The sequence below is a fragment of the Argopecten irradians genome, chromosome 7 (assembly GCF_041381155.1).
Source record: "Argopecten irradians isolate NY chromosome 7, Ai_NY, whole genome shotgun sequence".
NCBI lineage: Eukaryota > Metazoa > Mollusca > Bivalvia > Pectinida > Pectinidae > Argopecten > Argopecten irradians.
In genome coordinates, this window is record NC_091140.1 from 23,178,534 (window position 1) to 23,250,622 (window position 72,089).

The window sequence follows — 72,089 nt, forward strand, 5'->3', positions numbered from 1 at the left end:
AATATTCCTGAATTTTGAAGTCAATTCCTCATACATGAAAATATGCGTGATATTTTCATTACAAATCCCGTTGTTTGTATCTTTTAAAGTAAATGCAGCCTACTCTCTGAAAAAAAAAAGTTATAATTGCACCAAAAGAATAGTAATTTTGTTGACGCTGTGACGTCACGAGGCTTTGGACGAGCCAGTATTACACATGTAGGTATGAGAGAAGTTAATGTTCTTTAATATGGCCCTAAAAATCCTTAATAATTGGTTGACGTCCTATTAAAACCTCAGACCATTTCAAGGACTTGCTATTTGGGGAGGTGTTGGAAAGTAAAAGAAAAGAAATAAATTCAAATTACGGTCATTAGACGAAATCTCTTTTGTCGAAAATGGACACAAAGAAATACGGTATTTAATTTTTGGATGTGTATAATTTTTGAATGACTTGTCGTCTGATGAAAACAAAGTTAAATTTTTTGTGGAAAATTTAAACAAAATGCGAATTGTCTGTTCAATGACATCTAAATTTGGGAAGCTAAGTGTTTATGTCAGAACCATAAAGTACATCCTGAATGACTTATAGCTAATCGGGTCGGTTATAAGATATACAGGTTGTTGTATATAAGCCGAAAACAAATATTTCAAAACTTCATAATTGTTTTATTTCTCTTTAGATATGTTACAATTATAAAGAGTAAACATTGCAATGCACATATGCTAAGAGCGTAGACACAGATCAAACATATTTACAATATATACACACAATGAAAAAGTAAACTGAACGGATTCATTAAGAATTGAAATTAGTTGCGTTTGATTTTTACTGAATATTTCTCTTTCTACCTTTGTTTTCTTTTTTATATTCATTATTTCAAGTGATAAAATATTGCTCTTAATTTACGTAAAACCAATATTAATCAATGTTACCATAGTGCATTCAAGGTTTTGCAATTCAACTCATTGGAAAATTCTCTAAATAATCAATCATTCAATCAATTAGAATCGTCATTAATCAACAAAAACGAAGCTGAAATTTTAGCAATGTTTAACAAAAGAAAAAGAATGAAAAGGCAAATGTCGAAAAAGTCAGCAACTTCTTTCCATGTGATAACATGACGCTGACTATCGAAGTTCGTTTGTTCTCGCTTGCTATTCACTCCGTCGAAATAAGTTTCACTCCGGTTATCATATCTACGCCGAGCTGTATCATAACCGTATGGATAATCCCAGATCTCATTGCGATACCAGTTTCGCCGAGCATATCCAAACTCGTTCGCTCCTCCGAAACCGAAGTTTCCATTCTCTTCAATAGTTTGTCCTTGAAAGAATTCTCCGTTGTTAATATTCGAAAATGAATCTGAATCATCAAACCTTGCCCTTCTTTTCTTGTTATATTTTGAACTACAAGAAAAGCATCGCAGCCATCTTGGTATGTCTTCTTCATCACTTTTATTATGCAAACGCAACACAAGGATTGTGCAAAGTGTTATCAGCGAACTGATAACCATGTCTACCAGCAGGAGATAGGACATTCTCGGGATATTTGGTTGGCTGGTATTTGGTAAGCTGTCGGAAATGATGGTGAGGAACACGGACATTGCTAGTAAAACTGTGATGGAAAATCCAGCTCGTTCACCGGACTTGGCGGGCAGCAGGAAGACCAAAATATTTAATATTCCCAAAACGTTTATAGGCACAAGGATATTTACAACATGAAACATTGACCGGCGTTTGAAATAAAGTTGAAGCATTAACAACTGTGAGTCGAATACATCATTATCAGTAAACATAGCTGTACTCTTTAGTTCCCAAAGACCATTTGGATTAAACGCGTCAAGGTCCATTCTATCAAAAGTTGACATAAGGTAAACTTCGTTGAAAAAGTACATCCACGGTGTGAAAACATAATCACACCGGTGAGAATCAAAAGGGTAATTTGTGATGTCAGCACCACACGTGGTTTGGTAAACATTCCCAGGCAACCACAACATGGTACCGTCTTCATAAACCCGGACGTTTAGTCGATCGTGTCCTAAAGGTTCAATCTCCTCGAATGGTCTTCCGTTGAACACCTCTGGTACCCATACTTTGGCTTGGGGTATAAGAATAGAAGTCAAACCTCCATAAGAATCACGGTCCCACATCATGTTAACGTCATGCCATACGAATGTAAAAATTCCTACGATTGCGAGCATGCCAGATTTTTCTTCGTATTCTTTGAGAGACAAAAGTGTGAAAGATACATTCACTATTGTTGGGTGATCAGGATGCACAAAAGGCCGAATATCTTTGCTATAGTTTGTTGTTAAGTCCTTATATAATCTGTCTAAATCATCGGTCCGGGTTCGTTGTGCACATACAGTTCCATATATTGCGGATACCAAGACCAACACAAGACCACAATACATTTTCCTCGGAGAAACGACGGATGGACGCAGGTCCCAAGTCCGTTTCATTTATAACGAGTGAGCATTAGGCCTATTGACATACATGTGAACACATTTCGCCGCGCTCTGTAGATGTAGATGGGTTTCGCAGGTAATATCGTATTACTTCATCGGTTTCGAATGCAAAGAAAGTAATTAGTCAATACATACCATATCACCTAATTAAACTGTTTACTCCTAGTTGATGACGTCAATTTTGAAATGATTGAATTTTTAATTTTAACTTTAAATGTAACTGATAACCCCTAGGGCGCCCCATCAAGTGTTGAGCAGAAGTCATACGAATACGTTGACCCCCAAGGTTAATAAAGAACTTGAACTTGAAATCATCGGATATTTATATGATATTTCGGTAAATTTTCGGTGGCTTAGACAGAAAATAGAATATTTCAAAGCATGATGCTGAAGGACGGTCAAAGTCTTTTAATATTTGAACAAACTTAGTATCCCTTCATCCCAACATGCTACATTCCCAATGCATGCCAAGCCTCTAAGCCTCGTAGTTATTGGAAATAATTCGTTAAAATATTTAGCCTATTTGGCCACTGCGCCATTGAATGAATGTCAAGGTCATTCATTTGAACAAAGTTGGTAGTCCTTTATAAATCCCAGCATGTCACAGACCAAATATCATGTAAATCAAAGTCGCTTTTAGCATTTAGCCCTCCTATCTACTCCTGTATTATGATATAGGTTTGTGTGAAGAAGTCGTTTGAATGAAACGTTTGCGGGTGGCGCACGACAACGGATGAAGCACGTAGTAACTTAGTGACTTAGTAATATTTGTGAAATAATTTACAATTCTGTTGTGTTTCTGAAAATAAATGATAACTGGTCGCTTCAAAAAGCATCACTCGAAAACGGAGAATGTGTACAATTTGTAATTCATACAATGGGATAGAACATGCCCACGATATGAAATATGTATAGCAACCTATGGAGACTTCTTAAAACGGCATATATATATATATAATTGACAAAGGCCGTAAGTGCTAATAAGACCAGTAATTAAATAACCGAGGTAAATCTATTTTGAAATATATGACATTCCAGTGATTTTTTGGGTACATTTGGGCCCCTTCCCCTAGAGAAATTTTGCTGTATTTCCCCAATTTTATGAAAATACTTTCCAAAAGGCAACAAAAACTCTCTTAAATATATATATTTCAAAAAAGATAAAAGGGTAGGTTTTTTTCCTATTCAAAAGGTATAGGCCCCTGAAATAATCGAGTAAGAACATTACTGCATTCGTTCTATATATCTATAGTTGTCCTAGCTTCTATCACGTAATTTCGGTTAGAAGGTGATAGCTGTCCTACACCATTTACAAGTTTGCGAATTTAGAAATATGAGATATCGGATATCAACGAAATAATTTCCACACGATGGAATGCTGAGAATACTGAACTCATTCGATCAGAGGGTGAGATTTTAGTGAAAGTATATCATGATATAAAGACGATGTAACTAACAAGGTAAACTTTACAGAGTAAAGATGGGGAATGTAAAAATACTGCTTCTTCCAGGCAAGGACGTCCTTGTTTCAGGGGAGCTAACTCTATCTTACTTGTAGCTCAAGACGATGTAAAGAATTGAATTTCTCCTTCCTATGACAACATTTATAGTTTTTCCGTGTACATGTAGAGGAGATATTGAACGTATATAAATAAATTCGGTAAAACCTTTAAGCAAAATTAGGCGAAAAAATATCCTTTGAAAATTAAAGCATTAAAATACATTGAAGTTTGATAACTAAGGATGTTGATGAAATCCTTAGTCAAAATGCTTTAAATAGTGAAAAATTAATATAAACTTCATTTCACTTCGTTTCTTTTTCTGTAGTACAATAACAAAAGTAGCCAATTTAAAGTATCAATAAGAAAGAAATGGAATTTGGAAAGTTTAAAACTTATACATAAAGCGATTTTTTTCGATTTTATAGATGACAATATTGTTAGAATAAAATATATATAAAAGAGTGTGAAAGTGTGTGTGCATGATGGTTTATATTTCGTATACCAGCTCTAAGCTAGTTTCATGTTCTCTTTCTTTTCTAAATTATATGTAATTTTATATATTACTTCAATTATTGTCATTTACTTTATACTATCTTCTTGAATTTTCTTTTGTATATATTACTCTTCTTTGACCCGCTAGGGTATTCTATTACATATTTATTTTACATATTTATTTTTCGCTCGGTTCTAGTAAATTAAGTTATAAGCATTTTTTTTTCATCATCAACTTTATTATATTTATTTATAAAAATTATTTATTGTTGTCATTTCCTGACATTGGAAAGGATTTGTATAGGCTTTGTCAATCCAATTGTTAATACATTGTACTTTATTATATTTATGATCTATATTATAATTATATTTATCGTATTACCAATAAAATATTTTGAAATAGAAATTGTTAGTGTTTACATTTATCAAAATTAAATACATAGCGTGCTTAAATCCGAGAACTAAGTGCATGTAGCTATCAAAATATCTGCTCTTACAAGATGAATCAGAACCATAAAATTATAATTAAGTATGAGACTGTTAGTCCGCTAAAACCGCCTATTAGTTTTTCCCCCTAATATATAGACTATTGATTAGGCAAAAAAATAATAATAGAGGCAGGTTTAGCGAACTATAAGGCTGTATAAGCAGATACATCTGCTATCCGCCTCTCGCCCACCCGTCCAGTCCTCCATACGTTGACCAGTGTACGTGTAAACCTGTCCTCCGTGTTCAAAGGATCCGATAACGGTTCAGATATTATATAACCAAGTAAAATACCTGGATTATATAACGTTTACTATAAGTCTTCCAAAGTTCCAGGTACACTGGTACACGATGTACATTGTACGAACCGAACTCCCTCCTCAATCTCTTTCCAATTAACATCTTAATGATGTACATGGTTCCCACCCTGTCCCCTACCTGTACCTGTATAATCTACCTAGCACCATCATCCTGCCACTTCCCTGTCTCTAATCCCCACCCTCCTCTGCCACTTCCCTGTCTCTAATCCCCACCCTTCCCTGCCACTTCCCTGTCTCTAATCCCCACCCTCCCCTGCCACTTCCCTGTCTCTAATCCCCACCCTCCCCTGCCAATTCCACTACTAGACGTACCCCCCTATACCTACATGTACCGTCTTATTCCTCCGTCGCCCCTCCCCACCTTCGGCTATCTCCCCCGCTGTTCCAATCCTGTAAAGTGTACCTAGCCGTCCAGCTCTCACCTGTCTACCTAGCCCACCCCTACCCCTCCCTTTACCCTGTCTCTACATGTAGAGTTTACCTGACTTGTTAACTCACTTCTCCTATCTCCCCTACTGATCCAATAAACAACTAAAGATTCTAACCCTACCTGTAAATATATGTATGCCTACCCCACTCCCCTCCCCCTCCCCTCAACTCCCCTATCCCTATCTCCCCTACTGGTCCAATAAACAACTAGTTATCGGTACTAACCAAATACCTACATGGGTATTTGCCTTTTCTGAATGTAAACCATTATACAGGTAAAATAACACCGAGTGATCCTCTTGTTTCAAGGTTTCAATGTTTATTCACTCTAACACACAAAAATGTGTTACAAGAGGTCAAATCCTTACTATTACTGGTGAAAAAATAACAAGTGCGTTAAACAATCATGAACTAAGTTGTTGCAAAAACAAGACTTGTATAAAGATTAATTTGCAATTAATTTACATATTTTTTCTAAGAATGTGCAATTTTTTTTTAATATAACTTATTACATACCGGTAATGAAACTGTCATGCTCCGTCTAATAAAAGTTGACGGAGTTTTTAACTTCTCAATAAACATCATACATCACAGAGTCTATCCCCACAATTTCTTGGTGCTTTTATTCTCAATTTAATAATTAGGATTGGTCAAATTTTCGCCGGGTTCCTTTTTATCTAAATTGGTAAGTATCAGATCAGATAGATTAATGAGTATTGAAACGGGAACTTAGAATTAAACAGCAATTGATTGGCGGCAGGCCCAAGGGTTAATAAGTGAGATAGAGTACGTCTTTGATTAACCGAAAAATGGAAATAAAAAATGCATTCAACTATGATTTACTTCGGGTGAATCTTGGTAATTGATATGTTGCATGTACAAGTACTATCTATATATTTGCGATGGAACGTATTATAATTTACAGCCTGAGACTTGTTTGAATGACTTTTAGCTAAACAATAGGGGTTTGCTAAATTTACCTTGCTGTTGACGATCGCCTATTTCTTCTGTTATAATTATCAATTTTTAGTCATACATTCTAATGTAATATTTAAATTAGGTAAAGTAAGAAATAACGAACATACGAAGTACATTGTACTTTAAAGGCCCACTACCTTTCCGGAGCAAAGTATAATGGTTTCCTAAAAACATAAATAACATAAGAAAATACGTATCGAGGACCTAAGATGAGGTAACAACGCCAAACATATACAAAATGACCTGTGTTATGTATGATAATTGTGGAGATTAATTTCGTTGTTTTGATGTCTGGCACAGTATAATGTTCAACTACCGCGCGGTATTTAGGACGACGGCGGGAACATAAGACGACCCCCGTTATGAAAATTTATATTTTATTTGTTTTAATTAAATTGTTTAGAGGATGATGATAAGTGCAGAATTAACAGTAAGCTAATAACTTATGCGACTCTTCAAAACTATCAATCTCGTTTTACATTCCCATTTTAAAAATAAAAAGCTGTTTCGGAAAGGTCTTTAACACAGGGGTTATCATGGCAAACTTAAGAACTTGTGGTGACAGGCTCTGTGATATATACATGTATGATGTAAGCTTTGTCGGACTGGACGTAAAGGACGAATCTAATCGCTGACCATCGGATTACGGCCAAACAGAAGATTGTGGACAGTGGTCAGTAATCCTCTGGTCATAATAGGGTTTTATCTCTTGTGTTCAATGTCAGTGATAGATTTGAAGGCTTCTGACCATTCAGTGTTAGAATTATACACTTAGCTAGAAAAAAGTCGCTATTGTAACATAAATATTTGGATTTTATTTACAGGGCTTTAAAAACGATCTCACGCCACAATAAAATATTACAGCTTTTAACAATTTTATTACATGTATCCCCCACCTGTTTTGGGGTTCAATACAGATGCTTTAATTGTATTAACCGTCATTCTATATTCATTTTGGGGGAAATTATGCATATATCAGAAACATATTTTTGATAATATAAGTCGTTAGAAAATAATAATATGTAGTAAATATTTTCCATTTTATTAGGCATACTGACAAACACTATTTCAAACGAAGGAAGAATGGATCCGAGACAAAATTAAGAATCACTCAACAAATTCCATGTTGTACAGATTTATCGTCATACCAAACAACCATGTATCTTTAATAATGTGTAATCTGACTACCTAATCGGTAATTAACAACATTTCTTCTTCTGGGTTTCATTACAATTATGTGTCTTCATGGATATGAAAAAGTACTAATTCTTCTGTTTCCTACTTTAATTACAATCACATTACGTGTGTCTCCGTTGATCCATATTGAAAAGTAAGAATTCGTGTTACTGATAAAAAACGAGGGCATCCATGTACTTTCATAATTCAGCGGTGTGCATAGGCCTCACAAAATTTCCACTTTTCTACGAACAAAAATAAAAGTCGCGATTTAGAGGTAGAGGTTGTGATTTGAAGTTACGTGTGCCTGATTTCTTTTGTGATCTTTTTTAATTATTAGGGTACGAATGTTAACAATTTAGCCATGCCGACAGAAAATTAAAGTTTTATTATTTTTTATCTTTTTATCGACAAGATGAGTGGTATACAATTTTTGTGGTAGACTTTTTCGTGAAAACTGCGAATCATTATATAGGCCTAATGCAGGACGGTTAAATAACATTTTTTAAAAGAAAATCGATAATTCTTTGGCTTATAAAAAACGCTCGTGTTGTGTTGATCAAGGACGTATATGAGATTGACCTAAATAATACAGCTAGACATGGCTACTACACATTGTGTACGCGTTGATATCCCTGGTCACTTGTGAGAACAAGTTAGTAAAATCCGAGTTCTTGATTTAAATCTCTAGTTCCCGCTGGAATCTCCGATCAGAGCTAAGACCCAATCAGCTGGTTTGCAAGGTGCGCGCCGAATCGATAGGTGGCGCTTCGAGCTAATTAATTCAATCATATATTCATGTCCATATCGAGGCAAGAAATCTTTTTTGTCATGGCGGGACGCTAAGGCGCACATGTCTTCCCAGAAGAACGATTCATTATTTTCATCCACCAAGTAAGTATTTATGTGAAAGTATTCTACCGATTTATAGACAATGTGATTCTTATTTGAAGGACAGAGTGTTACAGATGTCGATCCCGCCGATTCTTCTTACCACGCCAAAATTTGCCGGGTCCATTGTGTGTCAAAACATGGCGATTTTGTTTTGTTGGGAAGTGAAACAATGATACATCAGAGTTTTTTTGTGAACAGCCTTCGATCGGGCTTGATGGTTAATGTCATCAATAGGGTGGTATATTTTGGAGTCTTTCTCTTAAATGGCGTAGTTTTCTCATTGATTTTCTTTGTTTATACGAGATTACATTGTTTTGAAAATTGTCAAGTTTCAGACATGACCGAGCATAGTTCATCTCTCTCGGGGCATCTGATTGGTTGAAACTGGGTGCCTTGTTCATTTCTGTGTCACTGTTGTTTATATCGCAACAGATTTATATTTAGATGAAAAATTATTGTTGAGGAAACGGCGTGATAGGTATCGTAGTTATCGACGGTTGTCAAAACAATTAAAGTTAAAATATGGATTATTGTTTGACCATGTTTCATTCGTAATCGTAAAGAAGTGACCAGAATCTAATAGCAACCCTCTCAGCTGATACATAAATGATGAGTCAGAAGAGATACGCCCGTCGGGTCGGTTTATATAAAATAAATTACATGTAGGTGGACAGATTAGTAAGTCCTCAGTATAGACTATGGTTGTAATTCTGGGTTAGATTGTGAAATTTAGTATTTGTCTACTACTTGTAGTATGAAAACTAAGAACAAATTTTACTCCTTCAAATATTGAGATCAAGTTACACAAAGGATCACTGTTTAGAATCTGATTTGGAGGGGTCTGAACTTTGTTCACAGGTTGATGAACTTCATTCGCTTTGTGGTTTCTTCTGTAAAGTTTGTTGATACTAATGGGAGCTACATTAACCAAATATAGATATGTGTTTTTCTTTGTCACATTTCATGCTTATTACTGGCTTAACTTACTACTTTCCTAACTTCTGTCGTTGACTTTATCAAGATAGCACATTTGAATCCAAATACAATATACATGTTCACAATATACATATAACATACTGTGTTGTGTAAACATTTCCTTGGCCTTCACCCCAAACTGATTATTTTTACTGTTTCAAGAACATTCATCAAGAGCAATCTTAATTGGCAGTTGGACAAGTGTCTATACTGAGTTTATGACACCCATGAATAAAAAATATTTTCTCAAACACAACTGTTGGAAACACCAGGATAGTAAAATACATAACTGTTACATTGTTAATAATGTCAAACACAAGAGACATTGGATTTCTTACTGTAATTTACCTAATAATTTTGTAACAGATTTTAATACAGGGGTTTGAAGACCCCAAAACGATGTGGGTAAAGTAAATTTACCATCGATTAGTCTCACCATCCGGTGATTATGACAGGGATTTTCCTACAGTTCTTTTACAGGGTCCATCGAATTGGGAAATTTTACGCGGCATAACATGAAATTGGGAAAAATGACTAAATCAAGAAAAACACTTTTTTATGATTGAACTGTTTATTTATTGTACATCTGAAATATTTCAAGTTGACTAGTGTTCATTCAATCATTGTAGTCAACTTTTATTTCGTTTTTAGTTTTCAACATATCATGACAATATCATACCAAGAATGACATTACTTAGACTTTCAATTTTAGATTCCGATTGGGAATTTTTAGCTACAAATTGGGAATTTTAGCTAAATTTTCGGAGGGGAATGGGTCCCTTCTTCGGCCCCAGATTCTACTGTAGGAAAATCCCTGTATGACGTCATAAAATTCATGTTAAAAGACAATGTCTTTTATAATTAGCTCAGTCAGTATCTCTAACATGGGAGCGGTAAATTCATGTTCGAGTCCAACTTGAGACACTACTCTCACCCTGTTACAATTTTAAAAGAGTACTAGTACCCAGTGTAAAAGTGTGAATTATTGTTATATGAATTACAAATCTGAATCATGTCAGGGGAATGAGTGTCATATATTTACTTCCAAGGTAATACGTAATATATATGAATTCTGAGGTACCAACGACTTAGATGAAGTACAATTTACCATCAATTTGTGGCATCACAATAACCGGAATGTGTTACTGATCGACGATAATTTCTAATTAATTGAAGTATATAATCATTTCGCAGGTGGTTTCGGTATCTCGAAACTCCCATATTGGTACACCATGCAATATGAACCAATCTTACTCAAACCACATTTACAAACAACCAGGAAAGAAGCCTTCATGTCATCAGATGCTACAGTTGTTTATGCCAAGGACCTCCAAAATACATCAAAGTTTTTAATATAGTAGGTTCTGAACAATGAAGAAATGATGATACGATACAATTATACAATAAGTTGCAGTGTCATCTTCTGGCAACAATCGGTTTATAGAGATATCAAAACAATGTCGGTAAAGCATGCATTGTTGATTAGTCCCACCTTAAGCTTCCAGCGATACCTTTTGGGGGTCTTAAAGTTCAATGTTCTTGAATTTAACTCATAAAATGCAAACTAAATTGAAAATATTAACTATTGATCTGTGAGAATTTTGTCTCAAGCACCATTAAGTTTTCTCGATTTTAAAGTTATATTGGTTAATATGGTGATCAATTTTATGAATTAAAGATACAAGGAAAAACCTGCTTGCCCTAGTATGAAATGATTTTCGCGTCCAAGTTTATTTTGTCCTCATGTACATGTCACTATTGCGGCGGCACAGAAGTGACGCGAAAAATATTTTTTTTAATGTAGGACAAAAAAAAGATTTTATATAAGGTGAAAAATATTTTTTCTTTTACATGCTCACGTAAAACTTATTACGTGAGCACGTAAAAGAAAAAAAAATATAATTCACCTTACATAAAAATTATTTTTTGTCTGGCATAAAGAAAAAAACACTTCTGTGCCACGGTACACAATCGTTAATCCCTGTACTGTATACAAACTGATTTCTCTTATTTCAATTTACCAAATAGTCTGATCAGAAAACAAACAAACAGGATGGCCTTGATATCAAGGATCACTCAAAAATCTTTTTAATCCACAATTGATTGATGCATTCAAATATTGACTTGTTTCGATAAGTATTGATTCTGCACGCCATACCATGCGTTGGAGGTGTCAAATAGAGTGCTGGCATTTAAAAATACTATGTTAATCAAGCATGCTGTAAAAGGAACTAGATTATTACCACTCATTGTTTTTGTTAAGTGACCGCTCATTGTTTTTGTTATGTGACTGCTCATTGGTTTTGTTAAGTGACCGCCCGTTAGTTCAGTGCTAAATTTATACTCGAACTCTGTGTTTGTAAACATAGACAATAAGCAGTAAATCCGGTTCGTCTCGATGGCTTCACCCATTTAAGATGTTTGTTGATTTGATGGGGTACAATGATAGCTTAATTTACCTAATATTTCTTGTAACCTTGACGACCTGTGGGAAGTCTTCAGTAAGATAGCATAGAGCTATCAAAAGTAACTATTGTTTCGATGTGATTATTTTTGGGAGATGAATCTGTATGTTGTGGTTTGATTTATAAGTAAATCAAACCCTGGTGAATGTCGATCCAGTCATAAGGGCATTAATGTTGAGTTGGTCAAAGGAATAAGAATTTGAATTTCTCTGAATTCAAAGCTGATATGATGTTTCGGCAGTTCAATATTTAGTAAAACGAAATCTCATGTCATGGCATTTACAATATCCAATGAAAGAATTTCATCTTTATTAGATCTGGTGAATGTCATCTGCAGTACATGTATTTACATTTCACTATATGTCGATCTATAATATGGGTACAGCCAAATTCTTGCAGATGAGCCAGTGTTTTTTTTTGGCCGAATCTACAGCCGAACTTGGCTGTTTCCCCTAGCCAAAAAATGCCTTATTTTCCCAATTTTGAAGTCAAATTTCCCAATGAAAACTGATCAAATTCAATGATATTTGTGTTGATAATTTGTACCAGATTTTCATTCCTAAAATTTGTAAATATAGTCTACATTACTTAAAACAAATGATTTGGGATTAGAAACAATTTTTATTTCATAAAATTTAAATGAAAACAAAATCGAAATGAGCATAACTAGGTCGCTAGATGCACCTTCAGTTCAGAGACTTTTTACAGGCATTCAAGGTAATAAAAACAATAGTTATCTGCTTTAAAGTTATATAACAATGTTTCCAGATAGAGTTAACTTACATTATTAGTAGGGCTGGATCAATATATCGATATACTGATATGTATCGGTTTTCAGCAGTGTATGGAATATCGATATGCAAACTTGCTCTATATTGCTGTATCGTTTTAACAACTCACCCTACTGTTTTTGTTATAGAAATAGAAATAGGAAATTCCAAACAAAATTTATTCTAAAACATCATTAAATTAAGAGCATTTAAATTAATAGGAAGTGTTTAAGACATCTGTGTCACCTAAATGGATTAGAAATGCCTTTTCATAACTAAGAATACGAATTGACAGAAATTAATTAACACGGATGATAAACCGAATCAAATGTTTGGTAGAATTTTTTTCTGGTTATAGAATGTTTTATCAAAATTGTCTTTTATTGTGACAGTTTTCAAAACACAATGGTCAACTGAATTTGAAAAAGAGGTCCACTGTATCGTCAATACGTATCGTGTAATGTTTCAGTGTATTGTCAATACGTATTGTATTAGACCTCCAATACCCAGCCCTAATTAATTATTAGTCATCTAACTATTTTTTTCGACATAAGCAAGGAGTTTTTCTGTGTAAAAACGATCTCTGTTAAAGGTAGGAAGTAGCACTTGGAATCTAATAATGGAGCCGGAATCTGGTTTCCGGAATTCAGGAATATAGAATAGAGAATATAGAAAATAATAGAGAGAAAAAAAAGTTTTAAAAATGCAAATAGTTTTGCAAATTAATTGTTTTATTTTCTTCTAATAATAGAAGGAAAAACATCTAGTGAAATAGAAATGTTTATCAGATAGTTCTAAAGTTTTTGATTTTCAATTTTCTAATAAGTACAGTACTGCCATAAAAATGGTAATTTTTGGGAGCAAGTTAATTAAAATTTGGGCAACTGCAAGTGAATTATTGGGTTCTACTTGCCTGGGACAAGTGATTTTGAAAAAATTTTACATGTCGGAAATTTTTCACAATTTCTTCCAAATTCCGAGTTATTTTCCCCAATTGAAAAGGCACTCACCGGTTCTGATGGGACATGAAAAAAAGATTCTGCAGTGGAAAAAATTAAGGTGCATCTTTTTTTAGGATCATGCTAGTATGAAGTTTAAAAATGAGAAATATATCTTTCACAAAACAAATCCATGATTTGGGGACAATCACCAATTAGTTTTGTGCTGACTGCAGCACCACTGAATATAATACTGCAATATATGGAAAAAAGTTTGTTACTGTCTGATGAATTGATCATGATAAGTTGATATGTTGCAATTGACTGTACATGTAGAGTCCTGGTGTTTTTGAAAGCATGTGTTCAACTGTAGATGTTATTTCTAAAGTATAAAAAAACATGTGTTCAACTTCAGGTGTTGTGTTCTAGATGTAATGAAAATTGAGCATGTGTTCAGATTTAGTAGTTTAATGTTATATGTTCAAGAGGTAATTATGAAAGCATGTGACAATGGTGTTGAGGTATATAGTTTATCAATTGCTGTGGCTGGTTAAGTATATGCCATACCTGACACTTAAAAACAAGTGGAAGGAGAGCTAAAACAGCACTACTGTTGATTGTGTGTATGAATGAAGTCATCATTTATATAATTAGGTGTGCGGTGAATCAGAGTGTGGGACCAGCTGTATGGGGATCAATATATCGGGGGAGGGGGACCTGTATACAGGAGGAATATAGGGGGCACGAGGTCCTCATCATTGATTGATTCTCTAGGATGCTGTGTGACTCATTGTGTGTCGAATCATCACATCCAGCCTTTGTTGAAATGTTAAGATGTATACCTGGCCCGGCATGCTGTGTTGTATGCACTATATGTGTTAACCAGTATCCAGGTGATGTGGAGAATATAAGTCTATGAAATGGTATAAGTTTGGTGACAATTGAAAGAAAAAAAAGAGTTAATTAACTATAACATGAACTTAATGACAAAAATCATACTGTGCTGTACATGTCAGGATATATGTGAAGTTGGAAAAGTGTCATGTGGATGAAAATCATTTTTCAATTGCTTGGATGATTAATATATTTTTATAGGACTTAGGAGACGGAATTGGACCTCTCCTGGATATACAGAAAGTTTTGTTTTACTGAGCTCCCATTTGGATGAAAGGATAGACTAATTTAATATGGAATATATCTCTTGGAGGATTCAATTTGAATTAAAGTTGCAATTGACCGAGATAATTTATGACGAGATATAACATTTAGAAGCTGGTGAGTGCATGATGATATGTAGGTATCATACTATCGGGTATATATAATGCAATTGCAGTCTTTAAAAGTCTATCTCATGCCAACAAGAGGGGAAAATGTCATCTTTATTCATTCATTATTCCTTTGATTGTGTTATATTTATTTGCTGCTGATGTGGTTGGAACATTTAAGATATGTGACCTAGATTTATATAAGTGGTCTTTGACAGCCAGCCTGGTAAGAGTGTCTGACCTACTTACATATATATGTATGTACACACATATTTTTCCATCTATCACGATTTCCCCTGGTTACATATATATTTTGCTTCAGAGTTGTTTGTCTTCAATATTCTATATAGTGATAGTGGATGCAAGTATTGATTGTTAGAAGTTTAAACACTTGTCATATTTCATTTCAACTTGAACCAGACTGTTTTTGATGGACTCGATCAATACTATTTTAAGTTATTTTCATTATAAATTTGCTAAGTGGTTGTAAGTTATTAATTACATGTTGACCTAACTTAAGTAATTTGTACTAATTGAAATACAGGAAGTGAGCTCGAGATGAACAGATCGTTAATTATTATTTAGTAAATGCTGACTGCAAGCTTAGTCACTTAACAGATCTTCTTTATTCATCATAAATTCTGTTATTTCTTTTTTTTGCCAGTTTGTTGGAATTATGTGTATGTTTACCCCTTTGTATTATATATATATATAGATACAGGTGTACAATGGACTATAAATAGATCTGGTAAATCCCGTAAAGGTGAGAAGGAGGGGTCACTAAGGATGGGTAATTATAACAATATCACCAAAGGAATGGTTATTATGTGGTGATTCATTGACAGCTATAGAATGTTTATAATTAGTGCTGTATAACTATGACTGTTAGATATACCTGGCTGTGTACTCCAGTGAACCTGCTTACCTCACCTGTATTTACAGGTAAATATGTACAGGAAGTGAAATATGTAGATTATATAGGTACGTTATTCACATTGTAATATATAGATGAGGAATGATACACTAATCAGTATTTTGTCATTCAAACAGAGTAGCTGAGGTGAGGTGAGTTAACAGTTCAGTGTGTCGACTCATGACGGCACCCGCTGAAGTTAAAACTAGAAGTATGTCGCTTGAACAGTAACACATCTTCTGAGATATTTCTATGTGGTTACATGGATGTCTTAACATTATTTCATGTACATGTATGTACCTTACCTAAAAACCATTAGGTTATAAAGTAATGAAAAAACCACCCTCCCACCCTAAAGTGTAGGCCTTTGTGCTCTGTTTGCTTGACTGAGCTCTGGTGTGATTTTACTTATCATATTCTGTACAATAACAGAGCATCCATGGTCAATTGATAGATGGCTTTTATATATAATTAGTAGATTCAAAAGTCAAATCACCATTCTCAGAAATCTGAAAAGTCAAAACCTATGAAAAAATAAACCCTGGAGTCAAATCTGAATTTTGGGAGTCAAAACCTACTCTCATGATCAGGGGTCTGGATGTTCTGAATATTATATTTGAGATTTATTACAAGTATGGAATATCTGGGAATAGGAGGTTGGTACCATTTGCAATAAGACTAAGCTAAAGAGTACCAATCCTTACTTGTGGTATCAATCCTTCATTCATTCATATACATGTCATGTGTATATAGCCTGAGAAAAAAGTAGGGCAGCCATGATGAGATATCTGCCTCAGAATCTGTCCGAGTTGTTTGTACTGGCTTATATATGCCAGCTAGAAACAAGTCTCCATAAAAACTAGCATCATGATATTGTGTTAAAACTCAAGATTAGAAAAGTGCCATATAGTATATAATATAAGCAAAGAAGTCTAGATATATAAGTCATGAGACATACTTCACAAAATTCACTATCCTTATGTTATATGCACACATAGAATGTATTACCACCACTGACACTTGATCTTGATTTTACACTCTAGATCTGTTGTAGAAAAAAAAATTCAATGGTAAAATACTGAAACATTTATGCACAATGATACAGCTTTCAGGAATGACAGCTGCTATATATATGTTACAGTTATACACAAAGTGGTCCAAGGTGATAAATATTTAAGGTTCCTCACAGTTTTATCTAATTAAGTTCTCTCCATATTAAAAAGTAATGAATACCTTGTATATGATCACTAGGTGTGTGACTTGGTAAGATAGGGAATCGTTTATATAACTGTGCGGTATATAGGTTAGAGATTAAACATTTCATGATCTAATATTCAGGTTCAGATAGAGTCAGTTTGTGCTAAATTAAGCATTTGATGATGTAATGTTCGGGTTCAAATCAAGGAACAGACTTCTAGTGTTGGTAAACGATATATATATATATGTCGGTCATGCATATGTATTATATATATACTAATTACTAAATGTTAACTATTAGGCTATAAATAATTGTCTGTGTCTGTTTTAGGTTTTTCAGCTACCTGACGATCATGTATCATCTTTTCAAGTATCTTATTTAGTATCATCACCGTTTGTCGGTGATCTATTAATTCTATTTATTATCAGCGTGGTCGAAGGAGGAAATGATTTAATTGGTATGGTGTGTGGTATATAGGGGATCGATGACTTGGTAAACTGTTAGGTCTCTATCTGTACATACTTGTGTACATACAAAACATGGATATAAATGTCTACAGTGTTTCATATCTTCCCAATTGTTACAGTACAAATTGTATTTTATACCAGCATGCTGGCATCAGGTACCAAAATGTAGCGTTATGGACATGAAAGCAAGTCTATTTTTATCAGCAAAGATATAGATAAGATCATGTGTGTATAGTCATGGACATCACTTCTATGGTATGCTGTACGGTAGGCTGTATGTAACAATTGTTTTATATGTCCTTCCTCCCACTGATGGTAATAATATGCCTGTATCCGATGTAATATATATGATTTTTATCACTAAGCCATTTTTTTCTAGAGCTTTAAAGTGCCATTGAGCTAGTCATTCTTAGTTCATATTGTTATTAATTATATGATGACAAATTTTACCTAGATCACCAAATTATTAATGATAAAGTATAAAGTTTGTACTTTGAACATTTTCTTCCTCTATGCCCTTCTCAAAATGAAATAGATATTTTCTATCAGAAATCATGCTACTTTAGGCCTTTACATAATAAGAAAATACTTGACCTTCACCTCTCAAATCACCAAAATAAGTAAAGGTTAGGAAAACTCAAGCTGATCATGCTTTTATTGGTAGGCAGTAAACAAGGCTATGTGGAGGGGCTCTACTGTACTTACATGTTGTTTACCTCAGAGGTCAGTGTATTGAAGAGGTCAGTGTATTGAGCGGTCATTGTTTTCACATATACTGTACCTGTCTGCTTGTTTACCTGTACATAGGAGATACTCATTATCTCTGTAAACCTGATAGCTTTATAGTGACAAAACATTTGATTGATGTGTGGTGCTTTTGATAGACTATCTATCTACAACAGGTCAAAGGTCATATAGCCCAAACTGGTGCTATTGTAGGTCTAGGGGCATGTGAGGTCACTACTCAACTAATGAGTGGCTGGCCTTGAAGTTTTCTGTGTGGAATGTGTAAAGTAATTTATTATTTACTTGATGAGTACTCTTAAGATGTCCTTTAATTATAAGAGGTTGGTTGTCCTCGGAAGTTTGTAATAAATCTAGATTTTAGGTGTCAACATAATTATCATATTTTGAAAGCTGTTGTTTATACACCAGTACACCTAACTTTCCATCAAATTTTATATTGCGATATAAAACATAAAATCAGCCCCAGTTAGTCATGTACTTACATCTGGGCCATTGGAGGTGATTATGTAATATAGTTGTACAAGTTGCATACTTGTTAAAAATGCAATTGATATAAAATGTTTTTATGATAGGTTTATACAAAAGGAAAATGGTTTATACAAAAGGAAAATAATAATGTAATTAATCTACACTGAAGATGTGTGGTTATACTGTAGTATAATAGGTGTGGCTTTATGTCCCTGTAGTCTCGGTCTGTCCCTATATAGGCTTGTGTCTATATTGAAGTCTCAGTTTGTACCTATATTGTCTGGGCTTGTGACTATAGTCTCAATTTGTCCCTATATATATAGTCTGGAATTGTGTCTAGTTTAGAGTCTGGTTTGTGTCTATAGTATTGGTTTGTGTCTAAAGTCTCCGTTTGTACCTATATAATCTGAGCTTGTGTCTAGTCGTGGCTTGTGTCTGTAGTCTAGGTTTGTCCCTATATAGTCTGGGCTTGTGTCTATAGTCTTGGTTTGTGTCTAAAGTCTCCGTTTGTGCCGTGTGGTACATGGTAGATATCTGTTCACTGTTGATGCTGTGGTGTTTAATTTGCCAGTCACCAGCCTCTGTAAATTTCAGAATGATTTGATTTAGACGTCCGTATCAAAGGTATAAATGTATCTGATTGAATTTGTACCTTCAAAGAGCGGCTATTATCTACAGCAATAGCTACAGGGAGATGTGACTATCATCCTGTACACTGATTCAGCATTATCACACAGACGGGTCCAAATCGCCCTAGAGGTAACAGTTTACTGCTATATATATTGTTGGTTGTGTAAAGTTGTGCTTCACAGAATAGGTTTGGTTGGGCTTACTTTGCTTAGCGTCTTTATAATATTTAATAACAGCTACTAAGGTCAGTTGAGGCTGTGTAGGTTTAGGAGGTCAAGGAACCATTTGCCTACTGTACCAGCTGATCATGAGCTGGCAACAGCTCCATATGGGGTTCAAACTTGCAACCCATAGATGGAGGCTAGGTCAGTAATTAATATGCTGAAACAGCTTATAGCACCACACCATCCAGCTACCACAGCATATTACAGAAATTATATTTGTCTGCATATTTACATCAAAGCATTTAGTTTACTCCCACCAGTAGTACTAAGTTGACCCTTGTTGTGTTTTATAAGAACGTTGTTTTGTAATTTTCCTATGGTCAAATGGCGCTGTTGTAGGTCAAACCACTGAACAGAATAATGATGACTATGTTAAACTTTGTGCTTTAACAAGCGTCTTTATTTAGTCTGGTGAACCGTGACAATGATTAAAAATTGAAGCAACCATCCGTTATTGCTAATCTGGAAAGACAGGTGGGACAGTATCTCAGGACCTTGTTTTATTTGTATTTTAAACAATTCTACAAGTATATACATGTATGTATTTAACTTTTTTTCGCCATAACAAAAGGATTTTTTTATAGATCTAGAAGAAAAAAGAATTTACAAGTCAATCTGTTAAATGTTACCAGATCTGGTTTAATGTATCATGTATTTTTTTTGTCATTGTTGATTGATAATTAGTTGAGGTTTGTGATGCTGAAAATTAATTAATTCGAAATATTGCAGTATCTTTTGGCAAATCTTTTGTCATTTAGATTGAGAAACTCATTTACTGATGTTTATATAATACAGGAATGTTTCTTCTGTAAATTGTCACAGCAGTCTGCAATCTGTTCTGATGCTTTTAGATGATATTGTCATTCTTAAAGATTAATTCCTTTTTATCAGAATTGTCTTTCAAATATTATTATTTTGACTTGTTTCTATGACAGAATGTGTGTATCTAAGTTAAAGCTGGCTCAGTTGCGCCAGACAAAGAATAATTTCTCGCAGACAAAGGATAAATCGAAGTGCCCCAAGGCTGTTTACCAGTACAGCTACCATGATAGGGAGGAATGGGAGCGCTGTCCACGACCTGAGTCAATGAACCATGGGACTCTGGCTGCGCTGTCTGCTTTTGTCCTATCAGAGGAAGCCAAAGGCAAGGTGTATCAAATTACCCAGTACTTCAACACAAAGCAGAGATTTTCTGACAGTAGTTTCCACAGGCTTGGCGATAATTTCAGAGATAAAGATCAGAACGGATTGTTTTCACTTGACCTGTTCTTTTACCTGTATAATTGAGCTTGATGTTGTCTGTTGAGGGTGGTTTAAAAGTCCAGGTAAAATACAGGACAAGAATAAGCAAGACTGAGCAAGAACAGATTAATAATAGCACAGCCAATGAGCTTGTCAGCTTGAAAAATAAAAATGTGATTTTTTTTTTACTCGGATGTTAGTCAGACTCTGGCTCTTTGTGTGTCCTGTGAAAGGCGAGCTGAATGCACCTCGTCTCTCTAGGGAGATGTAGAAAGAAAACCATTCTATTTCCCCTCACTTGAATTATGGAATAATTATCATGAGTCATAATATGGCTGACTTTACACCGGCAGCACTGAGTGGAATGAGACGCTGGCGAGACAGGGTAGGAGAGGAGGTTCACTACTATATAGCTGATCATGTAGGCCCCCAACAAGATACTGGTATAGTAGTAACATAGGTTTACCAGCTGACAAACAGCGACTCACTCACAGTTGGGCCCTGCAGCCGCTTGTCTGAGTAAGGCTTTTGAGTCATATTCTTTATTTAATTCTCCAGCTGCCTCCTCGGGTCTTTCCACAACATGGCACTGTAGCTAGATTATACAGCACGGCCCTCTCTCCCTGTCTGGTGTCCCCACAGGCACAGGGCATCAAGGTTTTGTCAGAAGTTTTTGGTGTAAATCAAGACATTTAGATGAGAAACAAGTATATATATATTTATCTTTATAATTTTATAAATGAAATGACAATCAATTATATTTGAACATACCAGACATTTTGATTGCAGACTGTTGCTATATACCGGTATATAATTTCTTAAATGATATATATATATATATATATATATTGGCTAAATATGTACTGGTAGAATAAGAATTATACAGTGATGTTATAGATGTAACAGGGTCTGGTACTGGTGATTTGCATTAGGCCGTAGCAAAAAAGGATAGCTAGGTTTATAATATATTGAGTACATTTGGACCTGGTCCCAAAGTTGTCTCAAGTGGATGAATTCATCTATAATTTATCATTATTTTGATATTCTTAGGATGGTACAAGTCTTTTGGGGAAGTTTTCTTTACAAAATTAACTGACCCAAGGATAATTAATGATACAAGAATCGAAGGTGCTTGTCTGGTGGTGGAATAACATTGTACAGTCAAGTAAAGGGTACTGTTAATTAAAAATGGGCAAGATTGATGGAGGAGGCCATGAAATAAAACTAGGAAGAAGAAATAGAGCAGCATGAAAGGTCATTAATGGACAAAAAAGAATCATTAATGATGTAGTGTTTGTTGATTCTGTATAATGTAATGATTGATATAGTGATGCTGATTTTAATGGTTTTGATATGTAAAATATATGCTGTCAATCAATTGCTTTGACAGCTAATGATATACCAGTAAACCTGTAGTATTAATTTAACAGACTGATACATTTGATATTTTGTGGCTTCGTAGCTGTTTGTTGGTTGTTGTCGACAGCAGTAATATATAGATCCTATACTAGCAGATGTTTCCCTGTATACCATATGTTACCCCGTAATACCAGGAACACATGGCTGTTTACAGCTATTTGAATTCATTGTACTTTAAAATGAGTGAAAATGTGTTATCAAAGGAATATTGCTCTTTAGAAACATACAGTTGTCCTTGAAATATGTTAAAAATATATTGTATATATACATGTGCATAATTTAAGATGGTTTACATCATTTTTGGTACTATCAGTTATAGTATATTGATAGATATATCATTTAGAATTCTAGGATACAATTCGATATAAAATTTAGTTAAAATACTAATAACAGACAAATATTTTGATCTTAAAATGTTGAATACAAATCCTTAAAAATCTTCTTTTCATATATATAGAAACTTAATATATAGACCTGACCATATATTGCATTTAGATTAGTTTTACGTATATACATTGTTTCTTGAAAAATATCACACACACACACAACACCACCACAAAAATATGATAATTGGTAATAAATAAGCAAAAACAAATTTAGTAAAAAAAAAAAAAAAAAAAATTGAAACAAATGAATGGAATGGCACAAAATTTTCAGATGTATATAGAAACAAATATATTTGGGAAATGAAGCCTAGAATCTGTCTATAATAGACTATTGCTCCCATTAGCAGAAGCAGATTTAATTGTTTTTAATGCATAATCAATATCTAGCTAATCCCTTCGTTTATCTTTGTATTTTCTAGGTGCAATTGATAACCAATCAACTAACATGGCTTCACCTACCCCCTCCCAGAGCGACACGACGACCACGGCGTCGACCACTTCCAACTCCTCGGATAGCGAGATGGGGGAGAGTACCGGACCCAACACTCGATGCTCCATTTGTCACGAAACATTTACTATCCCTAAGGTGCTAAGCTGCTTCCATACATTCTGTCAGCCCTGTCTCGAGAAGCAGCAGGAGGTCGCTGACAAGGTCAGCTGTTCTGAGTGTCATCAGGACACCTTTCTTGGTGGTCAGGGACTGACCGGTCTCTTGCCAGACTACGCGGTCAGCAATCTGTTAGAAACAAATGCCCTGGACACAAGTGCCTTACACTGTACAGGTTGCAAGAGCAAGGACCTCAATGCAGTGGCCCGCTGTTTTGACTGTGCAAATTTCCTTTGTGCTAACTGCGTGATGGCTCACCAGTTCATGCACTGTTTCGAAGGCCACAGAGTGGCAAGTCTAAGTGAGCTGCAGGGCAACAAGGAAGACAGCGGTAACAAAACGGAGAAACCCATCTACTGTCCACGTCACAAGACGGATGTTCTTAAGTTCTACTGCAAGACTTGTTCTCAGCCCATCTGTAAGGAATGCACAGTGTTCGACCATGGCCGCGGACACGACTGTCAGTTCATCATGGATATTGGAGAGAGACAGATGGACCAGTTAAGGAATCTTGATGAAGATGCCAAAGGTAAAATCAACGAGCTGCGTACGTCGGCCAAAGGAATCGAGCACATGTCCAGTAGGTTACAAGTCCAGTACCACAAGGCTCAGAACGATATCAATGATACGTACAACTTCTACAGGGCGATGATTGAAGAGCGTAAACAGGAATGTCTGAAGGAACTTGATCAGGTGTTCAATACCAAGCAAGTGTCCATCAGTACTCTGGCCCAGAAAATCCAGGAAAACATTGACAGGCTCTACCAGGGATGTGAGTTTGTTGACAAGGTCCTCAAATTTGCCAGCATCACCGAAGCCTTGTTGTTCAAAAATCTAGTGGAGCAGAGATTCCAGAACATGTTCAACTTTAGCCCTGACATGGATAACCAGGCCTACTTCGACATGGAGTTTGTGTCCAACTTCCAGGCTATTACGACAGGTGTGCGTAACACATTCGGGTACATTCGTGAAGGTGAAGACATGATTGCTCCAGTACAAAAACAACAGCCAATTGCTCGGCCAAATGGCATTGTCACCCAGACTCCAGCCCTTACAAACGGCCACATCTTCGAGCCTCCACCGCTGACCAAGAGTGAATTTGGCTCCTCCAACAGTCTGATCTTCCCACAGTCCGACACCAGCATGTACGAAAAGTGGTCTGTTGGTTTGGACATCTTTCAGAATGGGGTTGATGTTTTCTCTACGAGCAGCGATCCACTCTTCGACTTGACATCCAAGATGAACCTGACGAGCCTTTATCCACCAAAGTCCCAGATAAAACGCCAGAAGATGATCTACCACTGCAAGTTTGGTGAGTTTGGGGTCATGGAGGGTCAGTTCACTGAACCTAGCGGCGTCTCCGTCAATGCTCAAAACGACATTATTGTCGCGGACACCAACAATCACCGCATCCAAATCTTTGACAAAGAGGGGCGTTTTAAATTCCAGTTCGGGGAATGTGGAAAGCGAGATGGTCAGCTTCTGTATCCAAACCGAGTCGCTGTTGTCCAGTCATCGGGCGACATCATCGTTACGGAGAGGAGCCCAACCCACCAAATCCAGATCTACAACCAGTATGGACAGTTTGTCCGAAAGTTTGGTGCCAATATTCTCCAGCACCCCCGGGGAGTCACTGTCGATAACAAGGGTCGCATTGTTATCGTAGAGTGCAAGGTGATGAGAGTCATCATCTTTGACCAGTACGGCAATGTTTTGCACAAGTTTGGCTGCTCAAAACACTTGGAATTCCCTAATGGTGTTGTCGTGAACGATAAAGAGGAAATCTTTATCAGCGACAACCGTGCTCACTGTGTTAAAGTATTCAACTACCAGGGAGTGTTCCTGCGACAGATCGGTGGCGAAGGCATCACCAACTACCCAATCGGCGTTGGGATTAACAGCCAAGGAGACATCCTTGTAGCAGACAATCACAACAACTTCAACCTGACCATCTTCACCCAGGAGGGCCAGCTTATCAACGCCCTGGAGAGCAAGGTAAAGCATGCTCAATGCTTTGACGTGGCCCTAATGGATGATGGATCTGTGGTCTTGGCTAGCAAGGACTACCGGCTCTACATCTACCGTTACTCGCAGATACCAGGCATGGGTATGTGACTAGACTGGGAGTCGGGACCAGACCCACTGGACCAAAGTCTGTATCAGCATTTAATGAGCACCGGCCCACCTTGTACCTGAGTGATTGGTTTTGTTGGGACCGCCTGGTCGATGACTGATTCCAGGTCGTCAATGTTTTGTTAGTTGGAGAGAGAAACCTGAAGATGGAATAGAAGACTGCCCCGTTTTATGGCTGCCATATATATTGTTTACAATGTTATGACCGAGATGACAGAGTTGTCGGCTTTGATATATGTGACGTTGATTTCTTATGATTGTATGAACTGCTTCAGCAAGCAACCAATTTTTGGATGACTATTATTTGTTATTGCGTGTGCTTGTCAACACGTAAACTTGGAATGTGATTCCGCAGAATTTACTCAGCAGTAACGACACTAGTCAGACATTTTCTACCACATGAAGTTGGAAGACGTCAACACGGAACAAAGTCTGGTCATGCTGTTGTGTTGCTATGACGACAATTGTCGTATTATGCCAGATTTTTGGGTTCTAGTTACTTGCATTACTGCATCAGCCCAGTAGTCTCATCGGTGGGGAATTGTTATTTTTTATTATCCTTTATTAAGTTGTTTTTGCATGGCCATCATATAAAACATTAAAAATCAGTATTCACATTACCCATATCACCAATGAGGCTTCGGAGCTGATGTGGTCACTAAAAATCGCCACGGGAAAGGAAAAACGTAGTTTCTCCTTTTCTTTTTAAACTAATTTATTGCAAAGTAAATGTAAGAAAGTTATAATTTCTGCAAAAGGAAATTGTGAAAACCAAAGGGTTGCCTGATTGTCTTTATCAACTGCTAACAGTATGGTGTCTGTCTGATCAAAAGTTCTTTTTTCTATTTCTCTCTTAGCTTTCTTACTTTTTGGTACATTATCTGCTAAATTGTTCAAAAATATGGCCATTAAAACTTATTTTCCAACACTGAAAGTTTGTCTTTGAGTGGTGGAGGTAATTTTGAGGCTGAAAATGAAACGTTTTTCACGCTTAAAGACGACAGTTGATGCACAGGCCCCTTCTGCTGTACAAAATTATGTGATAGCCATGTTGTGGCATTTGTTCCCTTAGTTACTCTGTTTCTCCAGAATTTGACCAGATTATTTAATTATGCTTTGTAAAGGTTTTTCAGTGTTATTTAATTTGTAGTTTAGTATATATATAGCGTTGAAATATTCTCATGTTGTCCTAGATTTCTATATATAGTTGTTTGGTTTGGTTAATTGTTTTCCCGCCTTGTTTAATATTTGAATCCCCCCTGATTTTTGTTGTTGTTGTTTTCCCCTTTTTTATGATATTATAATTGGTTGCTGGTTTCACTGTTTCTGCTACAGTGATGTGTTTGCTGTCGTGGCTACCTCAAGTTATGTACTGTATTTATATACAAGTAGATCAAAAACTTCATCAGTCAAAACAATAGGAGTAAATATTTTCATTGAAGTGTTTGAATTTTGTCAAAAAACTTTATCATTAGAAAAAAATATTATAGAGACCACTGTTCGATGCCAAAAACAATTAATTTGCATCATATGTTCAAAATATAATCAGATGCTTCATCTGTAGTTGAAATACGGAGAGTATATTATTCTCGTTAATTTTGGGTGATACCAAATCTAAAAGGTTGTTGAATATCTAATCGAACTCACTGACACTAATAATAGTATATAATATATGGACATTATATATATGTAATATAATTATTATGGTATATTCTGGTCAATGTTGACGATGTATTGGAGTTATCATTGTGTTAGCTTGATGGCATAATATTGTGTTTTCTTCTTCTGTTTATTTATGAAAACAATACACTATTGAGACGAAATAGTAAATGCCTGCCTCCAAGTGTTATTTTGCATATTTTATTGTAGAAAGTGAAACAGAAAAGTTCCGAATATCTTTCATATTCAAGTTTTTAATGTTTTTTGTATAGAGAAGTTGTGTTTTCACCAACAAAACGGTAAGCTTTACTATACACACCACACAGCTTCATTATTTCATGCAAGTTTTTTTTTTTTTTTTTTCTTCTGTCGGAGAAATATATATCGTGATTTCGTATTGTATTTTTATACTACCTGAGATTTTTTTTGTACTTTATGAACTGGTCACAAGGAGTGTGGTACTTGACGTTCTGGATGTTGTGTACTGCTGTGTTAGATATACGGATCAGGATGAAGGCCAAAATTATACCTCGCCGATTTTGTCTGTAGCCTGAGCTATGCTCATGTAGATCATATCCCTTAGCTGAAAAATGTGTTGAAGGCTTTGACACATGGATGCGTTCTGTTTTATAGACCAAAATATTTGTTCAGATGAACAGAATTTTTTTTTAGAAAATTTTATTAAGAATTTGATGATTTAAGAGAGTTTAAAGATTAACTTTTTTTTCTTTCAATGCATTAATATGAATAACACTGCAGGATATTATTGTCAAGACTTTGTATTCAATATGCCTCTCAAGTCCAAAAGTGAACTTTTTTCAAAATCAAAATATGTGTTGATTTCTAGCATTATGAGTGTGGTGTTGTGTTGGCTGTTAAAACCCAAGTATATTTTTGAGTTTATGTGTACAATCTTGCATATTGATATGTTACGATTACTATGGGGAACTGTCGCACAAAGGTGTCCTCTCTTGCCCAAAATTACCAATATGTCGCTTGTCCAACTTTATGCTTTATTTTTATCAGAGGTTTACCGCCTCTGAAATAATCCACGAATAGAAAATTCCTTAAAATCATGAATGGCATGATCGCGGATGAATCTATTTGTTATAGGCTATTGGAAAAAAATGTCTTATAATGGGAAAAGTGTACTAAACAAAATTTCATTAATAGTCATATTTACAAGTAAAGCTGGGAAATTTTTCATCACTGAAAATTTGTCATATTCATGTAATTGATGTGTTGTTGATTAATCATGATGGGAAAAAAGATAAAAGAAAATATATATTGGATTCTAATGATTCCCATTATAAGCAGTTTTCTCATTAGCTTACAATGTTTTTTGCCATTAATGTGTAAGTGTTCAGAAGTATGACTTATTTTTCTAAGTATGTTGACCGTTATTTAGGGGAAAAGTGTTGACCAAACCGTTATCAAATATACCACGGTGTCTTCCTATCTGTGTGTGTCGATCCTCCCTATTTAGTGCCATGGACTAGTCCAACGAAATGCTCGGATGGACTATTCCATTCATCTTTAGTTAGGGTGGATGGACATGCAGTCATAACCGTTCGTTGTTGTTTTAAGCAGTTATGAGAATGCATAAGCATGAATAGGCCTTAATTTGTATAAAAAATATAAAAATATCAAGAAAAAAAATACAAAGAAAACTGTTTTTGCTTGTTCACTGTCACTTGATATCCAATGTTGCTATGTGACTTTTCTGTTGAGATTCCCAGCTACGGGTAGTGAGACTCGGGTTTACTGTTCTCCTATTGTTTGGCCCTATCTCACTACCCGGCCAAGCGGGCTTGTTACAATTTTTACCTGTGTAGACGATGCATTATGTCGGAAAACAAACAAACGGTGCTGAAACCACCATGAGTTTAATCACCGATTCCTGTTCGCATTTTTTATATGAAGGAAAATATCACTCACCAAAATCATGCATGCATTGGATAAGCCCGGTCTTTTATTGAAATTGAAATGTAACTTGTTCCATTCTCATTCTCACTGTTGTCATTGAAGTTCATCCCAATGTTATTTTGCCTTATGCATTGTCAAAAAAAATGACCACGATATTTTCTCGTAGGTATGTTGTGTGTTGAAGCTTTTTTCGTGTATGCTTTAAATGTATGGTAGCTGTTATCGTCATGGTTAAAATCTAACTTTGATCTAAAAATTCTTAAAATTCAAACAAACTTTGTTATTCCTTTTGTTAATTTGTAGTAATGTTAATTGTTAAAAAATATCTAATATTAGTGCTAACGATTTGTCTCATCTTCAGTGCATGGGCTGAAAGATTTTAGGTCCTCAGACGTTTCAGTCGTTTCAGAGGATTTGTGTAATTTGTTCACAGATTTTGACATTTAACTCTGTTGTGTTGTATGTGGCTACCTTAGATAGAACATTCCCCATAGTTAAACGTCATTGTTGCCGTCTTGATAATAACACACCATATATTATATCCAGACATATGTTATGTTGGTAGAATTTTGTATACACAAATGCTCACTGTATAATCCCGAGATTTTACAAGAAATATTTGCCTCAGTCGATTTCAACCCCTTTTGTTTATTGTAATAATTTATTTTGCAATTTGTTGATCTTAGAACCACCTCATTTTGTTATGTTAATTTCCCCTTAAGTTATCTCCCTTTGTCTCTTAATTGTCTGGAACATGACCTCTTCTGTACATAGGAATTGTGAGAAGTTCACCGTCTGGTCAACACTGTGAGACAATGTCCAGCTTTTGTTAGTATTTAATGTAAACTGACCACTCAAAAATGAGTCTGTTGTATACCAGTTGCTAATATTATTTACAGAAAGTGCCATTATTTAACGTAATTGGTTTGTTCTATTTTGTTATTGTTTTGTGTGTATCGGTGATCGCTGGGTTGCTGTTGTGGGTCCATGTATTTGCCTGATAATGTGTCTTTGTCTGAATAATCACTGAAGCATGTCTGTGTAGCCACCCTTGAAGCCAGTGTTTTGTTTCTGTGATCTAAGTCAATATAGTCCAAATTCTAGTATGTTTTTAGCTGATTTATTATTACTATGGTTGACTCGTCAGAAATACAGGCGTTGCTAAATGTTTAGATATTTTTACAGACATGGGTGATCATCGCCACGACAACACGTTGAGTCTGTGTTCCTCCCATTCGTTGTTATACACCATCCCCCATCACACTAAAGCAATATTGTTATCCTCATCTCTACAATCATGGGTGGGTGTTTACCAAGCGCTAGAAGTCCCAGAGTGTGAACTGATATGATGGTGAGATAACTCTAGAAAGTATTTTCAAAATCTAGATTATTTATCTCGGTTGTCTTTCTTTATCCCTTCTTTAGATAACCTTTTAAATGTCTCCAAAAACAAATCAGAAAAATTTGTAAATTTTCCAGTCTGGAAATGGAAAGCTTTTTTGCTCCAAATGCTTAAAAAAACTCATGAAAGAATACTTTAAGAAGAATTTGTTTGAATGTTTAGTGGCTAACCTGAATTGACTTGTCACACCTGTCAATAATCTATTTAATTTAATAGTATTTAATTTAATATTTTAAGTTACCAATAAAATTGACCTTATTGGATAAGACAAATTATATATAGATTGTGAATAGGCATGTTATGAGTGTTGAGATTTTTTTAATTATCATTGTGAATGGCACTGGGCATTTCTGATTGTGTATATAAATAATATTGATTAGAGAATTTTGTACATGGTAGATGGATTGCATGTTGTATATTTTATTATTAACAAAAATTGTTATTCTGGGAAGATGTCTAACTTGGAAGGTTTGATTTAAGAGAGATCTGTATCTTTAATATGGAAATGGAAAAGAAATTCATATTTGACGGCCATTTGAAGGCTAACACCGACAATATGTTTGTCCTATCTTTGACTTTTCACCTTGATTATGGCTTTTTTTGTAGATCTCCAATGAGATGTATCGCAAGAATTCTAGAGCTGCTTTAGAGCAGACATCGTTGATTTAAAGTTTGGTGTGGTGCAGCAAAGTTGTGGGTTTAATATAAAAAATCTTTTTTATTAAAAAGAAAAATTAACAAAAATATATTGTTGACTGTTGAATGAAAGGTCCAACAAGGTAGATTTGTACCTGTATTATTTTTTGCATGGTGATACAGAATCATTGACTTTATACATAAATGTTGCCTTTCAAAATATGTTGCAATGTTTGTTTGCTTTTTTGGGTTTTTTTATGAGAATTCCAGCTAGTTACTAATGGTACAGATACAGATGTGGTTTTCTTTATTCTGATTACGAGGGACAAAACGTTCCTTTGTATGAATGTTGTATGTATGTTAAACTTTGAATATGATCTGCTTGACATTCTCAATTTGTGCTGTTACGTAAGGGGCCTTGTTACCATAGTTACATGAACAATTCATGGGATTTATTTTCCAAACCTGCCAAAAAAAAGTTGGATCTAGATATGACGGTTATCTTTATGTCTTGTGCTCGTCTGATAAAGGATGTTTCCATATTATAAGAATATATCCATAGATATATATTATATATAAAACAAAAATATTTAGGTAGTTATGTTGTGTGATCATTGTGAAACATTATAAATATTAAGTGTTGTTTTTTGGCTTCATTCCGATCTAACTTCAAGATATGTATTCTAGGAAAGGGGGAAAATACCAATACAGCTCAGGTTTCTTAGAATTTCTTTGGTTTATTTTGCTTTTGTTTCCCATTGTTGAATGAAGAAACTTCCATATATTTTGATGATATTGCTACTTAAGTGTTTGAATCCTGAGGTATTTTGGAAATTTATTACAACATTATAGAAATCATGAAAACAAAAATCAAATTTTCTAATTGCATGAGCATTGAATGCGGAAAATCTTTTTTGATCTTGTATGAATTTTATACCCCTTTTGTAGCAGATATTTAATGTTCTTTCAACTTCTTGGAATGAAGACGTGTAGTAATACTCATTAGAAGCGATGACTTGCAATTTGTTGGTTGTTATATTTAAATATCATTATTATTATAAAAAAGCAAGAAACAAGCAATACCATTTACTTAGAACTGTATAACAGTAGACTTTAGCCTCATATTTTATACTTATTATTCAAGTCATTTTTAGGTAACAAAATATTATAAAATAAAATGATAACTTTATTAGAGTTCAAATGAACTAACACCATCCGTGATTATATGTTTGTCAGTGTGAATAAAATTCACTTTTTGAACGGTAGAGTTTTTAAAATTTTAAAACTTGAATTTGCAAGTGAATGTCCAGGCCAGTTGATGTAAAAAAAAAAATTTGATCTTCAGATGAAGTATTAGATAATAAATCTTTTCAAATTGAAAAAAAAAAAAAGAAAGAATATATTTTATGGTGGATGTTACATTACAAATCTGTAATTGCTCACTGTGAGAAGACGTATGTAAAAAGAGTTAGGGAAATTTTGTGCGGGCTTTGTGCCGAGACACGCTTTGACCAAAAGATGTTCAGACTAGTGTCGGCTTACAAACATACCAATCCATATATTACAGTTGGTTATTATTATTACTTATTATTATATATTTTTTTCATGTTGACCCATATTAATCTGTTGTTCAATTATCACGAATTATCAAATATAGTGTCTGCTTTGTTTTTCTTTTCCTTTTGTTTGTTTGTCTAACAATGAATTAATTAATAGTTTAGAAAGAAAATGCATGAAGTGAATTAAACAAAAACAAAAAACATAAAAAAAAAAATTAAAAAATATAAAAACATTTTTTATTGCCAATGTATTTAATATGTTATATATCTGTTTGTAGATTTTTCTTGAATGTTAAGTTTTTACTGGTACTGTATCCACAATTTTGAATTATTCACATTTTGTTAACTAGCATTTAGAATGAGTGCCAGCCAGGTTTATTGGAAGTGTTGTATAAACGTTCATATGATCAGGAATTTGTAGATTGCCTTTGTTTTGCTTTTCTCCCTTGATTAGTTCAAAACAGCCCTTCCTTTCAATACAGTTGATAGTCAACACAAAGGTGCAGAGTATCCTGGGATAAGAATGTCAGTTTCTTTGCTGTTGAATAGTTTGGGCCAATCCTGTTGAATAGTTTGGGCCAATCCCCACTCACAGTAGCCTTTGGTGGTTTACACCTTTAGGACCCAGAGGCTATAGAACATTTTTAGGATAAAAGTTGGGGAGTAAGAAGTAGTCTCTATGATATCCTTGAGCTAGAGTTAACTTCCCTGGACTCCGAAGTAACCATCTCAATGCCCCTAGGGATAGGGTTAGAAAGTCTCGGATTCTGTGCGTTGTCCCCAGGGCCAGGGGCAAGACCAATCCCAGGTACTCTCAAGCTTGTTTATTGTTGAAGCTGTAGATGTGTGTGGGGTGCCCCTTATCTGTTGTGTGCCTTTGTCTTAGTAGTTTAGAAACCTCCCCACCACATTAGTATGTATACATGCTCAACATATTATACACACTAAACAGTTCAGCGTATCATACAGATTTGTAAAAAGATGATCAAAGGTATTCAAATTGAGGAAATATACTTTTTTATACTAAATCAGAGTCTTTATAATATTCATGGATTATAAAGTTGTTGCAAAATATGTTAGTCTTACATCCAAGAGTTCAGCCAGGCTAACCCAGATTTCCACCAAAGAACTGTTGTTGTCATGGAAACTAGACATATTCCTCATTGTACAAATAAACAGTAATATATTAACTGCTTTATTATCATTAGCATATTTAGTCATCTATGATATTGATTTTATCTTTGTTAAGTTTTATTATTTATTCATAATTTAAGAAAACCCTATGTACATTCTTATTTAGTCCATCAATGATTTGTAGATTCATCTAAGTCTCCATGGCAAGGCTCGGTAATCATCATCTCATCATTCATTACCATGTCATCTTTTCTATAATATATTGTCTGCTAAAAATCAGATATCTTCTACAATTTGTTTGATTTTTTTATCTATTTCCTTTAGATTTAATCATATTTAGAGACAGTGATAGATCGTTTTCTTTCATTTGTAGTCATAATATGGAATTATCTTTGAAGCATTTTATAACTTCCATTTTGAAGATGTTGTTACCGAGTGTTGAGTCTGTACAGTAGAAACCGTTTCCTTGACAACTGGATAAGTTCTTGTGATAGTCATCAGTTTAATTTAGGGTAACAGTGGTGGATTGTGGGTATGTGTTGTGATATCTAGTCAGGGTCAAGGTCAATGATGCACTTATGTCAAGGTCACCAATGCCCTTCTCTTTGCTCCCACCGTATGGCAATTCGGAGACAACAATCTTCAATTAATAAAAGAACATGATATTCTAGTTGTGGATATTTTATCAAAGTAGCCAAGCATCAACTTGAAATTGATGTATTAAAAAGTTCTACATATCATTAGGCGTTGTACAACTCAAGTGCTGAAACTTGGATGTAAGAATAATAATTTGACATCTACTTAGGAAACTGGCTGGTAGTTCGTGTATAATATTGTTGGGTGAGGAAGCTGTACATGTCCTATATATTACTAGATTGTAGTCTGTATTTAACCTCGTAGTCGTACCGTGGATCTGTTGTCAACACATTCAACTCAACACAACCCCCTCCAGTCCCAATAGGTCGCATCACTTCTGTAATACCCAATGTTTTTGTTAATTTCCAATGTGCTATTAAAACTTGTGGGAATTTTTCAGTGCAACTATCCTGAACAGAACTTTTTATTGTGCAGCCAAGTTTCTTTAATAGAACATTTTCATGTCATTCGACTTTTCATAACTTTGATATTATCAATTTTTTTGATGTTACAAATATCTACTTAGAAAACTGCCTTAATCATTTTAGTAAAAATTCCCTTAATTGGTAGTCTCCTTGAGTAACAATGATATCTATTATCAAATTTCTTGAGGATTTCACAAAGGCACATCATTGCGTCATTTTCATTTTTCCACCTTGTGCACTTAATCCATTAAAATCTTTATTCTTCCAAATCATTCTGCCAAAAAAATCTACATAAGTATTAAGTAAGTTTTACTCTCTTGGCTGCACATACCCCCACACAATATAAACAAAGAAAAGAAATGTTGATATAAATACCTTGAAGAAATTAGGCATTTGAATTAGGATTTGATCGCTCAACATTGAGCTGCCACTTATACTGTTCAAATTGAATTAGTGACTGTTTGTTCTATGTTATTTCCCCCCTCGGCCAGTCTAGTTTCTACATCAGGAGAGAAATGTTATGTTGCTTTTTTATAACATTCCAAGGTTAACATCACACACTCAAGACACTTTGTTAGCAGCTAATGTTTAAAACATTGCATAGTAATTACTTATTAAAAACCCATCTACTGCTCTGTTAACGTTAATCACAATGAGGAAACATGTTGTTACTTAAATAGTTTTTGAAATTTAAAAAAAAAATCATAATCAATATATGGTGCTTTTGACTTATTTTTCAGTGTGTGCGTGTGTTTATATAAAAAGTTTTTCATCAAAAAAGAAGTTTAAAAAAATGTTGCTCCTTATGTTTTTGAAATGAAAGTAGAAGTAGAACTGGTATGTTGTATGGGATATGCTTTGTGACAATATTTTGGTAAACTTTACTACAATTACCTGTGAAACGGTGCAAGATAATTGGTAACCATGTTATATTCAGATGTATACGTTATATATACACCCTCCAATCATGACGAAAGCTGATTTTAGTCAAATATAACTACCTTTTTCTGCATCTTCTACAGTCTACAATATTGTGGAGCGTAGTGTCGGCACGATGCTCGCCCTGGACTGGCATAGCGTAAAATATGCATGCGTATATGATGACTATTATCTTGGTAGACAGATAAGAGGCTACATGCATAGTATTTATTGAAGGGGATAAAACCCCACCATGCAATAGGCATAGCAGCCCTTTCTCCCTCCCGTAGGAACTGCATGCCTACATTTGGGTATGACCCTGAGTTTAACTATAGCCTTGATCTCTAATGTTGAATAATGAACTGAAGGTTCTGTGTTAACTTATATATATTTGACAAACTGTACAACGGTAATTCATTTTTATTGTCTATTCACACGTTTTGTTATGAGTGTAAACTGAATGGTATTCAATAAAGTATTTTGTTTGCTTCCAAAACATGGTGTTTATTGTCTTTACAATGTGTATTCTCAGCGTACAAATTGCCTTTCGTTTAGTGTTGTCCCTCCATACTGTAACCATAGTAACTGTTTCAGAATATTCTTGTTGATTTTACATATTGTCTTCATTATTTTGTGGCTAAACATGTTTTTGACTGAACTGTTTTAAAGTTAGAGATAAACCTCAACCTGTACTAAGTAAGAGTGATGTGCTGTATAAAGATCAAAAGTTCCATTATTACAAAGAGATACAATACGTGAGTGCTACACATGGACCTTCATACATGCTGTGCCTGGTGTATTGGTGACGGCACCCTTAGATGACCTTAGCTGATTATACAAAGGACATTGAGCCCAATCAACCGAGCACTATCAACATAATTTGTATCCTAACTTGTAATATATAGTACAGTTTTTGGCTTATCTCCTTAACTTACGCTACACTGCTAAAAGTAAAGAGAGGCGTAGAATCTTGTGGTCTTTGGATATACTGGAAATTGTGATGGACACTGGACTGATCATTAAGAGTATGCCACATTCCAATGTTTTGACAATCTCATGGCAATGGATGAAAAGTCAGAACTACCGAAAAAGCAAAGGTGAGATAACTGAGGCACAAAGTACTGAACAAGTGTTGTTTGGAGAAGCCAGATATAAGCATGGTAATCAATATATAAATTCTATTACTCAAAAAAGAATGTGCAGTATTTAGGAAAATGTTTTATTACAAGACAACTAAGATTTTGGAAGATGATGGGATGAATTTGATCTTTGAAAAAAATCTGAAAGATGTACAACACCATATAAGTTACTGGCTGTCACACACCAAGCCTTCCTTAACGGTCAAATTATGAAGAAAAACTCCAAATCCATGGTATAATTATAAATCACTTTTTATTGTATATGTCTAGTAGTACTTTACAGAATTTATGGAGAGGAAAGCCCATCACATTGTAATAGTCTCCATAGATTCCCTCGACAATGGACGCTCCTATCGCCTGGATACCATAGCCACCCGCTTTGTCCCTGTCAAAGAGAAAGAACGAAAATCAAGGAAAAATAGGACAAAGTGATATTCAAAGAAATGACAAACATATCTAAAGTAATAATAAGCCAGTTCACACATATACCACTGGATTTTCACGCAAGCGCTCAATGGGAGATAACTCTATATCAGAAAACAAAGATAGGATTCAAGAAAACAATCTAAACAACACTATAGAAATCGCCTCTGCCAGTTAAACCATATTGATTAATAAAGTAGTAAACTTATTTACGAGCAACTTAATATGGCAATTTTTATGGATCACAACGTTTTCACTGCAATTTGATTTTGTAATTTTTAGTATTAATCTATTATAGTTGTAGTTTAATCTTTTCTTTTTTGCAAATTCTAATCACTCGGAAAATACCTGGTACATGAATTTGAATCACACATGAAAATAAAGAAATTGTGTTGATTTACGGTTACAGGAAACAGCTGTATAAATGATTATTATTGTCTCTTTTTAAAATAATTGTTATTATACAGTGTAACTTGTCTCAGTTGGACGTCACTGAAACCTGCATATTGGACTGGTATACACAAGTTTCTGGATTATAGGATTTAATTACTATAAATGAACAAGGATAATGTGATACAATTTCTCTGAAATAGACAGGGATCCAGATAAGAAAAGTTATATTGCATTTCCTGGTTTAATTGAACTTTTATGTTTAGTAATCTCAAAGTTACCTGTATATCTTAACTAGACTGAACTATACAACTTACATGCTCTCTCCTGTATCTATGTATGCATTGACAATATCTGGGGACAACTTGGCCATCATCACATCTGTTGTTTCGTGGAACTGTGTCATCAATAAGTTCTCATAACCATCCACTTTTGATCCCGTAAAAACTGAAAAATTGACCAAATCTCGTTAATGTGCTTTTCAGATAAGTTAAGCATATTTTTAGTTTCAGATTGATTCAAAATATTACCAACATACCAAAAATCAATATTTCCTTATTTTACATGGTGAAAAAACATGTAGAATTTTTATCTAAAAGGTGTTTGTGATTTGATTTACACTGTAATTTGGTTACCATTTGGTATATTAAAGTGCTAGCAAAAAAAGGAACTCCAATTTCACTATAAACATTGAAAAAGACAATGAATAAGAGTGAACATGTCGTCGGAGACCCACGGGTGATTGCATTACACTACGCTACACTTATCATAAGTGTAATGTAGTGTAGTGCGATCACCCGTGGGTCTGCCACGATTCAGAACCGCAAGACTTAAAGTTTTGTTCTTACATACACTGCCTGTCTCCATTTAGTCACTTTTTACTTGTGTGTTTCCTTAAAATAATCAGTTTATTCTTTTTTAAATACTTATAAGGATATTTGTACTTTTTAAACAGGTATATATGTACGAGTAACAATACAATATCGGTATCAAGTACCAATATCAAACCCTAGATATGACCTACTTGTAGAGGATATGACTTCTCTGTAAGTGATGTGACCTACTTGTAGATGATGTGACGTCTCTGTAGGTGATGTGTCCCACTTTTAGATGATGTGACTTCTCTGTAAGTGATGTGACTACTTGTAGATAATGTGACTTATCTGTGGGTGATGTGACCTAGTTGTAAATGATGTGACTTACCTGTGGGTGATGTGACCTACTTGTAAATGATGTGACTTACCCGAAGGTGACAGGACCTACTTATAAAAGATGTGACTTACCTGAAGGTGACAGGACCTACTTATGGATGATGTGACTTACCTGTGGGTGATGTGACCTACTTGTAAATGATGTGACGTACCTGAAGGTGACAAGACCTACTTATAGATGATGTGACTTACCTGTAGGTGATTTGACCTACCTGTAGATCATGTGACTTACCTGAAGGTGATGTGACCTACTTGTAGATGATGTGACTTACCTGAAGGTGACAGGAATTTTTAATAGATGATGTGACTTTCCTATAGGTGACAGGACATACTTGTAGATGATGTGACTTAACTGTAGGTAATGTAACCTATTTGCAGATGATGTGACTTACCTGTAGGTGATGTGACTTACTAGTAGATGATGTGACTTATCTGTAGGTGATGTGACCTACTTGTTGATGGTGTGACTTACCTGAAGCTGATATGACCTACTTATAGGTGATGTGACCTACTTGTATATGATGTGACTTACCTGAAGGTGACGTGACCTACTTGTAAATGATGTGACTTACCTGTAGGTGATGTGACCTACTTGTGATGATGTGACTCTTACTGAAGGTGATGTGACCTACTTGTAAGATGATATGACTTCTCTGTAAGTGATGTGACCCACTTGTAGATGATGTGACTTACCTGAAGGTGATATGATCTACTTATAGGTGATGTGACCTACTTGTAAATGATGTGACTTACCTGTAGGTGATTTGACCTATTTGTAGATGATGTGACTTACCTGTAGGTGGCGTGACCTACTTGTAGATGATATGACTTCTCTGTGGGTGATGTGACCCACTTGTAGATGATGTGATTTATCTGTAGGTGATGTGACCTTCTTGTAGATGATGTAACTTATCTGTAGGTGATATGACCTACTTGTAGATGATGTGACATACTTGTATTTATGTGATATGATGAGATGTACCTGAAGGTGACAAGACCTACTTATAGATGATGTTACTTACATGTCGATGATGTGACTTACCTGAAGGTGACAGGACCTACTTATGGATGATGTGACTTACCTATAGGTGACAGGACCTACTTATGGATTATGTGACTTACCTAGTATGACAACTGACTTGTGGATGATGTGACTTACCTGAAGGTGACAGGACCTACTTATGGATGATGTGACTTACCTGAAGGTGACAGGACCTACTTATGGATGATGTGACTTACCCTATAGGTGACATGAACTACTTATGAAGATGTGACTTACCTGAAGGTGACAGGACCTATTTATGGGTGATGTGACTTACCTGAAGGTGACAGGACCTACTAATAGATGATGTGACTTACCTATAGGGTGACAGGACCTACTTGTAGATGATGTGACTTACCTGTGGGTGATGTGACCTATTTGCAGATGGTGTGACTTACCTGTAGGTGATGTGACCTACTTATAGATGATGTGACTTACCTGTAAGTGATGTGACCTATTTGTAGGTGACGTGACCTACTTGTAAATGATGTGACTTACCTGTAGGTGATGTGACCTACTTGTAGATGATGTGACTTACCTGTAGGTGATGTGACCTACTTGTAGATGATGTGACTTACCTGTAGGTGATGTGACCTACTTGTAGATGATATGACTTACCTGTAGGTGATGTGACCTACTTGTAGATGATGTGACTTACCTGTAGGTGATTTGACCTACTTGTAAATGATTTGACCTACTTGTAAATGATGTGAATTACCTGTAGGTTATATGACCTACTTGTAGATGATGTGACTTACCTGTAGGTGATGTGACCTACTTGTAGGTGATGTGACCTACTTGTAAATGATGTGACTTACCTGTAGGTGATGTGACCTTCTTATAGATATGACTTACCTGTAGGTGATTTGACCTACTTGTAGATGATGTGACTTACCTGTAGGTGATGTGACCTACTTGTAGATGATGTGCCTTACATGTAGGTGATGTGACCTTCTTGTAGATGATATGACTTACCTATAGGTGACAGGACCTACTTGTAGATGATGTGACTTACCTGTGGGTGATGGGACCTACTTGTAGATGATGTGACTTACCTGTAGGTGATGTGACCTACTTGTAGATGATGTGACTTACCTGTAGGTGATTTGACCTACTTGTAGATGATGTGACTTTACCTGTAGGTGATGTGGTGAGGTGATGTGACCTACTTGTAGATGATGTGACTTACCTGTAGGTGATGGGACCTACATGTAGATGACATGACTTACTTGGATGGATTAACTGCCATTCTTTGATATGAAATACATGAAATGTAAATTTTACCTGTGGATGATGACCTAACTACTAATAATAATGTGGCGTACCTGTAGAAGTTGCTGGACACAGCAAAGTAACACCAGTACAAACCGAATGCTTTCTGCCACTAAACCTAAACGAGAAAAGAAAAATTGAAGTAATATTTAGTTAAATTCTACCTAGCTGCGATGACCTAGCTCTGAGCAACAGACGAAAGATTTCTGACATATTTCCTACCGGGAAATGAGTGACGGTAGGGTATGATTATTTTTCTATATACTACCAAGTAATAATAGCTAATAAAACGATAATTCAAAATGAATATTATGATAATGTTGGTTAGCAATGCAAAAATAATAATAATAAGGGGAATAAACACTGACAACAAATTAAATCAAATTACACATTACATTACCACGTTCTCACCTCATTATCATATTGAAGGCATCTTGACGGTCCTTTGGTTTTTCAAATATCAGGTTGTCTTGCATTACAACAGTATCAGCACTAATAATCAAATCGGGTGAACCCTGAAAAATGATACATAGGAAATGTGAACAAAGCCATCTTTCTCTGTTCTCCAAGTTAACATGACCCCTTACAAATCAAATGACAAACCCATGCTAATCAGCCTAAACCACAACTTTGAATTGGTGGCTGACCAATTTGTCATCTCAACTTCTTAACTTTATACAGTAAGTGAGTATGCGCAAAAAACATCACTTTAATTAAAGGTCTTGCATAAAATGTCACAAATTACAACTCAATGTTGCAATAGTTTAAAAACACTTAACATTTTTAATTTTTCCCTTCTGAACAAACTGGACTTTTAATTTCATCTCACACTCCTCTAGTCTAGTGTGTATTATTTAGGAAAGTCCTCTATCTTCCCAATATTACTTATCTTCAATATTGAGTTATATGTTAGTTTCTATATAGATATACTTTCCTAAAAATAATTGAAATTAAAAGGCCAATCAAACTGTTTTGGTGATAAGAAATATTAATTTATGGACCATAGTAGAAAAAGTTTGAGGGAAAACTCACTTTGAATAATCTACAACTCTGTTCTGATACCTACTTCTCCTACACATAGTCTCTGAGCCACCTCTAATGCCTTTTGTTTTGCTGTCTCTCGAACATAATCTATTGGAGGTATACTCTTGTCGATGTTTTCCTCAAATGTTGATGGGACTACATCAAACACCATTCCCTAAGGTGAAAAAAATAGTGGTAATTAATATATTCACCTTGAAGGAACATGTTTATATAAATATTTTTTTTATATTTCAGTAGAATAAATAAAAATGGCATCTACTGCATCAGGTTGGCTGGCTCACCAATCTTCTTTCCATGAATGAAAAATTCAGGTTCAGTCATGTGTTTAGGTCATTAGCATGAGAATTAGTTACTGATTACATAATCATGGACCCACCAGAGTGCCCTAAGACCATTTTTCGACATTTTAGAGATCTAGATAAAAAAACGATAAAAATTGTACTCTGTATATAGCATGGTACTATACACGAGAAGAGTGGCAAGTTTAAAGACTCAATATTTTTAACCTGCCTATCTTTAGCGGCTGTAAAAACACATTTCTAACACTTCTTCATAAAAATGGTCACTACCGATGGAAAGAGTGATAATTTGTCTTTCAAAATCATTCTACACATCTATACAAATTGCCGTCATTAATAGGCTGATAGGCTTCTTGTGTAAAGAGACAGTGACAAATCCTTCTTACTTATAAATCCTTTGATGATGATAATGATGATGATGATGATATTGATGATGATGATGATGATGATGATGATATTGATGAAGATGATGATGATGATGGTCAATGAACAAAAATGAAAGTTTTATTTATCCTTTGTATGAAATAATCACATCAGATTTTGTCTTTATTTCACTTCAAAGCCACAGTGCAGCGACATACGGTAATATTTTGTTTTAATGTTTTGATAGCGATATCGAGTTTCCTAGAAAACGAAAGTAGATTTCATGAACATACTTACGACATGGTTCTGCAGGATTGTTTTTCTGCGTGGAGATCCACTAGCTAATATAATCTTATTAGAATTTAACGAAGATATAATAGATTGCAACATTATCGGTTATTAAATTAGTGATTGTTTTGTTGTTATGTTGTTCCTGGCGTTTTGATGCAACAATGTTGATGAGTTGCGTTGGGTATAGTTTTAAAGACCGGTCAGGTAGACGGTTTACTATGTCCGGAAGGTCATATTTCTTGCAAATTTATTGATAAAACACATTAAAACGTACAAATCAATTTACATTCATTATAATTAATGGTCAATTGGTCAATTATATATATAGTAGTATCATTTGAATAGAAACAATTCCAAAATTAATAAAAAATATGATCCGAAACTTAGGCCACATAGTCGATTTCGTAATCTGACCCAGACGTTATAGCTGCCCTAAAATAAGGCTTTGCATTGCTTGCCATTCAAACTTCTATAAGACTGGGAAATGAAGGGAGGTACTAAAACTCGGATAAAATAAAGCACTGAATCGTAATCAGGTGAGTATACAGAGTAGTTATTTTAGCGATATCAAATCTTTCCTAGCCCAAGGCCATCAGGCGCACTATTGATTTTTTTTTTCATTTTCAAAGGACCATTAGGCTTTTGAAACCATTTTTGAATTAAATCATACACATCCCTGTCCTTGAACAGAGACTTAGATATAATATTATATCTAAGTCTCTGCCTTGAATAAGTGAAGCACAAATGTAAATGATAATAATTCTATGAAAAATAAAAGTGAAGGGTGTTTTGAATCACAAAGTTTTAAGGTAATCTATATAAACGCCACGAGGTGTATAATTGACGAATCTTCAAATATATTAAGTATAAAAGTAATCAAAATAAAACATAAAACGCATACTTTATAAAACAAACCATTTTTAAGACCCGTATCTTTGCGAAACAGAGTTGTTTTAAATACGATAATGTATATTAATGGGCTAAGAGGATGTTTTAGCAACCAAAGGCAAGAGTTCCTTGCGTAAACTATGTTAACAGTGAAACTTAATTTCGCTGTTTTGCCGTCTGACACAGTGATAATCAACCGACACGCGGTAATAAGGATGATGGCGGGAAACATAAAATGACACGCGTTATGAAAATTAGCATTTAAGTTATTTATATTGAATTGTGTAAAAGGTGATATTTAGTGTCGTATTAACGGTAAGTCAATTAATCTCGTTTTACATTCCCATTTTAAAAATTAAAAAAAATCACCTTTTTTGTATGCAATTCCGAGAAAAAAATTGCTTAATGTATACGATACACCTTTACAAAATGATAATTATATAAACCTACACGTAGCGTAAAAGGACATTGCTCTGAAGGTAGAGTTTCTGCCTAAGGAGTTATCTCTCTTGTAGCACATATGAAGGTGGTGCGCTGTAATGTTGTGATGCTAATTTCTTAGTCAATGAAATGAGAGTATATGCACAATATAATAAAAGGTAAAGAAATTGTCCATTTTTACCATATCGTAACAATTTGGATCACTGAAGACACGAATTTATGTGACGTCAACTGGATGGGAGTCAATGGACACCTATAGACAAAACTACTCTTGACAGACAGTTGAATAACTCTTCATTTCAACCATTGTGGCTTAGCACAGGTCGCTGGCTTTCCAACCAAGATGAAAACATCATCGATACTCGATATCACTGACGTAATATCCACCCCTGGACTATTTCATAGTAAAACCGAAGACATCGGAAGACACAGGTAATTTGATCATTTGGTGAACATCAAAGGAATTATATAGCGGGACCCTGTGGTTGACCTTGTCGCTTTGAAGTTGGGCGTCGCTGCCTCCGTAATATTTAAAGGAAGCCTCTGCAGGCATGTGCCAGTCCAGGGGTGGATATAACGTCAGAGATAGTAAACCCTAGGGTATCGAGGATGGGATGACAACATCCTCGACCTTTTTCTTACAAACCGTCTATTGCTTGTAAACATGTCAAAACCATCTCTCGATCAAGGTCCACAAAGTTCCCCAAATGCTAGCATCAACAAGACATGGGTTGCTTTTGAGCTGTGTTGTCAATAACTTACGAGGCATAATTGTACTATCAATGACGACAAGACGACGCCATCCTCGATACTCCAGGGGTTCCAATCACTTACTATCTGTACACCCTTGGATTATCTCATCTTAAAATTGGAGGCAACAGAACAGGACAGGTAATTTAGTCGTTTGATGTACATCAAAATAGCCGTATAACGGTACACTGTGGTTGACTGTGTAGCTTTGATGTTAGGCGTCGCACTCTCTGTAATCTTCAAAGGAAATCTTTGCAGGCCTGTGATTGTTTCAGATGTTTTTTCACTGAGCTGCCTCCAATTTTACTATGACATAGTCCAGGAGTGTAGAGGTCGTTAGTGATCGGAATCTCTGGAGTTTCGAGGATGAGACGATTCAAGTAGCTTAGAACTTATGTGAAGATTGAAGAGTAAGCAGGCAGACGCATCCGGGGTATCATCACCGAGAACATATGGTCTTCTCATGTGTGAGCACAGAGCCAAGAATGACCGGCTTGGGCTGCATACACCAGTGGGGATTCTTTCCCGGTCCTCGGGCTCAGCAACATCAGGGATGTCCAAACTATCGCCATCAGTCAATAAGGAGTCACAGAGCTTTTAAAGAACGTCAAAGTGAACAAAGCGACGGATCCAGTTTAGACCCAGTAAGTTTTCTCAAGACGAGTGTTCATTCCAACTCATCCATGCTAACTAGGGCGTTTCCAACTTCTGGATTGGTCGCTAACGACCGGAGGAAAGCTCGGATCACTTCCATCATCAAGATTAGAGACAAGACTAAGGCAAGTTATTACTAGTATTACTAGTCCCACTGGCCTCAATATGTGTTTAGGTCATTAGCAAGAGAATTAGTTACTGATTACATAATCATTGACCCACCAGAGTGCCCTAAGACCATTTTAGAGAATTAGATAAAAAAAAAACCGATAAAAGTTGCACTCTATATAGCATGGTACTATATACGAGAAGGGTGGCAAGCTTAAAGACCAAATATTTTTAACCTGCCTGTCTTTAGAGGCTATAAAAACACATTTCTAACACTTCTTCATAAAAATGGTCACTACCGATCGAAAGAGTGATAATTTTTCTTTCAAAATCATCCTACACATCTATACAAATTGTCGTCATTAATAGGCTGATAGGCTTCTCGCGTGCTGTTTAGTAGTGTAAAGAGACAGTGACAAATCCTTCTTACTTATAAATTCTTTGATGATGATGATGATGGTGAATGAATAAAAATGAAAGTTTTATTTATCCTTTGTATGAAATAATCACATAAGATTTTGACCGTTTTCACTAACGACCGGAGGAAAGCTCGGATCACTTTCATCATCAAAATTAGAGACAAGACTAAGGCAAGTTATTACTAGTATTACTAGTTCCACATGCGTCAATATGTAACAAGTTCATCAAACAAATCATTCACAGCAATATCATGGATCAGTTACAACGCTATAACATATCGGATTACCGATACAAAATCAGAAAGACGATATTCTGCAAGAGCTAACCGAACCTTACCATAGACCACAATACCAAAAGCCTTGACAATGGTGACCAAATCGATGAAGAACAACCTGTCCCGGAATAAATATATTGAAGTGATATGCATGAAAATCAACTCCGCTTATGTTTTTGGCAGATGGAGGACTTTGAAGAGATACGCAGTTGATACATTATGGAGTACGAAAAAGTTGTCTGGAACCCGCATACTTAGACCAACATCAACAGAACATGTCCAGCGGAATGCAGTCCGGTACACTATTGATGAGTTCAAAAGATAAAGCAATGTCTCAGGTATGCTATTGACGCTTTGCTAGCACATCTTGCAGTACCAACCAGGTTTAACATTAGCAAGGACCAGAAGACATGACTGTCGATTCATCCAACCAACATCGGGGACACAGACATTTCAACACTCCTTCTTCCCATCCTCAGTAAAGACATATAGTCTTCTACCGTTATCATTTGTGACCGGATCATGTGCTGATGCCTTCCACCACCGCATCATATCTAAGGAATTCGGTACAATATGATGGAAGAAGAAGGAACCTACAAAGTTGACACCTAAGCTAGCTTCTGCTTAGATATGGTAAATCTTCGATAGTTCCCATCATATTTAATGTGAGTCGTATTTTAGTCACATCTTCAATACCAGTCATTGAGCTTTATATATATACTACTTTTACAAATGTCCAATAAAACGGCCTACCGGAAATAGTAATGGCGATGTTGCAAGCTCTTCTTGCATTAAGTACAAGGTTGGCGCCAATAAAATAACGACTGAAGTTTACCGTTAATGAAACGTATATCCAAGCAGTTGATAATCTAATTCTATGCAGGACTTTAGATATGATAATTTTCATTAAAACACGCCATCACAGCTCACATATATTGATGAAACTACCACTTCAGAATTTAGTGGGGTTTTTATTTCTATTTTCGCTTTTTGGGAGCTATTCTTAGAACCAAAAACTTGAAATGGAGTTTGTGTTTTAAGGCGTTTATATATTACTAATTATATATTTAGTTTCGCTTGTACTCTCCTGTAGATATTCATCGGTATATGTTCATTGTTGTTATCCTCTACTTTCATGTATTCTGATATAACACAGTTACTTCCAAGCGTTTCACTCCGTCGCCATTACTGACAGAGTGAAACTAAAAAAAATAGCTCAGGTTAATCAGAATGCAGTTATGTTGTTCTCAGCTTTCTCGTGATGCATCAATCCTGTATCTAAGCATTCTCCATCGGATGGCTCAGCAGTCATGACAACGTCACGATATAGATCACGGCTTCAACCATATTGCTAGGTATTTCCGAGGCTTGGTCTTGCTATTCATGTATTTTTGATAATTGCCAAATGTTTCCATGATTTCGTCTTGTTATTTCGATAATTTTGATAAGTGCTAGGTATTTTTAAGACTTGGTCTTGCTATTCCATACATGATTGACAATTTTTAGGTGTTTCCAATACTTGGTCTTAATACTACATACATTTTTGAAAACTGCTAGGTGTTTTTTTCAAGGACTGGTCTTTCTGCTTTATATATTTATTGATAGTTTCTATGTTTTTCCACCGATTGGTCTTGCTTTTATTCTATAATATTGACATTTGCTAGGTGTCTTCAGGACTTGGTTTCGCTATCTGTATATTTCTGATAATTGCCAGGTGTTTTCAGGGCTTGATCCTGCTATTTCATATATAACTGACAATTACTATATGTGTCTAAGGTTTGGTCTTGATATTTCTTTATTTTTGTTAACAGTTAGGTATTTCCTAGGCTTGACCCTGCTATTTCATACATTATCGACAATAACTAGACGTGTCAATGGTTTGGTCTTGCTATTTCTATATTTTGATAGTTGCTCTAGTTGTTTCCAAGGCTTGTCCTTACTATTTCATACATTATCGACAATTACTAGACGTTTCCCAGATTTGGTCTTGCTATTTCTACATTATGATAAATGTTCTAGTTGTTTCCACGGCTTGTCCTTATTATTTCATACATTATCGACAATTACTAGATGTTTCCCAGATTTGGTCTTGCTATTTCTACATTTTTGCCAATTACTAAGTGTTTCAAGATATAGTTTTTTTGATAATTGCTCTAGGTGTTTTCAAGGCTTGTCCTTACTTTTTCATACATTATTGACAATAACTAGATGTTTCCCAGATTTGGTCTTGCTATTTCTATATTTTTGACAATTACAAAATTGTACTAGGTGTTTCAAGACATAATGTTTTTGATAGTTGCTCAAGGTGTTGTTAAGTCCTGTCCTTGCCTTTTACACATTATTGACACTTACTAGATTTTTCCAAGGTTTGGTCTTGCTATTTCTATACTTTGATAATTGCTAGGTGTTTCCAAGGCTTGGTCTTCCTATTTCATACATTATTGACGATGATTAGGTAGCTGTTTCCAATGCTGTGAGATGTTACTGAATATGCTAGGATAAATACATGTATTGGCTGGGGACTGTCATACTCTTCACCGCTTATAATGCCGTTAAAAAAGTTTTTAAAAAAATGATATAGCAAAAAAGTTGTTGCACTGATGATTAAAGTTAAATTTTGAAAAAATAAAATGGTGTAATTTGGCCTTCAAGTGCTCCATTTCTTAAAATTCTTGGATAAAATATCTATACGCTATAGAAGTCTAAATGTTTTACACTTTCATATGATAGCTTACTACAAATAGAACCGTTTTGAGAGGACGAGGAATGGTACCGGAATGCACTTGTTTGGTTACATTCTGAATTCGACTGTTCAGCTGAAGATAAGTTAGGATTAGCTAAAACCTTATTTGAGAGGGAAGCAAAATAGTTTAATAGGAGTAGACCAAACGTTTTTTACGCGATATTTTTATAGTCATCCAAATCTTTTTTGAGATTGTGATCCCTCAATACGACCCGGAATTGTATTACTGTTGTAGTCATCTTCTGAGACCTGAGAACGCTTTCTCTTTATCGACAGCTGGTTCCAATATATTTCTAGTACTTTTTAAATATTATCTAATAGTTAGTTTTTGGGCTTTTATGCATTTATATACTGATTTTTTTTATTTTGTCATGTTTTGATTGATTGATTTTTTTTTTATTTTGGTATTTTTAAGGGGGCTATATTTAGATGTCGATGTATCAATTTAAAACTCTTCCTTCATATTAAGAAACTGAGTGACCTCCAGAATGTTTTTCTTTGCTGCTGATGTCAAAGGAACATCGACGATAACGAGATCGTTACTCGAGGTGAATTCGTACAGGCAATAGCTCTCTGCTCTACATGAATGAGAATAATTGATGTCATAAATAAGTAATGTATTGTCTCTCCTCTCCTTGTTTCTATATCGTCTTTAAAGAGGTACATTATCAAGTGCAGTGATGTGATGGATGCCTAACTACTAAGGTAACGGAGCCGTAACCAAACTCGTTCACTGGGATATTAGCCTTGATTAAGATATATTCAGTGTGCTATCTATGTTTTATTCTGCGAAATAAATTTCTCAATCAATCTGATTTTATTAAAGATGTTGTTTCGACAGGTACCCGTAAATATGAATTATATAAGGAATGAACGCTATAATGATGCATGCGTGTTGTTTAAGGTTTAAGACCCTATTTAAACTCGTGATATTTTGTATGACTATATATCACTTCCTAGGTAGACTTGAACATAATTAAGTTGATAAAACGTGTGTATGCATCGGGCCTGACATTAGATATTACTGTTGACTCGAAGATTAGTGTGTTGTTTGTATATTTGGCAAAATATGCAAAAAAAAAATTGCATTTCAGTTTAGTAAGTCAACAGGTTTCGGTAAATATTTCTGTCACCAAATAGCCATGCCATTATGTTTACTAGTGGTTCTAGCATGTAATAGGAGCGTCGGTTTGACGAGATTCGACTTAACAAAGGCATACACATTGAGTTCTTTTTTCCCTTGTAAGGGAAATGGCGGCAATGATATGATATTACGTTCGCGGGGTCAATATATCATTGTTACATATAAAGGACATATTCACGGAAGTTAAACTTCGCGATTTACCGGTCCCTAACATTCTGGAATTGTACAATACGTTTGTTCTGATGTATGACAATGAACTTCTCAATCTCAAAATTTGCTGATTTCAATATAAAATGCAATTATAGCGAAATTAAATACCCCTCTAAATTTAACACCTATACAGTATATCAACCGTAAAGATATGATATCAAATTCATGACTAAACATATGAAACAGACTACCAATCGATCTGTGTTTTTTTTCTATATCGCCGTGATATCTTTGTGTTTAAAATGTTCAGATTATACCTTAAAAGTTCGAAATGATTTACGCTTCCTCCTTATGCTGCACTGAAGAGTGCTGTAATGACCTTTTGCACGATATGTATGTTTGAGCACGCAGCATATCTCGAATACTGAACACAGCGTTCCTTATCCTTATATCTTGTCGGTATGGGGGTAATTTATTTGCTGTGGTGTTATAGAACAATACTTAGCCGACACAGCATAAACAATATTTATTATTCGTACAATGATTGGTGTTTAATTGTGTGTGTATATATACATGTATATATATCTAATCAATACAAAAATGATATAAATTAAATTGTTTTGCTTGTGGTGTCTGCCCAATCAGTAGGCCTACCTCGCCCATATACGGAATAGTGGGTACTAAGAAAATTACCAATTTGCCTGCTCCTGTTTATACAAATGTAGCACCTATAAAACAATATTTATCCAATTCAGTATATACTCTAATACATACATACACAAGTTTGTAGCTTTTATTAATTCCTCTCCTGAAAGAATAACACTTGATATTAAAAATTCGTTAATTTCATGTTGATACAAAGAGATCTCCAATACAACAGTGTTTTAAGGTACATGCACATATCCATTCTCATCAGGAAGTACCACATTAGACGCAATGGTTATATATCATAAACGCTTTAGACTCTTTGCTAAAAGAAGCGTATAACTATAAAGGACTGGTGTGTTTTATGACCAAACTCTCAATTATTATAAATTCCAAAATTATTGTTAAAGACCATAAATATGATTGTATTTATCCCGTGTTTCTCCACTGTTGTGGTGAAAGAGGAAAACACAGTTCAATGATTAATTATCCCCAATTTATTCGTGTTGTAAAAGACCATTATCAACCGTCGCATAATCAGTATTTCAGATTCCCTTAGTGTTCTGTCGTATAAGTACACCTATTACATGTCGAGTCGTTAGTTGATTTTGTTCTTTAGGTAACATTATTTATTTTCACTCCTATCAATGATCATTAAAAGTTTATATTGGTAGTTCCCTAAAGTGATGTGTCTATTATAGGGGAGGTAAGAGACCAGTTTCCCCGACATTTCTCGCCTTAATTGAAATCCTTAACGTGAAATTCTCCATAGGAAAGTATTACAGAAGTTAGCTTTTCCCTTTATTAAAACTTCTGTAATGGTTTCATATGGGGACTTTTAAGTTAAGGGATTCCTGAAAGTATTGAATGTTGATAAATATGGACGATTCATTGTTGTCTCCTATATGATCAGACCCTATTGTTGTGTCCGTAAGATATGTCGTTACAAGTGGCATTAGTTCTTCACAGTATTTCGTGTCCTTACATTGCAATCACATCACGTACGACGGAGTATGTCGCGGTCATTTAATGGGTTGTTGTGTTTCAGGTCCTAGAGGTATACGTGCAACTACTCCTAATGAACAGACCGTCAGTTGGGCGCTTGGTCAGGTAGAGGACATGTTAAATCACATGAGAAGTGATAGGAGCCATACACAGAAAGAATAGAACCTATGCAATACGAATGAATATATCATAAAGTTTTTTCGTATGTGGATATGAAGGATAGAGACAAAATATTGTAAAGTTGTATGAGTTTTTCAACATTTTGTAATTCAGAGGGTAGAATATCCCTATTTTTCATATCCACATGAAAGAGTATATTTTCTCATACCTTAGCGTCTTAAAATCTAAAAATTATGATATTCCGCTATTTTGAAATACCCCGTTAGTTGGAAGAAAACCGTGACTGCTAGTCAATTGTCCATAGATGAAAATTATGTAATTATTTTGAAAACAGTAAATTTGTTGAGTCAGTGATATCACAGACATGATTTCAAATGAACGAAATAAAAATTAACACTTCATAATTGAACATTTCCAAAACGACGATGTGTCTGCATAAATAGCACAGAGAAAAATAGAATTGTGGAATTGAAAGATATAACAAAAACATTGGACAATGACCATTGGATATACGGTCAAACCTGCCTATGTGTCACCCTGTATATTAAGTCACCCTGTCTAATGCGTCACATCCAAAGTCCTCCCGCGAGATTTCCTATATATTTCATATATGTAGTATTAAGTGTATACCAACATGATAGGTTGGTTAATAAGTTTGATCAGGATAGCGCCTCACTCTTCCGAACCCGTGCTTCTATTTTCCGATATTTTGACTAATTATACTTCGTATTGTTATTTTGATAGTACTTGATATGTCTTTTTAACTGATAAGCTAGTTAACTCAAAGTCATAAAAGAACTTGAACTTGATTGCTATTCGTTTTCCCCATTTTAAGGTGTTACATTTACAATGCCTCGCCAGCACGCAAGGATTGACGTATTCTGCTATCCAACCGTCAGCAGCTGTCATGATGGGAAATTAAACTGTATTCGTTTCAGACATTGTATCGTAGCGTGTACGCATCGATAAAGTGTAAGAAATTTATTAGATATTGACAAGGAAGAACGTTTTATCACAATACAAGTGTCTTTAAAGAGGACATAACTTATTGTCGCATTGACAGTTTATATTGGTGAATACACAGAAAAAAAATACATAATATGTTTTATTTAATATAAAAAGGTTTAGAATACTATCATGACATCAATGCTTCATTTATATCCGATATCTCAATAGATCTGGACGAGACCAATCGGCCTCTACAGGAATCTTTCGTGGGCTGGCTGGCGTAGCGATGCTCTTTTGATTACACGTAATCTAATTTCTTAGTGGCGATGGTCTTTTGATAAGACAATAAGTTTTACCTGTCCTATATCTTTGAATTCAATAAAAACGCGTGATGTCTAGATCAAACGTCGACACCATTTTAACCAGCCATTTCTGAGCCGAGTATCGCCGTAAGATGGCCAATTAAAGTGGTACAACGGTATCCCAGCCCTACACATTTATAGCCGGTATTCCAGAGCAGATGACACTTACACTTTTCAGATTGAGACAGATACCAATGATGCAGACAATGCTATTTTAATTGTTTTGTCAGATGTAGGTGCCTTTGTACAAATAGTACTACTATTGCTGTAGTATTCCTGTCAACTACACTCAGTGCCTGGCTCGCGTGCGCACGTGCCAGCAACTGTTTCCGAGTCTCCCTAACTAGGTCGCTATGGATGGGGACAGCCATCGCCAAGATGATAATCTACTTTGATACAAACCGTGCCGCGGATACATTAACTGTAGTTAAAATAAATGGCATGTAAATATTTACTCCAGCTGTCACGGTTTACGACAAATACGTGGACTTAATTTCCTGCGATCATAAACAATTCATCAAAACTTACACGTGCTCCCGATACAATGAACAATTTGAAGACAATCGTGTCTTTTACAGACCAACAAAACAGAATCAAGACCCCGTTACACCCTCAATCAACTCGCACTCCTCTGTTAGTACTGGTAAATACTCACACTCTGTGATAGGTACACGAACGTTTATTGAGTACAGAACACATAACGACACAGGTAGGAAGTGATAGTCCGCTAAACCTGTCTATATCATTGGGCTTCCATAACATATGGAGTATATAAACAAACAAACAAACAAACAAACAAACAAAAACACACAAAAAACTTTATAACATAGGCATGTTTAGCGGACAAATGGTAAGTTGAATGTTGGGTAAATAAAAAAAAAATGATAAAAAGCAGAATCAATCATTTAATAAAGTTGAAAATTATAATAAAACAAATTTCCAAAAAGATTGTATCTTTTTATTTATTTTCAACATTTAAATTTTGATGAATAAACTTGGGATAAAGCGCAGATGTGGTAGCAAGATAACCTATAACCATTTGTTTCATCGTTGTGACAGCTGTCAGCGGTCAACACAATCAAGGTTAATATATAATTTTCTCTTTCAGTGTAACTTCGCAGGATGTAAATCAACTAATATGGACAGGGAATTTAAATCACAAACAATAATAATAATAAAAACATAATCTTTCAAGTAACTTGGAGACGAACCACAAGATTCTAAATCGGGAACTTCAATCACAGAAAAAAGTTATTAGGCATGAAAATCTGAAACTAAATCTCCACGAAAATATGTTAACTTAGCGTGCCTTCAGGTAAATATAGGAAGTAAAGCAGCATGGTAGGATGTTAATTGTTTTGGCAATGATGTCTAAACACTTATTTGTTTCGTCTATTTTTTTCTTCTTCAAAAGATAGCAAACTTCATAGTTGAATGCTTTCAAAATGCTAAAGAAGATTACGAAAATGCTTCAGTTCAGTAACGAGAAAAATACTCTCTCATTATATGTGAAACCTAAAAGTAGAGAAAGTCTACCCTAATAATCCCATGAAAAGGTATAAACCAAAACACATGTCCATATCCCATGAAAAAAATCCTTAAAAGACACTACTTGATCTCAAATATGACAACTGTTTCAGTATAAAAACAAATAGTCGCATAAATAAGCAAGTATATTCAATGTAATCAATTTCTAGAATTTAGGAAGCAGACTAATTAGTGTATTTCTTCATTAACAAGTACTTACTTACTTTACACCATTACCACCATTGAAAAGTTTGCCAAATTGTCCAAATGATGAGTATCGTTTATGCTCTGTCGGCGGTGGAGCATCTTTAATTAAAGGTGCTCCACCGCCGACAAATAGTATTTTTTTCACTATCAAAAACAGGAGCAGACAATTTAGTATTTTTCTTCAGTTACAAAAACAACTTACTTTACACCATTACTACCATTGAAAAATTTGAGCTTCTAATTCTACGTCAAATTAAAAATATGAAAAATAATTGATTTCATCCCGAAAAAATTCTGTGGCACTATATTCTATATGAAATGAAGTACTGATTGCGCATGCACAAAAGACAAAATGAAAAAAATATATATATTATTTTTGTGTTAATTAGACGTACATACACACGATTGAACACCAATTATTGTCCAAATGATGAGTATCGTTTATGCTCTGTCGGCGGTGAAGCATCTTTAATGTTTGTATGTTTAAACTAATACGCCAAAATAATAAAGTAAAACTTTAATTTTCCAACCGGAAACTTCTCTTAAGTTGCTGATCAGAAAGCAGTAGTATACGGCTTTGGTTTGGGGATGGCATACACAAATATCATTATTGGACGATTATTTAAGTTTAAGGACACAATGTTAGAATGATAATAACAGCACTCGGTCGTGGGCGTGTTTCCTGACCTATTTAATGGTGCTAGAAACGACTATAATTGTAACTAACGTTTTAAGATCTCTCTATCAACAGTCCTTGAAAAGTAATATTGACATTTTAATTTATTAATATCCACTATACATCGATCAGTCCGAGGTAGCAAAGAATCCTTTTAGCAAAATGCATTACTTATTATCATTGAATGATAAGTTCAGGTACATTAGCACTAGAAGAGAGCAATACGCCATACAGATGACATGATAAGAGTTCTGACACCATTTCATTGCATGGAAACACTCGCAGAAACTTTGATTCCAGTAAAAAGTACCGATTGCGTATTTAATGTGATGTCAATGGATGGCAGACGACTTCCGGTTATTTGTTTTTAAGCCCCATCTGCTTGCTTGTACACACCATTTGCCTGGAACAAGGTTGATTGATGCGGATCTGACAATGTTAATGTAAAGTTGTAGGGATGGCCATTTTGTGATTGTTAGTCAGGCTACTTTAGAACTCACGTCTCCGCGTCTAATCGTATCAATGTGTACGTCCCAATTATAAACCAGACAAATTGTCTCGATAGAGTTAGAGAACAGTAAGGGAATATGAACTGTCATGGCGCGGAGATTTGATGTGGCTCTGAGGACCCTTGGCATCGCTGAACACACTAGCGATACATCATGGTGTCAGTAGTGGACCGGTCGCCTCTAACAGAATGGTAGCCACTTCTACCGGGGTTACAAGGATCTATTCATTGCTCGCCAGATTGAGACTTGATAGACACCTTGTAATGATCGTCGATTCATTATAAGTTGTGAAAGGAAAATAACCAGTGTCGGAAAATACCGGAAACACACGAGTGTTGAAGGAATGTTATTTGTTGAAACTACCTATTATGGTTACGTAGGTAATTTAAATGTCAACCTAAAAAGGGAATCATGTTGATTACAGTGTAGCAAACAGATCTTGCTTTAAGCATCGAAAATCTCAATCTCTAATATCAAATTACCTAACAAAACAGAATAGTTCTATGGCTATACAATCTGAGTATCTTACCCAACTATATCAATATATTTGTTAAATTTAGCCAGGACCTAGTTTCATCATTGCACTCAGTTAAGGAAGGTTCTTTAGCTTAACGTTGAATGTAACTAGATGATTAAATGATAATCAAAAGTGGACGCAAGTTATTTTTTCCCAAAGTTAAGGGTCGCAAGAATGTTTAAATTCTTGACTTATTATATCCCTAAGTTACTTAAGATAGTTAATACTATATAGATGGGTAGCATTATAATTTGTATCTCTTCTTATCGACTTTAAAGGCCCACTACCTTTCCAGAGCAAAATTTAAAGGTTTCTTAAAACATAAATAACATAAAATACATATCGATGGCTTAAGATGAGGTAACAATACCAAACATATGCAAGCTCTTCTGCGAAATATATGATAACTGTAGATATTCATTTCACTGTTTTGACGTCTGGCGCAGTAATATTCAACTAACGCGCTGTATTAAGGACGACGGCGGGAAACAAAAGACGACCCGCCTTATGGAAATTAATATCTTATTCATTTTAATGAAATTGTTTAGAGGGTGATGATAAGTGCAGAATTAACAGTAAGCTAATAACTTATGCGACTCTTCAAAACTATCAATCTCGTTTTATATTTACATTTTAAAAATAAAAAGCAGTTTCGGAAAGGTAGTGGGCCTTTAACGATCAGCCACGGGTTACTGCGGCCTTGGTGAGTCCACTTTTTTCACATTTAGAATATCGACCATGTGTAAGTGTTTACATACCATTATGTAGTTATTAATAGGACCAATCGTATATCGTACGGAACCTGAACTCGAGGTCAATGGGTGATTGGTCACTCAAGATATACCACAATGGTTGAATCTTTTCAAGATCTTTTTTTTAACTTTTTATCTTTCACAGACATTCTTACAAAATAGCAGTACATTTCCTTCATCGCTACTAAAACATATTTTACATCTTCATAAATATAATTATTTGTAATGTTTAATTATAATCATCCTCATTATAGTCTTATTACTATCATCACCATTTCTCATGCATTCTAATTCTCTCTCTTTTTTGTCTCACCCACACACACTCTCTCACCTCTTCGGATGCATCTTTTTATGATCTTTTTGTAAATTTATTTTTATTTTGAAATCATATACAACAAACCACCTTAGTTTCCTCCTACAGAATATTTCTAGTCTTCGCTAATTTCAATATATTCACGTATGCGTAAATCAGCGACCAAAGAGTCTTACTTACTGTAGTGTATTCATATAATTATAAGTGTCTTTTGTAACTCTTGAAAAATAACTCACTCGTATGGAATTATTCAATATTCAACAATCACTCATTGTGTAACCTCTATATTAACAATATTGTCTTTGAGCAATAAAAAACAACAAGAACTACAGATACAATCGCCGTCAAAATTATACTGTCGTCATGTTTATCCATGCACAACAGCCATTCAGAAAAAGCGCGCCGTTGACTGCAGCTAAATCCCGCCCTTTTTTCCATGACATCACAAGAAATAGTTCCTATATTTCACTTATTTTATTCAGGGCAATGTTTCTGTATCGATAAACTATGTTGAGCCAGACATGTTTATTTCCCAATAACTTTAGTGCAGAACGTGACCCGATTCGGTGCGTATGAATACCTTTAAACATTGGCGGACTTCCTTTGACATTCCACAAAATTACGTGCAGAACTTTACAAATAACACATGTGCGAGACAAACGGAGACAAACAATAAAAAACCAATGTATTATTGCTGTTTGACATGAATAAAATAACTGAAATATGAGAACTATTTTTGTGACGTTATGGAAAAAAGGGCGGGATTAAGCTGTCAGTCAACGGTGCGCTTTTTTGAATGTTGACAGCGAATAACACAGGTAAATGATTGGATCTCACGGTGTTTTTTTTAAATTTTATTGGTGCATGCACGATCAGTACTTCATTCCATATAGGGCATAGTGACACAGTGGAATTTTTTTCGGTATGCAATAAATTGTTTTTAATATTTTCATCTTGAAGTAAAATAAGAAGTTCAAACTTTTCAATGATGGTAATAGTGTAAAGCAAGTAACTTTTGTAACTGAAAAAAGTGCTAATTCTGTTTTTGATAGAGAAAAAATACCATTTGTCAGCGGTGGTTAATCTTCAATGGGTAATGATAATTTTAATCCAAACAAATACAAAGTAGAAACAAAACAATGGTAATGGAATATAATAAACACGTTTATGTTTATCACATAACGGACCCGTCCGGTCAAGTCGTCCGACAATGCCATCAAATATCGTAAGGAACATATGTAATAACACTATAATGTTAATAAATATTCTAATAAATTATTCTATTAATAAAAGTTATATGATAAACATAATCCTACACGCATGACTATGTTATGTAAAATTTATAAAACTTATTAATATTTTATTGAACTGATTTGATTACATAGCCACTAATGTAAGATCCTCCTATTATAAAGAACATGCTTACAGCAAATTCATGGTTATAATTTGCTAATTTTCGTTCCCAGTCCGGTTTCCACTAAGATGATTGCATTATGTCTATAATTAACTATGCTTCTAGCGAAGTTATTTCGATGATCCCCAGAGGTTCGTTATAACCGTGTAGAAGCATGAATATTTTTGCTGGAAACGAAGCACTGCCGATGATGTAGTATATCTTAGTATCGATTATAATAAACACTTCAGTGTAAGATCCTAAATCAAATTTATATGATATATTATTCCGTTCTAATAACCTCTGTAATTGAACCAGTAAGAATTGTTAATGTTATAGCACATTGATGTGATAGAGATACATTTATACTACCGTCATTGTTTATTATACTTCTTCTACATAAATAGCCCGGATTATCCCTGCATATGATAGAGCCATACAGTACCTTCATACAGAGGCGCGTGCCCACGATTTCTCTACCTTAAAACTGTTTTTGGACTCTAAAGCCAGTTTTAAAGGCTTGATATGTAGTCAACTTAGACATGTTCTAGAAAGATAACATTGCGTCAGTATTTAACTGTAACAGTTTTATTTAAAGTTTTATCACATAATTTGTATAACTATCAATAAGCTAAGCTGTAATGTTCAAAGCCTCTAAATGGAGTTTGCTCGGCAGTTTTCTTCATTTTTTTTCAATCACAACGCAGCTCGTTCATAACATTTTTATCAAAATCACAAATACACAATTATTTCATTTGATCTCCTATTACAAAATATATAGCATTTTCTCTAACAGTGATTATAATAAGTAGAATTCCTTATTAAGAAGTCAGTAAAGAATATGATACACAAAACTTATGGCATATTGCTTAATTTAAGATTTACCCTTAATATTTGCGTTGATTGCGAAATTTGCGCTAAGTAAGCTGAACCCTGAAATCTTAAAATGGACATTTCCATTCTTTGAACTAGAATAGCCCAAATATGGCGTCTGAAGTTAAGGATTTAAGTTAAGAAGCATCGGTGAAGCTGAGTCCAGATGTTACAAAGGACCTTATAATGTCATTTTTCTCCATGCCTATTTGTACTAGTTAGATGGCAGTGTTCTGTCTTCTGTCAAGCTAGGGAACGGAACCCTACTTAGCCTTTCCCTCCACATAGAGGAAATTACCCAGTTACAGACATAACTAGATCCTGCCATTCGTATATGCATAATTCACATCATACATTCTACATCAATAAGATATCGCACCTAAATCTCGTGACGATTCGAGAATTGATATGTACGCCTTATTTTTACACTCGTGCCTGATGTATTCATTGGCATTAATAGAGAACACTTGAAAACTATGTTTTTCTAGTACAGACAATTGTAGGATTTTAAAGCAGTGGCATCGGTAAACAACAAGTGAACCCGAGATGGTTATAGATTACAGGAAGTTTGACTACTTCCGGTGTAGGTCAACCTTACCATCCACGATGAAGATCAACATGTATGATCGTCAATTAGCATACGTGTTCTCTTAGAAATGCTCAAATATTTGAAAACAAATATAATTATAATTCAAAGTCATGTACGTTTCCGTCGGTTAAACATGGGTTGGTCGATATGATAAGACAACAATATGAATTCAGTATGTTTAGGGAATATCTATTTAAAATGCACCACACAGGTTACTTATTTGTGTCTTTAGATGTTTGTAACTCTTTTCATCTATAATGTATGATCTTACAGGATTAAGTGAAATACAAACTCTAAATACAAGTACGTACATATTTATTTTAAAGAATGGTAATTATTCATGAAAAATATAGAAATGTTTATTTTAATTATCTTTATTCTAATTGATTATCGATAACAATTTATAAAGAAATACGAACACATAGACTTCCGTTTACATAAAAGACACGTTGTAAAGAACTATGTGTAGAATTTGACGTCGCTCACGATCGGAATGTGTAATAAAAGCCGCGACAGGAATGACCATGTTTGACAAGCAGGTTGTCTACTTTAGAGCACGCACATGTCACAAATTTCGTATAGATTCTGAATCGCCAATTATAAATCCGGCCGACGGCGTCCCGGATGTGGCGAGAAAAGTACATCCGGCCTCGTCTACCGAGACAAACCTGACCGCGTCATCTCTACGTCACGTGGTTAATACGTAATAATAATAAGGCAGTAGAGACGCATATCACATGCGCGCGTCTAATCTGACTGGTACAAACAGACAGCAAAGGTGACTCTAGTGGACAAATCACATGTACCTTTCTCATTTTCACCCAAAACCGCCAACGTACTGATAAGAACTCAATGCAAACTGCCCAACGGGATATACATTTGCCCAGTGTCAAGTCGACCTCTATGATTTTAATCGGTCAATTGCAATGTCCGAATTGATTGACCATGATTTCGTAATTATGGTCATGAGTATGGCGTACGTTCCTCAGCCGACATACAACCAATTTTCATGTCAGAATAAGAAGACAACGTTACAGACTATACCTTCAACGTGACTGATATGGTTATTTCCAAGGCTCCGGGGGCACTAGAGCATTTTATGTTCCTGTAACAGGAGAGATATTGACCCAGACGGAATCCAAAAAATTATACTTATCACCTGGTTTCTTGGTTGGGTTTAATCTTATCTATATAAGAAAAACAAGGTCAGTTGAGGTGTGAGTTACATGCATAAATGAATAATTAAATATGGGACAAAAACGTAATTTCAACAATGTGGACAAAAATATCCGATGCACATAGCCACACAAATAGATTAACATCATGAAAAGATAACGATAGAAATACAAAATATGGTGAATAGATGTTCCATAAACATGTCAGTGGCTTATAACATTTATTTAGCGTATTTGGTTCTCATGACCTTAAGAATGTCAGTACTTTTTCTATTCACACTCTGATAATATCCTTTCATCCAAACGCACTGCTGGCTAAATATCAAAAGTCTGAGCCTCTTTAAAATACAGTTAGTAACGTGACACTACCCCTGTTAACTGCTATGTCTGTTGCTTTTTTATTTCATTCAAAATGTTATGTGAATTACAATTATTGTCCAGAACTATACAAGCCAATATTGCTCGTTACAAGCGAAATTAATTACATAGGATTAATAAAATAAATAGCAAGAAAGACATAAACATTATTTAAGAAACCGCAATCCAAATTAATATCAAAAGGCATGCAAGAATCATGAAGACAGGATCAAAAGCTTCGGAAGAGTAGGTAAGTAACTATGGTCTTATGGTTGGTCATTTAACGCTTTAAAGTTGTATTTCTTGTAAATTTCACCATCACAAACTCTCACAAAACATACAATATGTGCATATGAATGCTTATATATGATGGCTCAGATCCATAAAAACACTAATACACTATTGACATAGCGGTAAATGTCACATGAAATATTACACGTTTTGAAAGAACCGGCACAGTCAACGCCATGTTTCAAACTTTCGGGTAATATCGGATAACCGAGTTTCATCATGTGACCGACTTCGGCGATATAGATCGGAACCTCCCGAGCCTTATCACGTGCTCAATATTGGCAATGCTAGTACAGATCGGAAAAGATCGGAACAGTTCGGATACTTCCGAGCTATTTTAAACGTGTACACATTAAAAAGGTGTTTTTTTTTACTTTTATTATTAAAAATATTTCCAGTGCTGCAACTTTATAAAAAGTGGTAAAAGTATAAAGTATATACTACTTTAAACCGATGGTAATTTCATTCATCGCATCATTCAAAACACACCAGGTAAATAATTCATGACTCCTGTATCAATTTAGGTCTAATGATATTCTAACAAGTTTAAACAAGAAACATGTTTGAAACATCAAATAAATGTTATGTGCATTTTGGAGATTTTAGAATATATCAGCACAGATGTTATTGAATATATATAGCTATATCTACTGACAGGCTGCTACATGAAAACTAATTGAGTACCAAGCTTGTGAAACAAAAAACAGTAAATTAGTTTGATTTACAATGTATTTCTACACACGTTTACGTATACAGTAAAGGGACGATGTGAACATCGATGTGAAGTCCCCCGAGATATTGGGGAATCACAAATTCGTTAGAACTATCGTAAACATTCCTCATGAATACTGATTAATTTAGCATCAATAACCCTACCACACCAAATGATAGTATCAATGAAGGCTACATTTAAAATCAATTATCATTATCAAGAGGCTGAGACCTAGCGATATTTATCTCAAAACCATACAAAACTATTTTGACTTTATGTGAAATGTAAAATATGTTTTAGTAGCGATGAAGGAAATGTACTGCTATTTTGTAAGAATGTCTGTGAAAGATAAAAAGTTAAAAAAAAGATCTTGAAAAGATTCAACCATTGTGGTATATCTTGAGTGACCAATCACCCATTGACCTCGAGTTCAGGTTCCGTACGATATACGATTGGTCCTATTAATAACTACATAATGGTATGTAAACACTAACACATGGTCGATATTCTAAATGTGAAAAAAGTGGACTCACCAAGGCCGCAGTAACCCGTGGCTGATCGTTAAAGGCCCACTACCTTTCCGAAACTGCTTTTTATTTTTAAAATGTAAATGTAAAACGAGATTGATAGTTTTGAAGAGTCGCATAAGTTATTAGCTTACTGTTAATTCTGCACTTATCATCACCCTCTAAACAATTTCATTAAAATGAATAAGATATTAATTTCCATAAGGCGGGTCGTCTTTTGTTTCCCGCCGTCGTCCTTAATACCGCGCGTTAGTTGAATATTACTGCGCCAGACGTCAAAACAGTGAAATGAATATCTACAGTTATCATATATTTCGCAGAAGAGCTTGCATATGTTTGGTATAGTTACCTCATCTTAAGCCATCGATATGTATTTTATGTTATTTATGTTTTAAGAAACCTTTAAATTTTGCTCTGGAAAGGTAGTGGGCCTTTAAAGTCGATAAGAAGAGATACAAATTATAATGCTACCCATCTATATAGTATTAACTATCTTAAGTAACTTAGGGATATAATAAGTCAAGAATTTAAACATTCTTGCGACCCTTAACTTTGGAAAAAAAATAACTTGCGTCCACTTTTGATTATCATTTAATCATCTAGTTACATTCAACGTTAAGCTAAAGAACCTTCCTTAACTGAGTGCAATGATGAAACTAGGTCCTGGCTAAATTTAACAAATATATTGATATAGTTGGGTAAGATACTCAGATTGTATAGCCATAGAACTATTCTGTTTTGTTAGGTAATTTGATATTAGAGATTGAGATTTTCGATGCTTAAAGCAAGATCTGTTTGCTACACTGTAATCAACATGATTCCCTTTTTAGGTTGACATTTAAATTACCTACGTAACCATAATAGGTAGTTTCAACAAATAACATTCCTTCAACACTCGTGTGTTTCCGGTATTTTCCGACACTGGTTATTTTCCTTTCACAACTTATAATGAATCGACGATCATTACAAGGTGTCTATCAAGTCTCAATCTGGCGAGCAATGAATAGATCCTTGTAACCCCGGTAGAAGTGGCTACCATTCTGTTAGAGGCGACCGGTCCACTACTGACACCATGATGTATCGCTAGTGTGTTCAGCGATGCCAAGGGTCCTCAGAGCCACATCAAATCTCCGCGCCATGACAGTTCATATTCCCTTACTGTTCTCTAACTTTATCGAGACAATTTGTCTGGTTTATAATTGGGACGTACACATTGATACGATTAGACGCGGAGACGTGAGTTCTAAAGTAGCCTGACTAACAATCACAAAATGGCCATCCCTACAACTTTACATTAACATTGTCAGATCCGCATCAATCAACCTTGTTCCAGGCAAATGGTGTGTACAAGCAAGCAGATGGGGCTTAAAAACAAATAACCGGAAGTCGTCTGCCATCCATTGACATCACATTAAATACGCAATCGGTACTTTTTACTGGAATCAAAGTTTCTGTATTTGATATGTTATCGAGTGTTTCCATGCAATGAAATGGTGTCAGAACTCTTATCATGACATCTGTATAGCGTATTGCTCTCTTCTAGTGCTAATGTACCTGAACTTATCATTCAATGATAATAAGTAATGCATTTTGCTAAAAGGATTCTTTGCTACCTCGGACTGATCGATGTATAGTGGATATTAATAAATTAAAATGTCAATATTACTTTTCAAGGACTGTTGATAGAGAGATCTTAAAACGTTAGTTACAATTATAGTCGTTTCTAGCACCATTAAATAGGTCAGGAAACACGCCCACGACCGAGTGCTGTTATTATCATTCTAACATTGTGTCCTTAAACTTAAATAATCGTCCAATAATGATATTTGTGTATGCCATCCCCAAACCAAAGCCGTATACTACTGCTTTCTGATCAGCAACTTAAGAGAAGTTTCCGGTTGGAAAATTAAAGTTTTACTTTATTATTTTGGCGTATTAGTTTAAACATACAAACATTAAAGATGCTTCACCGCCGACAGAGCATAAACGATACTCATCATTTGGACAATAATTGGTGTTCAATCGTGTGTATGTACGTCTAATTAACACAAAAATAATATATATATTTTTTTCATTTTGTCTTTTGTGCATGCGCAATCAGTACTTCATTTCATATAGAATATAGTGCCACAGAATTTTTTCGGGATGAAATCAATTATTTTTCATATTTTTAATTTGACGTAGAATTAGAAGCTCAAATTTTTCAATGGTAGTAATGGTGTAAAGTAAGTTGTTTTTGTAACTGAAGAAAAATACTAAATTTGTCTGCTCCTGTTTTTGATAGTGAAAAAAATACTAATATTTGTCGGCGTGGATGCATCAGAGCTAAAAACGATACTCAACATCATTGGAAATTTTGTGTTAACACATGTAAACTGTGTACAGATCTACAACTAACACAAAAAAATTATATAAAACAACTTATTTGCAAATTCGCCAGGAAATTCAAAGAAAAATAAGGAGTGCAAACTTTTCAATGGTGGTAATGGTGTAAAGTAAGTACTTGTTAATGAACAAATACACTAATTAGTCTGCTTCCTAAATTCTAGAAATTGATTACATTGAATATACTTGCTTATTTATGCGACTATTTGTTTTTATACTGAAACAGTTTTCATATTTGAGATCAAGTAGTGTCTTTTAAGGATTTTTTTAATGGGATGTGGACATGTGTTTTGGGTTATACCTTTTCATGGGATCATTAGGTTAGACTTTCTCTACTATTCGGTTTCACATATAATGAGAGAGTATTTTTCTCGTTACTGAACTGAAGCATTTTCGTAATCTTCTTTAGCATTTTGAAAGCATTCAACTATGAAGTTTGCTATCTTTTGAAGAAGAAAAAAATAGACGAAACAAATAAGTGTTTAGACATCATTGCCAAAACAATTAACATCCTACCATGCTGCTTTACTTCCTATATTTACCTGAAGGCACGCTAAGTTAACATATTTTCGTGGAGATTTAGTTTCAGATTTTCATGCCTAATAACTTTTTTCTGTGATTGAAGTTCCCGATTTAGAATCTTGTGGTTCGTCTCTAAGTTACTTGAAAGATTATCTTTTTATTATTATTATTGTTTGTGATTTAAATTCCCTGTCCATATTAGTTGATTTACATCCTGCGAAGTTACACTGAAAGAGAAAATTATATATTAACCTTAACTGTGTTGACCTCTGACAGCTGTCACAACGATGAAACAAATGGTTATAGGTTATCTTGCTACCACATCTGCGCTTTATCCCAAGTTTATTCATCAAAAATTTAAATGTTGTGAAAATTCAAATAATAAGATTACATCTTTTTGGAAATTTGGTATTATTATAATTATTTCAACTTTATTAAATTGATTTGAGATTCTGCTTTTTATTATTTATTTTTTATTTACCCAAAACTATTCTACACATTTACCCACTTCTGATTCAGTCTAAAAACATTGCCTATGGTTACTAACAATCTGTTTTGTGTGTCGTTTTTGCTTGTTTGGCGCCGTTTTGTTTATATACATCCCATATTAATTTATTGGAAAGCCAAATTCAGATAGTAGGAACTAAGGTTTAATGAGAGGGGGGGAATATCTCACTTACCCTAAACCGGTGGTTCGTTATGTTGTGTTTCTGTAACTCCAATAAAATAAAAAATAACCGTCGTTGTAAAAAACCTATCAACAGAGTGTGTGTATACTTTACCAGTTTACTAAACAGGATGGACTTGTGCACGAGTGCATTGCAGGTGTAACGGGGGTCTTGAATTTTGTTTTTGTCTGAGTCTGTAAAAAGGACAACGATTGTTTCTTCAATAATCAAATAGTTGTTAATTGTATTCGGGTGGCAAACGTGGTAAAAGCGCGTTTTGATGGGACATTGCTTTATGATATTTTGAAGGAACATTACAGGTCACAACGTATTTGTCCGATTTAATAACGCTGGACAAAAAGCCTTAGGGGAGTAAAAATATTTACATTTGCCAATTTATTTTACAACTTTTAAAAAACAGTTAACATTGTACAATACAGCGCGCACCACGGTTTGTTTGTATCAAAAGTAGGTATTATATTCCTTGGGAGTTGGGCGGTCACCCCATCCAATAAGCGGGACCTAGGTAGGGGAGTATCCGGACACAAAATACAGGTTTTTTGGCTGGCCAACGGGTGGCGCACAACGCGAGGCCAGGCCAACTGAGTTTTAGTTCGATCAGGAAGTTACTACCAGCAATTAGGTAGTTACTACTTTTGTAACCAAAAGGCACCTACAATCTGGACAAAAAAAAAAACAATTTAAAAACAAATAAGCATTGGTCTGGCCATCATTTGGTTAATTATCTGGTCTCAATCTGGGAAACCACACAGTGTAAAGTTGTTCATCTTGCTATGGAAAATATATTCAAACCGGATATTAAATGTGTAGCGGCGCTGGGATACCGTTGTAACACTTTTAATCACTTTGAGCTATCTTACGGGCGGAATTACTCGGCTCAGAAAAATGGCTGGTTTAAAAAATGGTGTGTCGACGTTTTGATCTAAGACATCACGCGTGTTTTATGGAATTCAAAGATATAGGACAGTGTAAAACTTATTGTCTTATCAAAAGACCATCGCCACTAAGAAATTAGATTACGTGTAATCAAAAGAGCATCGCTACGCCAGCCAGCCCACGAAAGATTCCTGTAGAGGCCGATTGGTCTCGTTCAGATCTATTGAGATATCGGATATAAAATGAAGCATTGATGTCATGATAGTATTCTAAACCTTTTTTATATTAAATAAAACATATTATGTATTTTTTTTCTGTGTATTCACCAATATAAACTGTCAATGCGACAATAAGTTATGTCCTCTTTAAAGACACTTGTATTGTATTGTGATAAAACGTTCTTCCTTGTCAATATCTAATAAATTTCTTACACTTTATCGATGCGTACACGCTACGATACAATGTCTGAAAACGAATACAGTTTAATTTCCCATCATGACAGCTGCTGACGGTTGGATAGCAGAATACGTCAATCCTTGCGTGCTGGCGAGGCATTGTAAATGTAACACCTTAAAATGGGAAAACGAATAGCAATCAAGTTCAAGTTCTTTTATGACTTTGAGTTAACTTGCTTATCAGTTAAAAAGACATACCAAGCACTATCAAAATAAACAATACGAAGTATAATTAGTCAAAATATCGGAAAATAGAAGCACGGGTTCGGAAGAGTGAGGCGCTATCCTGATCAAACTTATTAACCAACCTATCATGTTGGTATACACTTAATACTACATATATGAAATATATAGGAAATCTCGCGGGAGGACTTTGGATGTGACGCATTAGACAGGGTGACTTAATATACAGGGTGACGCATAGGCAGGTTTGACCGTATATCCAATGGCCATTGTCCAATGTTTTTGTTATATCTTTCAATTACCACTATTCTATTTTTCTCTGTGCTATTTATGCAGACACATCGTCGTTTTGGAAATGTTCAATTATGAAGTGTTAATTTTTATTTCGTTCATTTGAAATCATATCTGTGATATCACTGACTCAACAAAATTTACTGTTTTCAAAATAATTACATAGTTTTTATCTATGGACAATTGACTTGCAGTCACGGTTTTCTTCCAACTAACGGGGTATTTCAAAATAGCGGAATATCATAAATTTTTAGATTTTAAGACGCTAAGGTATGAGAAAATATACTCTTTTCATGTGGATATGAAAATAGGGATATTCTACCCTCTGAATTACAAAAATGTTGAAAAAAACTCATACAACTTTACAATATTTTGTCTCCTATCCTTCATATCCACATACGAAAAAAACTTTATGATATATTCATTCGTATTGCATAGGTTCTAATTACTTTCTGTGTATGGCTCCTATCACTTCTCATGTGATTTAACATGTCCTCTACCTGACCAAGCGCCCAACTGACGGTCTGTTCATTAGGAGTAGTTGCACGTATACCTCTAGGACCTGAAACACAACAACCCATTAAATGACCGCGACATACTCCGTCGTACGTGATGTGATTGCAATGTAAGGACACGAAAATACTGTGAAGAACTAATGCCACTTGTAACGACATATCTTACGGACACAACAATAGGGTCTGATCATATAGGAGACAACAATGAATCGTCCATATTTATCAACATTCAATACTTTCAGGAATCCCTTAACTTAGAAGTCCCAATATGAAACCATTACAGAAGTTTTAAAAAAGGGAAAAAAAGCGAAACTTCTGTAATACTTTCCTATGGAGAATTTCATGTTAAGATTTCAATTAAGGCGAGAAATGTCGGGGGAAAATGGTCTCTTACCTCCCCTATAATAGACACAACACTTTAGGGAACTACCAATATAAACTTTTAATGATCATTTGATAGGAGTGAAAATAAATAATGTTACCTAAAGAACAAAATCAACTAAAACGACTCGACATGTAATAGGTGTACTTATACGACAGAACACTAAGGGAATCTGAAATACTGATTATGCGACGGTTGATAATGGTCTTTTACAACACGAATAAATTGGGGATAATTAATCATTGAACTGTGTTTTCCTCTTTCACCACAACAGTGGAGAAACACGGGATAAATACAATCATATTTATGGTCTTTAACAATAATTTTGGAATTTATAATAATTGAGAGTTTGGTCATAAAACACACCAGTCCTTTATAGTTATACGCTTCTTTTTAGCAAAGAGTCTAAAGCGTTTATGATATATAACCATTGCGTCTAATGTGGTTCCTCCTGATGAGAATGGATTATGTGCATGTACCTTAAAACACTGTTGTATTGGAGATCTCTTTGTATCAACATGAAATTAACGAATTTTTTAATATCAAGTGTTATTCTTTCAGGAGAGGAATTAATAAAAGCTACAAACTTGTGTATGTATGTATTAGAGTATATACTGAATTGGGATAAATATTGTTTTATAGGTGCTACATTTGTATATAAACAGGAGCAGGCAAATTGGTAATTTTCTTAGTACCCACTATATCCGTATATGGGCGAGGTAGGCCTACTGATTGGGCAGACACCACAAGCAAAACAATTTAATTTATATCATTTTGTATTGATTAGATATATATACATGTATATATACACACACACACACTTAAACACCAATCATTGTACGATTAATAAATATTGATTATGCTATGTCGACTAAGTATTGTTCTATAACACCACAGCAAATAAATTACACCCATATCGACAATATATAAGGATAAGGAAAGCTGAGTTCAGTATTCGAGATATATGCCCAAACATACATATCGTGCAAAAGGTCATTACAGCACTCTTCAGTGCAGCATAAGGAGGAAGCGTAAATCATTTCAAACTTTTAAGGTATAATCTTAACATTTTAAACACAAAGATGTCAAGGCGATATAGAAAAAAAACACAGATCGATTGGTAGTCTGTTTCATATGTTTAGTCATGAATTTGATATCATATCTTTACGGTTGATATACTGTATAAAAGTGTTAAATTTAGAGGGGTATTTAATTTCGCTATAATTGCATTTTATCTTGAAATCCGCAAATTTTGCTCACATGCGATAGATTGAGAAGTTCATTGTCATACATCTGAACAAACGTATTGTACAATTCCAGAATGTTAGAGACCGTTAAATCGCGAAATTTAACTTTCGTGAATATGTCATTTATATGA

At 34.9% G+C, this 72,089-nt stretch overlaps 3 protein-coding genes across 4 annotated transcripts; 1 reads left to right on the top strand and 2 right to left on the bottom strand.

The window, feature by feature from the left end:
* Positions 1 to 617: 617 nt before the first annotated feature.
* Positions 618 to 3,123, bottom strand: LOC138327892 (neuronal acetylcholine receptor subunit alpha-9-like). Its single transcript, XM_069274342.1, has one exon. It carries the CDS (start codon positions 2,442 to 2,444, stop codon positions 981 to 983), a length of 1,464 nt encoding a protein of 487 aa, XP_069130443.1. The 5' UTR covers positions 2,445 to 3,123; the 3' UTR covers positions 618 to 980.
* Positions 3,124 to 8,611: 5,488 nt separating this feature from the next.
* LOC138327893 (brain tumor protein-like) lies at positions 8,612 to 36,365 on the top strand. The gene is made up of 2 exons (XM_069274344.1): positions 8,612 to 8,727; positions 23,254 to 36,365. The coding sequence occupies exon 2, from the start codon at positions 23,280 to 23,282 to the stop codon at positions 25,554 to 25,556; it is 2,277 nt and encodes a 758-aa protein (XP_069130445.1). The 5' UTR covers positions 8,612 to 8,727; positions 23,254 to 23,279; the 3' UTR covers positions 25,557 to 36,365.
* Positions 36,366 to 37,242: 877 nt separating this feature from the next.
* LOC138327894 (probable bifunctional dTTP/UTP pyrophosphatase/methyltransferase protein) lies at positions 37,243 to 43,542 on the bottom strand. Of its 2 annotated transcripts, XM_069274345.1 has the most exons (6): positions 43,350 to 43,541; positions 42,413 to 42,544; positions 41,758 to 41,861; positions 41,400 to 41,464; positions 38,139 to 38,268; positions 37,243 to 37,393 (listed from the first exon to the last, which is right to left on the bottom strand). In XM_069274345.1, the coding sequence occupies exons 1-6, from the start codon at positions 43,440 to 43,442 to the stop codon at positions 37,255 to 37,257; spliced, it is 663 nt and encodes a 220-aa protein (XP_069130446.1). In that variant the 5' UTR covers positions 43,443 to 43,541; the 3' UTR covers positions 37,243 to 37,254. The 2 variants fall into 2 exon arrangements, with proteins under 2 accessions (XP_069130446.1, XP_069130447.1); XM_069274346.1 differs by lacking the exon at positions 42,413 to 42,544 and having other exon boundaries at positions 43,350 to 43,542.
* Between the last annotated feature and the right edge of the window lie 28,547 nt (positions 43,543 to 72,089).

What these genes read in the sequence shown, in the direction of transcription:
- LOC138327892 (XM_069274342.1), bottom strand. Translation starts at nt 2,444, where the DNA reads ATGAAACGGACTTGGGACCTGCGTCCATCCGTCGTTTCTCCGAGGAAA.
- LOC138327893 (XM_069274344.1), top strand. Translation starts at nt 23,280, where the DNA reads ATGGCTTCACCTACCCCCTCCCAGAGCGACACGACGACCACGGCGTCG.
- LOC138327894 (XM_069274345.1), bottom strand. Translation starts at nt 43,442, where the DNA reads ATGTTGCAATCTATTATATCTTCGTTAAATTCTAATAAGATTATATTA. An exon ending in AGAGACTATGTGTAGGAGAA is followed by an intron (nt 41,862 to 42,412) that starts GTAGGTATCAGA and finishes ATCATTTTTCAG; the next exon opens with GGTTCACCCGATTTGATTAT. An exon ending in ATAGATACAGGAGAGAGCAT is followed by an intron (nt 37,394 to 38,138) that starts GTAAGTTGTATA and finishes TCTCTTTGACAG; the next exon opens with GGACAAAGCGGGTGGCTATG.